The 60,948-nt window shown below is 38.1% G+C and overlaps 1 pseudogene; it reads right to left on the reverse strand.

Annotated features, from left to right (window-relative positions):
• Positions 1–36,978: 36,978 nt before the first annotated feature.
• On the reverse strand, positions 36,979–38,255 carry LOC134382652 (tubulin alpha-1C chain-like; annotated as a pseudogene).
• Positions 38,256–60,948: the final 22,693 nt, after the last annotated feature.

Here is a 60,948-nt window from a genome sequence, read left to right on the forward strand (position 1 = left end):
CTTGACATTTATTGTCTTTGAGTTCTCCACATTCCTTTATCCTTTATTCCTTTATATCTAAGAAGATATATCTGGTAGAGAAATTACCTGAAAGCTCAGCCCTGCTGTTGCACACCTCCATGGATGATGAAAACAAGAGAAGATGGATCCAATGCATCACAAAGGAAGAATGGAGCCCATAGGATGGCAGAGATTCTGAGGCTATTTCAAGTGTGACAATTATGATATTGACAAGAGGCAGTATAGTGCAGTGGTTAGCAGAAGTTGGAAAACTATGACTTGTGAACTAGATCCAGCTTGTGGACTGTTTTTATATGGCCTGAAAGCTGAGACTAGATTTTACATTTTTAAAGGGTTGTAAAGGGGTAAAAAGGAAGAGAAAAAGCAGCAATGACAGAGATCATATGTGATCTGAAAAACCTAAAGTATTAAAAGCATCTTCTAAGATACTTTACTTTCATATGTAGTCTGCAAAGCCTAAAATATTTACTGTTTCCGATTACAGAATATTTGCCAACTCCTGGTTACACTTTGGAGCTATACTGCCTGAGATCAAGTCACAATGGTACATCTTACCAGCTAAAATGCTGTAATTTAATTTCTCCATCTTTAAAGTTTTATGATTTTTTGGTTTGGGTTTTGTTTTGGCAGCTAGCTAGTGTGATGATCCAAACCATTGACTGGTGTTACAACACCAAGCTCTAACTAACCGAGCTAACCAGCCAGCCCTAATTTCCTCATCTTTAAAGTTAGAAAATAGTATTTACCCATGCCTAGCACAAAATAAGCCCTCAAGTAATTGTTTGATTTCATTATTTATGTTGAGGTAAAGAAAGGGAGATAAGTGAAATTGGTTTAAATGTGATTTTCTTATTCATCTTCTGTTCTTATTTACTGTTATATTCCCAGCACTTGACATGGTACTTGACACATAGTAGATGCTCAATAAGTCTTTGGGTATTAGATTCTTTGATTTTGGAATGTATTTTAATTTTTCAGTAAGTTCCTGTTCCAAATTAAAAATATACTTGTTGGACAGACAAATAAATGAAAGTTTTCAAAAATAAAATAAAGGTTTTTTACATGTAACTGATCTTACAAAAAGTAGATTACAAGAAAAAAAAATGAAAGCTCAAGGAAGAAAACTGTAGATTCAAAGAGATTTAAAAAACATATCGACCAACATAATATGTAAACCTTATTTAGTCTTAAATCAAACAAATATTCTTTTAAAAAATTATTTATAAAATAATTAGAAATTTGAACACAATGGATATTTGACGATATATCAAAAAATTACAATTAACTTCTTGGTGTATTATGTATTGTGATTATGTCAAAGCAAAGAATCCTAATCATTTAGAAATACAAACTGAAATATTTACAAAAGCAAAAATATATAATGTCTGGAATTTGCTTCAAAGTGGTATGACTACAAATGAATAATTAAATCAATTATTAAATGAGAGAGAAAAGACAAATCTCCCATGCAGAAGAATTCCAAATAAATCCCTCAAGGAGGAGGGATATAAATTAAGTACGGCTGGGCGTAGTGACCTCTCCAGTAAAGGGTGGGGGGGAGTGTGGGGTCCGGGGGCACAAGTAACTTTACAGTGGAAGAACCTGACACACAATCAAGGGCAACATCAGCAGTCATAAATCATGTCGGTAGTATGCAACCTTGATGAGATGCAGTAAAATATAGCTTCCCCTCTGCAGTCTTCCTCACAATAACCCAAAACCTTAGTCTTATGAGAAAAACATCAGATAAATTCCAATAGTGGGGCATTTAAGAATATCTGACTAGGACTCCTTTAAACCTTTAAAGACATGGAAAGTCTGAGAAACTGTCACAGCCAAAACAAATAAATGTAATATGTTATCCCGAATAGAATCCTGGATCAGAAAAGGGGCTTTATGAGAAAGCTAAGGAAATCCGAATAAACTATGGACTCTAGTCAATAATAATGTATCAGTATTGGTTCATTATTTTTAACAAATATATCATGTCAATGTAAGATGATAATAATAGGGGAAGCTGGATTGAGGTATATAACAACCTCTGTACTATCTTCTCAGTTTCTCTGTAAATCTAAAACTGTCATAAGAAATAAAGTAATTTTTAAAATAAGGAAAGGAGGAATTGATGAGGGTATAAATGAAACAAGATTTGATCCAGAATTAATAATTACAGAAGCTGAATTATGGGCACAGAGAGGTTCATTACACTGTTCTGTCTACTACAGATGTCTGAAATTTTCCATTGGAAAGGTTAAGAAAAATAAATAACCTTCAATAAGAAAATAATTTTAAGAAATACTGTTTTATATTACATTTTCTCCCACAGTTCTATTTCAACATAAGTAAAATTACCTACTATTGAGAAACTTTTAAAACAAGAAGCATAGTTTTCACATAACAATTTAATGTAAAACAACATTTGTTTGCTAAAGAAAGTCTTCTCATGGGATATATGTCGCTACTGCATACAGCAGGCAGCTATGATTTCCAGTGAACTAGATTTATACATATGTATAAATTTACAGATGCTGTGTGTTCATTTTTAAATTTATAGAAGAGTCATGAAAATGAAATTGTTTCATATAATTCTTCCTGAGTAGATCTACTTTCTACCTTTAAGATTACTGCTCACAGTAATAAAGTCTTTGAACAAAGAAAACCCCAGGACCATATGGCTTCACTGCCATCTTCTACCAAACATTTAAAGAAGAACTAATACTAGTTCCTCTCAAACTCTTCCAACAAATTGAAGAGGAGGGAATACTTCACAACTCATTCTACAAGGCCAGCATTACTCTCATACCAAACCTAGAAAAAGACAGAATAAAAACTACAGACCAATATCCTTAACAAACACAGATGCAAAGCTCCTCAACAAAATACTACAAAACATAATCCAACAACACTTTAAAAAGATCATTCACCATGATCAAGTGGGATTCATCCCAGGGATGCAAGGATGGTTCAACATACACAGATCTATAAATGTGATACAGCACATCAACAGAATGAAGGAAAAAAAATATGATCATTTCAATAGATGCAGAAAAAGCATTTAATAAAATCCAACACCCCTTCATGACAAAAACGGTCAGCAAATTAGGTATAGAAGGAATGTACCTCAACACAATAAAGCCCACATATGACATACCCACAGCTAATATCATACCGAGTGGACAAAAATTGGAGGCTTTTCCTTGAAGAGCTGCAACAAGACAAGGATGCCCACTTTCTCCACTCTTATTCAACATAGTACTGGAAGTTCTAGCCAGCACAATAAGGCAAGAGAAAGCAAGAAAGGACATTCAAATTGGAAAGGAGGAAGTTGAACTATCCCTTTTTGCAGATGATATAATCCCATACATAGAAAACCTTAAAGACGCCACCAAAAAAATAAATGAATTCAGTATAGTGGCAGGATACAAAATCAACACACAAAAATCAATAGCCTTTCTATTAGCCAATACAGCAATAGTTGAAGAAGAAATAGAGCAAGTACTCCCATTCACAATGGCTCCCCCAAAAATGAAATACCCAGGAGCAAATTTAACCAAGGAGTTAAAGATCTCTACAATGAAAACTATAAAACTTTGGTGAAAAAAATTGAAGAGGATACAAATAAATGCAAAGATACCCCATGTTCATGAGTCAGAGGAATTATTATCAAAATATCCATATTACCCAAAGCAATCTACACATCCAATACAATCCCTGTCAAAATACCAATGACATTCTTCACAGAAATGGAACCACAAAAGACTCCATATAGCAAAAGCAATCTTGAACAAAAAGTACAAAGTCAGAGATATCACACTCTCAGACTTCAAAATATGCTTTAAAGCTATTATAACCAAAACAGCATGATACTGGCATAAAAACAGACAAATTGACCAATAGAATAGAATAGAGAGCCCTGACATAAACCCACCCACTTACATCCAACTGATTTTTGATGAAGGTGCCAGAAGTATACAGTGGGGAAAAGACAATCTCTTCAACAAACGGTGGTAGGAAAATTGGATATTCACATGCAAAAGATTGAAACTAGACCCCTATCTCTCACCATACCCCCAAATCAACTCAAAATGGGTAAAAGACCTAAATCTAAGACCTGAAACTATGAAACTATTAGAAGAAAACAAAGGGGCAGTGCTACATGAAATGTGAGTGGTTGGCACTTTTTTAAGTGAGACTACAAAGGCACAAGCAACCAAAGTAAAAATAAATAAATACTACTACATTAAACTAAAAAGCTTCTGCACAGCAAGGGACAATGTCAACAAAGTGAAAAGATAACCTACAGAATAGGAGATAGTGTTTGCAAACTACACATCAGACAAGGGGCTAATATCCAGAATATATAAGGAACTTAGACAACTCAACAGCAAAAAATGAATAACCCAATTAAAAAAATGGGCAAAGTACCTGAACACATATTTCTCAAAAGAAGACATACAAATAGATAACAGGCACATGAAAAAAATGCTTAACATTACTAATCACCAGAGAAAGGCTAATTAAAACCAAATGAGGTATCATCTCACCCCAGTTAGAATGGCTGTTATCAAGAAGACAAAAATTAACAAGTGCTGGGAAAGATGCAGAGAAAAGGGAATTCTCCTACACTGCTGGTGGGAGTGTAAATTGGTGCAGCTACTGGAGATATCAGTATGGAGGTTACTCAGAGAACTAAAAATTGTTCTACCTTACAACCCAGCTATCCCACTACTGGGTACATACCCAAAGGAAATGAAATCAATATATCAAAAAGACACCTGCACTCCCATGTTCATTGCAGTAGTATTCATAATAGCCAAGAGATGGAATCAAACTAAATGTTCATCAATGGATGAATGGATTAAAAAACTGTGGTATATATACACAGTAGAATGCTACTCACCTATAAAAAGAAATGATATCCTATCATTTGCAGCAACATGGATGGAACTGGAAACCATCATATTAAGTGAAGTAAGTCAGGCACAAAAAGACAAATACTGCTTGGTCTCACTCACATAAAAAAAAAAAAAAAAAAAAAAAACGTGGTTCTCATAGAAGTAGAAAGCAAAATAATGGTTATCAGAGGCCATGAGGTGGGTGGTGGAGAAGAAAAGTGGTAGACTAATGGGTACAAAACTATGCTGTCAACCCTAAGTGAATCATTGTACAGTATATGCATGTATTGAAACAGTATAATTGACAGAGTTTGGATATGTTGTCCCCCCGAAACTCATGCAGAAATATGATCCCCAATGTGGCAGTGTTGGAAGCTATTTGAGTCATGGGAGCGGATCCTTTATGAATGGATTAATGCTCTCCCAGGGGGAGGGAAACCTGAGTGAGATCTTGCCCTATTAGTTCCTGTGAGAGCCAGTTGTTAAAAAGACCCTTGCACCTTCTTTCTCTCTCTTGCTTCCTCTCGCCATGTGATCTGCTTGTAACCACCAGCTGCCTGCTACTTTCCGCCATGAGTGGAGGCAGCCTGAGGCCCATGCCAGATGCAGCTGTCCCAGAATTGTAAGCCAAATAAACCTCTGTTCTTTATAAATTACCCAGTCTCAGGTATTTCTGTTACAGCAACACAAAATGGAATAATACAATACTGTAGCCCATAAACATGTACAAGTAAATGCTAAAATATTTGGAACAATAATTTTAAAAAAGATTACTGCTTCATATTACTTTGCAAACTATTCACTAGGCTTGAGATCGAGGCTATGCTAATGAGCTGGTGAGTGTCTATAATTGAATAATCACAGAATCCACAACTCATGTATTTCATATGATTTGTTACATAATGGATGTATATGTATCTTTCTTGTTAAAGTTGACTAAACATTATAATAATAGTATTTGATATGCTAAAAGTCTTTAAAAACAATCATTAAACATGGAAAAACATTATTCTCTCTCACATAATTCATCTTCTAAGATACTTTACTCTCAAACAACTAGTCAAACAGCTTAATTAAATGCAATAAAATAATAATCAGTATAGGGAACATTACAATAATGATAGAAACAAGTAACCCACTTTATAAATAGGGGCTCTGAGGCCATAAGAGGTTAACTCCAAACTCACAGAACTGTTGAGTGACAAAATCAGATATATAAACACAAGTCTGAATGGACTTAAAGCCTATGGTTTTGCAGTATATCAGATGCTTCTCTTTTGATATATTCTACACAAAGACCCAAACTGGAAAATCTAAATCACTCCATTTCCCTCTAGTCAGCACTCCCCCACCCCACCCCACCCCACCCCCGCTTCTCCTATAAACCAGCAGGCCTGGCATTCTGACAACTATGCCTTCAAGCTAGAAGGCATGTATGTAGCCTAAGTGTCGGGCTGAGTCACAGACCCTTCAAACCCATACTGTGTAAACTGAGTCATAGACCCCCCCCATGTGAAGACTGGGTCAAAGACCCAGGTTTCAAGCTAGGTAGTTGAAAAAAGATCCTAGGAGCCATTGGCAAGGTTGACATGTTTTATTTGGATGCTAGCTCAGCCCCGAGTGGATCAGAGCCATTGTCTTTAATGCTAGAGTCAGGTAACGAAGGAACACATGGGTGCACATGTGCGGTTATACCACTCTTACATAACATATTTACAACAGACATGCTGAGTCTTGCTCAGCCAGATATGAGGTGAGGAAGCCTGGCCATTCTGTCTCCATTTTCCTCACACTAAGTTCTGTTCTTTTCCCTCAATTCCCTTGTGCAACTCATTTTTTCTTCATATTTATTAAGATATTACAATCATTATTATGCTAGATCATTTGATTCCCCACACAGCTATTTTCATCTGTTCACTTTTCTAACTGTTTCCATTGGCATAGTCATGGGGTTGTGGAGTTCGCTTCTTACAACACAATTTTGTACATTTTACAATTTATTTAATGTGATTGACTGATGATGTGCAAAATAAACATTTAAAAGCAAGGTTGACCCTATTTAAGAAATTGCTCGCAGTAAGAATTATACAGAAGTTGCAAAATCTGTACTTTTTTAATGCTAAGAAGAGTCTTGATAATAGCACAGCATGCTGTAAAATTCACTCAGTCATTCCAAACCTCCCCTCTTTTATTCATGCATTCAGTCTGATGTAGAAGAGACACAGCCTCGGAAAAGTTAAAGAAAACATTCATTGTGAGTAACACCGGCAGCTAACTGCTTTGTCTTCACCACCTTTCTGAAGGGTTGTTAATACTTCACACCTGCTCAGTGAAGAGCTTGATGAAAGAATGAATGAGACGATGCCTGTAAATTCTGGAAGCTTTCTGAACTAATGTTACCACATATAGATTTTACCCAGGTAACACTTTAAAAAGCTGCACTACTTCAGTGGCCCACCAAGAAGACGCTTTATTTTGCCCCGAAATCATTAGTGTAGCTTCTATGTGTAAAAGCCAATATCTTGCCAGGGGTCTCAATAAAGAACCTGTAGAGTTCTCAGGAACACTGACTTCTAATGTCATTGTTAATCCTCAGCAATTTTGAAACTGTGTGCTTTAGCTTCACCTACAAAAGACCTAACAGAGATTTCCTGCAGAACAAACATTAGCACAGAGAATAATCATAATGCCCTTTACAAAAACAACTGTTATGATTATTTAGAGACAGCCAGCAATGTCTAAACTTGTCCCCACTTGCTGAGAAACTCAGGAGTTGCTCTGGTGAGTCACCCTGACTCACACAGCAGACAAACCTCCCCACCTGGCTCGTGATGGGTCTTGTCATAATTCAGCTGGAGCCACTGGTAAATATCCACCTGTCCATTACTCATTAATAGAAAGAGACAGGATGTCAGCTGTTTCCGTGACTTGGAGAAACATAGGCTTTTACCACCTCTTGGCTTACTCTCAAAGTAATATTAGGAACAATAAGGCAGACACAGATTAAAAAAATAAAAAGGACAGGAAGATGCAATGTCAAAAATAAAAATAAATTATCGTTGTCTGATGGATACAAAGCTTACAGCCTTTAATTTGCCTTACAGATTTTCATAATTCAACTTTGGCAGTTTGATCATCTTCTTAAAAGATGGGGAAAATAGTCTCCAAACTGGTTTATATATTTAAAAATGTATTCTGCTAATGCTAATGGTTGTTATGATCTTTGTCATTTATTAACCCTCATAACTGATAGTTAGATTATGTAACTAGTGCTGACCCCTGTTTGGGCAGCAAATAATTCATATGTCAAAATTGCTCCCTGTCTTCAATTTTAATCCCAGAAAATGCTTCCTGTGTCAGTTACACCACCAGTGGCTCTAACAAACAAACGCTAAACTTTATGGGTTCAACCCATTACAAGTTTAGTTCTCACTCATCTAACAGTCCGGGGTCAGTGTTCTGGAAGAAAAGAGAACCTCCCATCATTTGAGCCGTCAAAGACCCAGGCTCCATCCATTCTTTGGCTCTGCCATCCCTTAGAACTGTGTCATCTTCTGTATTCAGCTGTTGGAGCATGAAGAAGGCACAGCACTGATCAGATACACTGGCCTAGAAGTGACACACATCACATGTATGGCCCGATCTAGAGTCAAGGGGATTCAGACATGCAGTCCTTGCTGGGCAGCTACTGCCCTCAGACTCTACACCCTGGAAGAGGGATGTAAATCCTGAGGGACAGTGAGCCACTTCTGCCATAGCTACAAACCTATAGGGATGAGACACACAAAGAAAATGATTCCCAAATCCCTCCCCAATTCATTGGATAATGCCTAAAATTTTACAAGGTTTCATTAATGTAACATAACTCAGTGACTACCTGTTATAAGGCAAACATTCTTCCAACTGTTTAGTTGTGAAAACTAAACCCATTGTGAATGGGTTTCTGCTCTTTCCTCTATAGAAGAAGAGTTTGGGGTGAAGAGACGTTAGAAGAAAGCCTGATATGGAGAGGAGAGAAGGAACAGGAAGAAGGCTGTGGAATCCCTTTCTCAGAGGTCACCTCAAACCTATACCAGAGCTATGTAGCTATATGGCCTGGGGCTTCTCTTCCCCAACTAAACCCAGGACAAATTCTGACAGTAGCAGTAGAAAACTAAAGATACCAAACTCAATAGCTCTGGAAACTCATGGTCAGTCACACCTACAGCTAGGCAAGCTCTGGTCCTATACCCAGGACTTCTACTTAGCAGATGTGACAAAGTCTCTGCCTTGAAATAGTTCCCATAACTGGTTCCTTACCTTCATATCTGAATAATGACTTAACTTTTCATGGCAATTTTACATACATCATTTCATATGAGTACAATCTTTGCAATAATTAATGAGTACAGGAAGCATTATTATTCCCTTTACAAAAATAAAGTAACACAATCATAGGGAGCTTAAGTACACACTCAAGTTAATGCAGCTATTTCGTGGCAAAGCTAAGACCTGAAGTCAGACTTCTCGTCCCCCAGATAATATTCTTTGCACTGTGAAATACTGTCCCGCCAGGTACGCTTCTTCACCTAGTCCTGAGGATTGGGACCCTGTTTGCTGACAGAGTCCTCGAGTCCTCTCAGTGTCTAGAGTTCTGGTCCTTTGATGCTGTTTTCCCACAGATATTTATGGATCACTACTATGTGCCAAGCACTTTGGTGACATGCTGCTTCCCCTTATAGAGGTTAGTCTACTCACCAGCAAATAAATGTATAATGTCACATAATAAGTGCTACAAAGGAAACAAATGGTACAATGTAAGAAATGCAGGTGGCAGAGGTGGGGAAATAGGGAGAGAAAACCTATTTGGATAGGGTTGTCAGGAATGTCTCTCTGAGGAGTTGACATGTAACCCAAGACCTGAAAAGTAATGAGTCAGCAGTGAAAGAAAGTGGTGGTATTGGTGGGCTGGAAGTTTTGGGGGCAGGAAATCTTGACAGTACAATAAAAGGGAAGGAGCCTAGCGTGACTGAAGTGTGACAGGGAAGGAGAGGGATGGGTTGGTAGAAGTAGGCAGGCCCAATCACGGAGGAGTTTGGATTTTATCTGATTTACAGCTGGGATTCACTGAAGGGTTTTTAGCAGAAGAGTGATGTGATCATGTTTATTAAAAGGTTATTCTCCCTGTGCTATGGAGAATAGAGGGAAAGAAGAAACAGATAATGGCAGAGAGGCATTCAAGTGGCCCAGGGACAATATGAAGGAAACTTGGAATACGGTAATGATGGACAGATGGAGTTAAGTGCATAGAGTTGAGATGGATTTTGGAGATATAATGATAGGACTTGCTAATGAACTAGCTTTGAGAAACAAGAAAGAAGAAGGCATTAAGTTTGTCTTTTCAATCTTTTGGCTTTTGCAAAAAGCCTCTCAAGGGGGAGAATTTTTCACATGCTCGGCCACCCTGATGTTAAAACCTGGCCAGTCTTTTGAAATGGGGAGGGATGAGACAATGTCCGTCTTCTAGTGACCATATTTCTCAACTCTAAAATGCATCTTTTTCCATAATTTAGTATTTCCTAAAATCGGCATGTCTTACAATCAGTATCAAGGGACAACTCCAGAGAAGAAAGCTGTGACAACATTGTCATCATTTGTAAATATGTGAACTTAGCCCAAGGTCAAAGGCATCTGTCCATCAGATTGTCAAGTCACTGAGTCTATTTGCACTGATTGCACAACACATGGTGCATCTCAGCATGTTTTACTTAACATGTTCCCATAGAGATTATACTATAAAGCAGCCTTGAAACAATAAGGTATTGTGTATGTAGAAGAACAAGGAATAAATTAAATAAATAAGGAAAGCTGTAAGACACAAGTTTACCATAAATGAAACATATATTTGACTCTGGAAAACTGATTGTTTTGCCATAAAACAATAAGCTGGCATTTTTCCAGTCTCTAAAAATTAAAAATAGCCACAAGAAGATGAACTGGAGCTGGGGAGAGGGAGTGACTGAAAGAGCTGTCGTTTAGATACATATAAATGTATTGCCTGTCATATACCAGGTAGTGTATTAAAGGCAGAACAAATCGTTCAATCCTGAGGATTTCATCACAGAAATTTCAGTGATAGGAAAGGATAACTTTAGCCACTCAGACACTAAACATCTATCTGAGTAAAACATTCAGGTGACTTTCAATGAAACTGTTTGTATTCTAGTAAGACCAAATTCATTTAGTTGTGATAAGATGATATGCCAAACATTTCACTTGTACTTTGATTTTCTCTGCTTTAGCAAGGGGGAGCAAAAGAGCATCTCGACTGCCTTGTTGGTGGTGGGGGGGGGGTGCACCCCTAGCCCTGAGGAAGGTTAAATAGTTATGGATTGTCTTACATCTGAGCCCTGACCAATAGGCAATCGAATGAGACAATGAAAGAAAGAGACCAACCAAGTGAGAACGGGGAAAGGTTATTTACTCAGAGCTTGCTGTAGCGAGGGAGTCAGCCACCATCATTTGTGTTTAAGCAGAGACCCAAAGGCAGCAGAGGAGTAGGAAGTCTTCGTGGTGGAAAAAAGGAAGGCTTCAGGTGTATCCTGACTGGATGTTATTGGCCTGGGGAAGCTGAAGGTGGGCAAACTAAAAGGAAGGCATCCTATGTGATTGGTTAGGGGTGTAAGTTTGGCTTTTTTGGGTTGGTTAGGTTGGGAGGAAAGACAAAAATTAGGAAAGCTGGCAGTTATTAATCAAGTCCTGGGTGTTTGGGGGCTAATTGCTACAGGGGCTATTGTTTGGGATTCCTGGCGTGGTTGCTAGAGACAGTGGTCTGATTTCCTACAAGTCTTACTTATAGGTAGTAGCTGGCTTCCTGGACTGGTTATTGTAAATAATTGTTTGACTTCTGGGCTGGTTGCTGCAGATTGTAGGTCAGAGCTCTATTTCATATATGGTTTGGCCATTCTTCACTTGTATATTTCAGTCTCTCATAGAGCTCCAGAGACCTTGCCCAAGTCTCAGAGACCATCAGGGTCTCAGATGGAGGAATGCCATACTTGGCAGCAGCACCGCCTGGTATTTCTAGCAGCCCAGTTCCTCCAGGAGGACAATGCATGTACTGCTGTCACCGTGGGTGAAGACACTTGCTGTGTAACTTACCCAGATAAGTACTGAGTGAATATTTATTTCAAAAATACTGAGGAAGCCTAGAAATAGAATGCAATTAAATATGGATATAAGCTGCATTGGCGGTAGGTGTGTAGGAAAACACAATTCCGTCAGCAAAGCAGCTAAAATTTTTGATAGAACTCCACTCCTATGAAATACCATCTTTTCCATCAATTTTACTTCAACTGTTACCTGTGATACACTTATGAGCATAATTAAGCAAGAGCCTTTTACATTAAAAAAAAAAAAAGCTATTAAATAGGTTTAATATTGGAAGATCACTGATAGCCCATGCAGTGTTTTTAGACATTCTTAATTTAGGCAACATGGAATTATATACATGCTTCATTATGAGAAAAATAATTACAAAAATCAAAATGTCATCAATGTTATGACATTAATGAAAAGTACCAACAAGCATCAACATACAGATAATGCAGATGGAATTGAGGATTTCCTTGAGGAAGAATCTATTCCTCCTTAACATTGTAGTTCACCTGAAGACAACAACCTATAAAAAAAATAATTTATTTAGCGTATTTTTCTGATAAACAATTGTTTGAAGGTGTCCCAAATTGGTCAGGGTTGTCGTCACAGATACCAATACTGAATTCATTGCTTGTCTGTACTGAGTAAGGCACTGTCAGTATTTTTCATTGTTCCTTAAATATTAGAAATCCATCTATTACACCCACTGTGTTATCTCTTGAAGTGTTTTCTAATAAATTTTAGAACCCCACAGAAGAGATACTATTATCTCCGTTTTACTAACATGGAGACTGAGGCCAAATCAAAGTCACCCAGCTAGTAAGTGTAAGAGCCCATTTCAAACAGTTTTGTCTTCCTCTTGAAAGCGCATGCTCTTTCTGTTCATTGTTCCCATGTGGCAAGCTTCCTAAGGAGGAAATATTTAAATGGAACTCTAATCAGATATACCAGAGCGTATATAAAAATAGGTGTTGTGCTTCCAGCTATTTACTTCATGGAGTTAGCTAACTACCTATTTGAACTTTGAACTCTTTTTGGAGGTAGCTTCAGAACCTGTTTATAAGCTACAGAAGATAGTGAGTCTCAAGCATGTAATCACTTTCTCACAAGCATATAATCACCCTTTGGAACAGGAGTAAGCAGCTGCCTCCTCTACGTGAACTTGGAGAGAGAAAACAATGCTTCAGTGTCCCCCCAATAACTCTCTCACCCAGTGGGTGCAGCCTGAAATCCCCACCAATAACAGTTTAACTGCTTTAACTTAAAAGTTTGATCCTGTGCTAAAATGGAAAACCCTGTAAGAAGACTAACAAAGGATCTGAAAGCAAAGTACCAAGCTGAATTGCTCTCACTGCAATTTATACTAATTCTCTCTTATTCTATTTGTAAAAGTCTCACTTATTCACATTTTTCTCACTTTGGCCTTCATTTGAGAAACAAATCCACGTTGGAGTGTAATATATTTGATGGTATTTAATGTCTTAAATTGCCCAAGGTAATTTGTATTTTAACAGGAGTCATCTGAAAATATATTTTGTTTGATGAAATTTTCAAGCCAATAGTAGAAAATATTTTTGCAGATGTATTTGCCCATCCTAATAATCACTCTTTCTCAACCTCTTGAATTTCACTTCTTTAGATTAGTATATGGTTTTGGTATCAAGTTATGGTATTAGTATCAAGTTCCACATAGAAGTTGGTCAAAAATTCCAACTACATGAAATTTCAATCTATACCAATTTTTTTTTTCCTACAGGAAGAAAAAAGTAAAATTGCTGTGTATTTAGCATGAGTAGAGCTCTTTATAAAAATAATTATTTATATAATTCATTCGCTATTCCTTTTAGCAACCATGCAGAATTATTCATTTCACTACCTATAACTAGATTACCAAAAATCTTTATTTCCAAGTCACAGAATTTGATGTTTTACAATTTTTAATGTGGATGTTTTTATCAACTTACACAACCAAACAGAAAGTGGTAAACCATTCAGTGTAGTGCCTAAACAATCCAAATAGTTGTTAAATACCCCCCTCACTTTATGCTGCACAGAGATGCACAGAGGAATGAATCAAGTGGAGTAACACAGTCACAGCTGTGTTCATAGGACTGGGACCTCGTACATCAAAATGGACCATATTACATTCCCGTTTTGTTGTTTCCTCGAATTCTGTCATTCATTTAACATTTACTCAATACTTACGAAAGATATTTGATAGAAAGGCTTTCTGCCCAAGAGGCACAATTTAGGTCACACATTTGCTTACTCTGTTTCTAGGTCTGATGCAAGTGGCAGCAAAAACAGGTCATCTATTTTACACCCAGCCTGTAGTAATTAGTATTTGAAACAAAAGGAAAAAAAAGAAATCACACTATTTAATCTGCAAACTTGACTTGACCCTACCCAATGTATCTATAACTAGGAATACTAAGCAATATTACAAAAAAATTGGATGGAATAAAGCAAAGAAATGAAAGGGAAAGGGGGAAGAAGAAAATACAACAGGCATTCTAGAGAGGATCGCACCTGCCTACAATAAAGCTGAAAAGTGAAAATCAGACACTCTTTTCTTTTTCTCCCTCAAATACATGGTTAAATAATTTGCAAAATGGTGGGGCGGTGAATTTTCGCTTTCTTCATACCTTCTCCACTCCTCAATTTCTCAGTGCCTTCAGTGAGTTTTTGGGTCATCAAAACCCCTCCTCAGATTAACATTTGCTCACTGGGAATAGGACTGATATTATCAACTTACTTAACAAGGGCTTTGAAATTTGAGACAAGCTGTGGGAAAACATTGGCTCAATGGATAGTACTCCATTTCTGTTTCTCTTTTCTGGGCCAGAAAGTCAGAGATAAGTTTCTGAATTCACACGAGTTGCTTTCCCTGCCCTGGCTGCACACTGCATGGCAGATGGCCGAGTGTGAACTAATGTTCTTTAGTAACTTAAGTGTGGTACAGAACTGAAGCCAAGTTATTATCTTCACTTTTTTTTTCTTGATCAGAAAAACAGCCTTGAAACTCATGACTCCATACTTAAACAGTGAAATGTCTTTTTTTTTTTTTTTTGTCGGTTTTTTTTTTTTTGTCGTTTTTTTTGGAGTTTTTTTTTTTTTTTTTTTCGTGACGGGCACTCAGCCAGTGAGTGCACCGGTCATTCCTATATAGGATCCGAACCCCCGGCGGGAGCGTCGCTGCGCTCCCAGCGCCGCACTCTACTGAGTGCGCCACAGGCTCGGCCCTGTGAAATGTCTTTTAAAGAAAAATCCTGTTCATTTTAAGTAACAAACCAGAATGACTATATTCTATATATTTATCTCTAAGCTTCAAAGAACATCCTTTAAGAGCATAAGCTGTTAATAAATTATTAGATATTTTCAAGGAAATATTTTTCTTTCTTCTAAAACTGTTTTTATTATGTAATATAATATATTATATTATAGTTTTAAAACATAAAAGTTTTTTTTGTACTATTTGGTATAATATAATATAATATTTATATTATGGTATAATATAATATATCAAGTAGTATATAAAATGTATACTTTTATTTATGTTTTATAAAGAACATATATAGAGAAATAAATGTTACCAATACTTTAGAGACCCCATGGGTGCCCCTCCCTGATAAACTCTCCCATCCCTTTAGGGGCAATGACCATCCTGAATTTACTTATTTATTTTTTTATGTACATAATAATTTCATATTTATTTACATAAATTCAGTGTTTCAGAATAATACAGAAATAGCCTTCTTTTTCTTTTTTTTTTTATTATAAACAGGGCTTTATTATCTTAAATGTCCAGGAAGCTCCTAAAAGCTTATAGAAAACGTTAAAATTGGTAAAGGACATGAGCAAACAATTCTGAAATAGAAACACAAATGGCCTATAAATAATAGCTAGAGACAGAAAGCAACTAAATGTTCTATCAATAGCAGGGACATTCAATAAATTACACCATCCTGAATTTATTAATCATTCCTTTCTTTTCATAGTTTTACTTCGTGTGCATGTATCATTAAACAATTTACTCTCTGGTTTTGCCAATGTTTTGAACTTTACATAAATAAAATCATACAGTCTGTGTGCTTACATGGTTTGCTCTTTTCACTCAATAGTTTTTGTTTTGTTTTGTTTTTGCAGTTGGTGCAAATGGGGATCTGAACTCATGCCCTTGGTGTTACAAGGCTGAGCTCTAACCAACTGAGCCAACCAGCCAGCCCTCCAGTTTTTAATATTCATCCATGTTGACAATTGTAGCTTTCATTCATGTATACTATATATACATTGTATAGTATGTAGTGTATATAGTATATATAGTATATAGTGTACACTAGTGTATATAGTATATGCTATATACTGTGCTATGTATATAGTATAATATAAATACATCAAAATTTATTCATACATTCTATAGTTGGTGAACATTTGGATTTTTCTGGTTTGTGACTACTCAGAACCATGTTACTAGGAACATTCTTGTACATGTCTCATGATGTTCCTGTGCAGAAAATTTTCCAGGCATTATAGTAAGGAGTGGAATAACTGTTCATATTCGAAGCACAAATCCTATCTTTACTGGATAATGCTAAACTGTTCTTGCAGAAACTCTACCATTTAACACTCCCACCAGCAGTGAATGAGGTTCTTACCAATCCATATTCTTTCCAACACTTGGTAGTTTCTAACTTTTTATATTTGCCAGTCTAATGAGTGTGAAATGGTATTTCATTGGAATTTTGTATTTTATTTTAGTGACTATGAGTGAAATTAAACATTTTTAATATCTGTAAGCCAGTTATGTATCCTTTTTTATGAAAATCTACTCTTTTACCTATTACACTATTGAGTAAATTTGTGTTTCACTGCTTGACTAGTAGGAGCTCTTTATATATTTATAATAACAATTCTCTGTTGGTTGTATGTTTGCAATATTTTCTTCTAGGTTGGCTCATTCTTCATTTTCTTTGTGATATGAAAAGTTTTTAATTTTAATGTAGTAATTAATTAATTATTCTATTTATGGTTTGAATTTTTGGTGTTGTCTTTAAGAAACTTTCTTACACAAAGGCTATAAAGTTATGCTTTAGTATTATTTTCTAAAAATTACATAGTTTTGCCTTTCACATCAAAAGCTTTCATCCACTGGAATTAATTCACCCAGATTCCCCTAATATTAACAATTTATATAATCAAAGTACAGTTATCAAAACCAGAAAATTAACATTGATACAATACTATTAACTAAACTAAAAACATTAAAATTTTACCAGTTTTTCCAGTAAGGTTCTTTTTGTGTTTGAGGATCCAATCCAAAATCCTACATTTCATTTAGTTGTTATTCATTCTTAGTTTCCCCTAACCTGTGACAGTTCCTCCGTCTTTCCTGACCTTGATATTTTTCATGAGTACTGGTCAGTTATTTTGTAGAGTGTATCTCATTTTTGGTCTTTCTGATGTATTCTCATGATTCGAATGAGGTTGTGCATTTTTGTCAGGAATACCACAGATGTGATGCTTTGTTCTTCTCATCTCTTCATCCCAAGGGGTTCATGAGGCAGGTATTTTAACCAGTATTACTTGGTTAAGCTGGTACCTTCCAAGTGCCTCCACTATAATGTTACTGTTTTTCCCTTTGTAATTGATGAATATCTTGGGAGAGATACTTTGAGAATATGCTAATATCTTACTCTTCTTCAAACTTTTACCCACTGATTTTAGCATCCATTGATAGATCTTGTTTGTGATAATTATTACTGAACTGTTTGCCTAATGTGGTATTTGTATTACTGTCGTTCTTTCTATATTTATCAATTTGAGTTCTTCCATAAAAAAGGTTACCCCATACTTCCATTTATATATTTATTTATATCAGTATGGACTCATGGATACCTACTTTAATCTATGGATTAAAATTCAACACTATTATTAGCATTTTGTTCCTTAGATTGGTCCAGTTTTGACTATAACTTCTTCAGTATGGTTCCTCTGTCCTTTTGGCATGTTTCAATCCTTTCTCTTTTTTTAAACACTTCATTTTTTACTGGTACCATGAGATGGTCCAGGTTCATCTTGTATATTTCCTGCCCCAATCCTGTTATCAATGATAGCACCCCTATTTTTTCTTATTGGAGAATAGTATCTAGAAACCAAGATTTGGGTGCTAGGTGCACTATTGCTGGTGGGGTGCCATGGCTCCTAGGTCTTCCAACAGAGAGACACGAAATGTATGTATGTGTACTAACTCGCATGCACACATCTATATTGACTTCTAAACATATATATTTGCATATGTATGAAATACTTTGAGTTTATACTGATTCCTCCAATTCCAACCAACATAATGTTTATTCTAGCCTTATTTTTAATTTCTTTCTCTGACAGTGGGAAACTTGCCTGTCATTATCTATAATGTATTCACTTATTCCTTCAGTACACATTTCAGAATTGCTAACTCATATTCCTATAAGAAATAGTCTACAGTAGAGTTTGTTTATAGAATTGTTTTTGCTTTCGATGTTTTGGTCTTTAGCCTTACAATATCCAGTCAAAATACACTTTTCCGAAGTTCCATTAGTTCTTAGCTTCCTCATCTCCTTCAGTGAGGTTGTCTTATTTGCAATACAGTTAGACTCATTTGCTACTGTTTATATTTCATTTCAGGATCTTTACATCTTGCTTGGCTTTAATTTTTTTTTTTGAGTATTTGAAATATTACTGTGATTCTTAGAATCAAATCTATAGAAAAGTCGTACTCATTGAAGAGTATATCTCTTCCCCATCCACACTATTCTATTCTTATTTTCCCTTCTCTCCACCCATTTTCCACTTACCTCCTGTAGGTAACCAGTTTCCTTACTTTCAGATTTATCCTTCCTATTTTGTTTTTTGCACAAACAAGCAAGATACATGTCCATTTTCTTATATCTTTGTGGTGGATTGATGTCACCCCAAAACTCACTGAAGCTTGAATTGTGTCCCCCAAGTTTTATGTATTAGAAACTTGGCCCCCACTGTGACTGTTAAGAGGGTGGGAAATACTATTATGGTAATTGAAAGGTGGGGCCTTGAAGAGGTTATTGGATTATAGGATCATTCAGTAGTGAATGGGTTAAAAATGGTGGTCAGAGGTATGGTTCTGAGGGCTTCAAAAGAAGAGGAGAATCTGTCTTTCTCTCTGCTCTGTCTGTTTCCACCACCTTGCAATGTGAGACCCCTGGATCACTGTTGTCACCACTAGATGGACTTTAGACTTCCCAGTCTCGTAAGCAATAAATTTTGTTTTCTTTATGAATCACACAGTTTCATGTATTTTGTTACAAGTAACAAAATACAATCTCCTTCTTTACCATACGATTGTTATCACACTTTAAGTATGTGTTAGTGCTTTGCTCTTTTTACTTAACAATATATCCTGGAAATCACTACAAAGCATTTCATAAAAATAATCCTCATTCTGTTTTACAGCTGCATAGTATTCTACTGTGTAGATGTACCATAATTTATTTAACCACTTCACTATGTATTGGCATTTATATTCCCAATATTTTGCAATTACAATGTCTCAATGAATAACCTTGTGCATATGTATTTTTATATTGTTGGAGGTTTATCTTCAGGATAGATTCTTAGAAATAGGATTGTAGGGCCAAAAGGTAAGTGAATATGTAGTTTTGTTAGGTCTTGCCATAGATCCCTTCAGCAGGATTATACTGATTTGCATTCCCACCAGCAACATATGAAAGTATTTGTTTCCACACAGCCTCAAAAACAAAATGTTACACTTTTTTACTTTTGCCAGTCTAGAAATGAGAAATGGTATCTTTGTGCTATTTTAATTTGTATTTCTCTAATTATGAGTTAGTTTGAAGGGTTTTATATGTTTGAGGGCCACTTATATGTCATTTTTAATGTGTATTGTTATTCATAGTTTTTCTAATTTTTCTATTAGGTTTTTGGTCCTTTGCCCCACAATTTTTAATAGTTTTTGTCTATGGTATCTGTTGTGAATTTTCTCCCAGGTTATCAGTTGTCTCTTGATGTTGTTTATGATATAGTTGTTATAAAACATAGTAAATTTTTTATTTTTCTCCCCCTGTGGATTTCAAGTCATAGTTATAGACTTTCCCTATACCAAGGTTAAATAAGAAATTCACCCATGTTTTATTCCAGTACATGTGTGACTGTATTTGTTATGTTTAGATCCTAATCTATTTGGAGATTATTCTAACATGTGGTGTAAGGTATAAACTTAAGTTTATCTTTTTCCAGATGGTTACCCAGTTGTCCCTGCACCATTTATTAAAGAGTCCACCTTTTCTCCAGTGCTTTGAGATGACACCTTTATCATATACTAAATTTCCATATATACTGAGGATTATTTCTAAATGTTCTATCCTAATCCATTGATCTAATTTTCTATTCATGTGCCAGTATAACACCGTTTTAATTTTAGAGGCATTCTAGTATGTTTTAATGTCTGGAAAAGCTAGTCTTCCCCTCATCATGGTTTTCTTTTTTAAGGTTTTTGGTTGTTTTTGTTTTGTGGTGTTTTGGGGTCTGGGGGGGCTATTCTTCCATGTTTAGTTTAGTCTTATTAGCTTTAGTATCACATTGTCTTATTTCATAAAATAGCCTATTGTTATTTTTATACCAATTGCATTGAACTTAGAAATTAACTTAGAAAGAACTGTTATCTTTATAATTTCTAATCATCTAATCTGAGAACAGACAGTGTGCTATGGTTTGAATGTTTGTCCCCTCCAAAACTCATGCTGAAATTTGATCCCCAATATGGCAGTGTTGGGAGGTATGGCTTCCTCCACTGAGAGCTCAGAGGATGTATGGAAACGCCTGGTGGCCCAGGCAGAAACCTGCCACAGGGGCATAGCTACTGCAGAAGGCCTCTATTAGAACAATTCTGAGTGGAAGTGTGAGTTGGGAGCTGCTGCAGAGAGTCTCCACCAGGGCAAAGTCTAGCAGAGCCATGGGAGCAGGGCTACCACTGCCAGGACCCCAGAACTGTCGAGACCTTGGCAGCATGCAATGTGTGCAGGGAGAAGCCATAGGCACCCAACTCCAACTCGTGATAGCAGCTATGTAGGCTGCGCAAAGCCATGGGTGCAGGGCTGCCCAAGGCTTTGGGGTCTAAACACATTTAGAGTGCCCAGGAGGCAGCACATGGAGTGAAAGATTATTCTGGAGCTTTAATACTTAATGTCTGCCCTGCTGGGTTTTGAACTGACCTGGAGCCTGTCACACCTTTCTTTTGGTCAACTTTTCCCTCTTGGAATGGGAATGTTTATTCAGTGCCTGTACACTGTATCTTGGAAGCAAATAACTCGTTTTTGATGTTACAGGCTCATCAGCTGGGAGAAGTTTGCCTTGAGTCTCAGAAGATATCTTTTCCTTTTCCGTAAGAAATGGACTGAGATTGTAGCAGAGTAGTTTTCTAAGCTTGTTCATGTTGGCAGTAAATTAGAAATCCAAGTCCTCTTTTCATTTTATGTGACTCTTCCCCTTTTAGTCCAAGCTAATATAAACAGATATGTAACTTGCCAATATAAAATGCTAAGACAGATGGCAATAAATTAAAAATATACTGGGCACTTACATAAAGGGGTAATTAAGAAAATAAGCAATTTTAGGCTCTGATGCCAGGCAGACTTGGGTCAAACTCACAATCTGCCACTTACTAGCTCTGCAAACATAGGCTCATGTAAGTTCTCTTTATTTCAGTTTGATCATCCTGAAATGTGGACACAGAAGATAAATGAGTAAACATTTAAAATACTTTCAGGCCTGCTACGCAGTGAAAACTAAATACACTTTGGTGATCACCACATGGTTGTTATTCCTCCCCACGTAGTATTTGTGTTCAGCATGGACAAATTAACAAGAAATGATCCACAGTAAGAACTGAGCAAAGAAAGAACCACAAGCTGTTTAGCCATTTTGACCAACACCAACATAAATAAATAAATAACAGTAGTGGTAGACTCTTTCTTCTGAATTTTATCTTGTTTCATCTTACTTTTTTAGGTAAAAGCAGCACCATTTAATAAAGAAAAGCACTGAACAGAAGTCAGAAGGCTTAGCTTTTCATACTGGTTCCTCTGACCAGTAGCCAATTGACATGAGTAACTTACAACCATCTGAGCCTTATTTTCTGTAACTGCAGAATACAGAATCCTATTCCCATCTTGTTCTATTTCCATAGAATTATCATCATCAAATGAAATGATGAAGCTGTCAGAAGAAGAAAAGAACCCTAACTAAGTACCCACTGTGTGCCAGGTACTTGACATATGAGTACATGATCTCATTTATTCTTCTCAAAAACCTTGGGAGAGAAGTATAATCAACTTACATATGAAGAAATTGAGACTCAGAAAGTTTAAGTAGCTTGTTTTGGATTACTTACTAAATGGCAGAGCTGGCTGATGGAGTTTGGATGTGTTGTCCGTGCAGGGATTAATGAGTGAGATCTTGCTCTATTAGTTCCCATGAGAGCTGGTTGATAAAAAGACCCTGGCACCTTCTCTCTCTCTCTTGCTTCCTCTTGCCATGTGATCTGCTTGTACCCGCCGGCTGCCTGCCACTTTCCGCCATGAGTAGAAGCAGCCTGAGGCCCTTGCCAGATGCAGCTGTCCCAGAATCATAAGCCAAATAAACCTCTGTTCTTTATAAATTACCCAGTCTCAGGTATTTCTGTTATAGCAACACAAAACAGACTAATACAATGGGTATGAATCTAGATATTACTCAGATGAACCTAGATTGAGTAGGGAAGCTTAGTTAGCAGAAGTAAGAGATCACTTCCACCTAGTCAGCAGGAATGACTTACTGCCAAGCCAAGAAACTCTGTCCTAGAAGAACCTCCTATTGAAAGTCAGAAATGGACCTTGGAATTCAGGAAAGGTTAATCCTGCATCGGGTGGGGGGTGGGGGGGCAAATGATCTGGCTTCAGGAGAAAAAGGACTGGAAACAATATCAAGTCCATAGCTTCCATCAAGTTCAGCCCATATCACTTCATGAAAGTCCCCGCCTGTCCTAACCCTATTCCAGCTGCTGTAATGCTCTTTTCTATCTGCAAGCTCTCTCCTGAGTCATTGGCAGTTGGGCATCCAGGTACATTCATAAAAGGATTTTTTATTCAGGTCCTCAGCTGTTAGTTTTCACTCAGAGTTCACTTTGGAGATAGCACTCCAGCTCTTAATTCCAGCAGGTTCCCGAAGAATTTGATCTGTATTCCTATGGACTCAAATGTCTGTTGGCCCTTTCTTTGATACCAAATCCAAATTCATAACCTGACTCCCTTCTGATACAGAGAACAGCCATCACTGAAAAAGAAATGTGGAGGGTACACCATTACCTCTTCCTGAGAGACAAGAACTTCCATATTGACTCCTCCCCGGGATGGAACCTAAACCCACTCCTCAATCTGTGAACTTATGGGCAAGGTCTTTGTCTCACACAATTCCATCCACAGTTTTCACTTTCTCCCCTCTATCTCTTCCATGCTAGTGATATATCTCTCCCCGCTCCATCCCTAGAGTTTGGCAGGAGTTGCCATCTTGCTTCCTGGCCAGAACTGACTACGATATGCAGGTGATATGTCTTTATCCTTATAACTGTTCTAAAAAATGAACTCTGGAAAGTTGCTTCAGGATCTCTTAACTCGAGATAAGGTTTGGTTCTGCAAACCATTAGAAAGTTTTGAACTCTGGTTTCTGGAAATTATCCATAATCTGCTCTAGTTATTAAAAATTGTAAAATAAAGGTCACTATAATCTTTTAGTATACCTACCTCAAAATACTGAGAAAATACTGTATCAGCTGAGGTAAGCAAATGAGATGGTTAACTGTTCTGAAAGTAAATAAGACTGAACCAGCAGCTGATCACACTTGCCCTCTGTGCAATAAGAAAAGAAGAGCCATGGTTAATACAAAGGATTTACATATATGTCTCTGTTATAATCTGAGTTTAATAAAAATATCCACTGATCACATTTATATCTGTCTAATACAGAATAATTAAGAATAAAATAAAGCATCATCTACCCTAATTTTAATACCTAATGCAGAATGTGAATACTCCTAAAATATTTACTGAAGCTTAAAGATCAAATTAATCACAGCAATTTTCATATTAGTTCAGAATATGAGAAAGTAAAGAGCAACAGAATAAACACTTAATTGTGTTCTAAAAAGTGGACAAAGAGAAACACGAAATAGGTTGACTTTGAAGATAGCACAAAAGTTAAGCATCATCAGTAAAGATTATACTTCAATTTTATTTAACGTAGAGCAAAAAGGAAAAAATGCTTTTATTCTAATTATATTTTGTCATAGAAGAAAGACACTGACACATCGTTGCCCCTCAGAAAGTTAGTGAATGTGGGAATACAAACTGTAATAAAAACTTTTTGGCTTCTTTTCAGTTCCTAACACATACTGTAGAGTTCATGCTATGGTTATCAGGAGAAATCTATAGAAAATAAAGCTGAACAGAACTGTAGATCATCAACTGGCTTAACCTTGTCAAGCAGGGATAAAGCCGGAAGTGCCATGTGACACTGACTGACAGAAATGAAAACCGATGAAGAAAACACACTAAAGAAAAGATAGTAAAAAAGATAATGAGGTCTGTACTCTACCATGGCCAAGATCAGACAAAATTAATATGTGCATTATATGTTTCAGCAAACTAATAAGTTCTAGCTGCCTTTTTTAACCTGTCTATAAACTAGTGTACATAATCATGATGGGGAGATAACATTTCTAATTGTATAAATTACATTGCTGATGTCCTAATATCAAGGCTATCACAATTTAAAAGTTATAAGGTAGAGGAAAAAGGTTTGTAGTAAACCTTAAAGTAAACCTTACTGTTTGTAGTAAACAGTAAAATTCTTTTACTGAGTCTTTCTGTTTTTTTATTACTATAGTCTTTTTTTAATTGTAAAAAAACCCAAAACTTACCATCTTAACCATTTGTAAGAGTATAGTTCATTAGTGTTAAGTACATTCCATTATTGTGCAACCTATATCTAAAACTCTTCTCATTTTCCAAAACTGACATTTTGTACCCATTAATTAACAACTTACTATTTCCTCCTCACCCAGCTCCTGGCAACCACTATTCTACTTTCTATCTGTATGAATTTGACTACTCTGGGTACCTCATATGAGTGAAATCATACAATACTTGGCTTTTCATAATTGGCTTATTTAACTTAGCATAATGTCCTCAAGTTTCATCCATGTTGTAGTATGTGTCAGAATTTCCTTCCCTTTTAAGGCTGAATACTATTCTGTTATATGTATATATCACATTTTATTTATCCAATAGTCTATCACTGTATGTTTGGGTTGCTTCCACCTTTTGGTTACTGTAAATAATGCTGCTACGGACTAGTCTTTGGGTTTTAATCCTATGTTTAACCATGTCTCTGACTCGCATTCATGAAAAAAACTGCAACATCAAGTCGCTCGCCTTCCAGGTGAATGGAAAGATTGAACGCCACTGAATGGGAAGACTGAGAAGCGTGGGAAGATGAACTACAAAAAATGTGATATGTCTTTCTGCTCAAATAATAAATTAATTTTTAAAAGAGTCCCCAAATTATATTCCATGCTCAGAAACTTTTCTTGTTTTGTGGTTTTTGTTGTTGATATTATTTAAAGGAAAGCTTCAGGTGTATCATTCAAAAACACCAATAAGTACTCAATACCCGCTGGTTGGTCTTGTCAGTAAGTGGGTCCGTGATACTGAGACAGAGAGAGGCTAATTAACAGTTTCTCTGAAAGAAGAGAAACAGATTGCCACAGTTGTCATTATATTCTAAAGTTCATTAAGAATAAGTAGGTAAATTAAAAATTATCTTTTTGAATAATAGGACACACAGAAAAGAAGAGAAATATATGATTGGAAAACTCTACACAAAGACTAAATGTAACAATATCAGAACATGGATAAGCATTTTTTAAAAGGTGAATTGCTATAAAAACCAGCACACATATTACATTAAATCATGGAGACAATTGTTGGAATGGGCACTATTACTGTTTCCTGTGTAAGATCCATGAAAAGACCTGTCAGAAATGGCCAAAGAGTGAATTGCTACAGGGTTCAGGACGGTAACCCCTGACTAAAATATTGAAGTTAGCTTTAAAATTACTCCAATTTTAATTGATATCATTGTATTTTTCTCAGGCCTGATATTAAGATAAAATAAATAAAAGGAATGTTAAAAATGATTACTATTAAGATATAAATTAAATGATTAAATATGGAGTCAGGAAACCACTTTCTTCCTGAAATGAAAAAAAGGCCTTGGTATATTCAAAACCAGAAATCTGACTGTTACCTTCATTTGTTCAAGCGTGTGTGTACTTCACAATTTTCATTTTGGTTTAAGTGTCTCATTAACTCTGACAAATGTGTGTACAAACCTGAAATTCCAAAAGCCCACTAAAGACTTATATAAGACCTGCAACCATAAAACTCCTAAAAGAAAATATAGGGGAAATACTCAGGAAGTAGGACTGGGCAAAGACTTTATGAATAACACCCCCAAAGTGCAGGCAACAAAAGGAAAACTAAACAAATGGGATTATATCAAACTGAAAAGCTCCTGCACAGCAGAAGAAACAATTAACAGAGAGAAAAAAACAACCTACAGAGTGGGAGAAAATATTTGCAAATTATGCATCCAACAAAGGATTAATATCCAGAATATACAAGGAATCAAATAACTTAACAGTAAAAAATAAATAAATAAATAAAATAACCCAATTGAAAAATGAGCAAAGGGGCTGAATCCTTTTTCAGGATTATCAAAGGAATATACACAAATGGCCAAGAGTCTCATGAAAAAATGATCAACATCACTCAGCATCAGAGAAATGCGAATCAAATACACACTGAGATATCATCTCACCCCAGGTAGACTGTTTATTATCAAAAAGACAGAGAATAACAAATGCTGACAAGGTTGCAGATAAAGGGGAACCCTCCTACACTGTTGGTGGGACTATAAAAATGGTGCAGCCATTATGAAAAATGGTATGCGGGTTCCTCAAACAACTACAGGTAGGACTGCTATATGATCCAGCAATCCTACTGCTGGGCATACTCCCACAGTAATAGAAATCATCATGTCAAAGGGATGCCTGCACTTGCATGTCTAGCACAGTTTTATTTACATTAGCCAAGAGAGGAAACTAACCTAAATGTCCATCGATGGACAACTGGATAAGGAAAATGTGGTGTATTTACACAATGGAATATTACTCTGCCATAAAAAAGAATGAAATACTACCATTCACAGCAACATGGATGAACTTAGAGAAAATTATGCTAAGTGAAATAAACCAGGCACAGAAAGAGAAATACTGCATGTCATCACTCATAAGTGAGAGCTAAAACAACAACAACAACAAAAATCCACAAATAAATAAAAAGAAAGACAAAAAATACAACAGTCATAATAATATGTTGAACTTTAAAAGGAGAGAACAGAACTGAGGTTACAGGAGGGGGGTGGATAAGGGAGAAATTGGTAAAAGGCCACGAAAAACTATTATATTGAATATTGCCAAATATACTAATTATCCTGATTTGAGAAATAAAATAAAAAGGAAGAGAAACTCTTTTAAAAAAATATTTAATAATATTTTTTTCTTTACTGAGCACTATATTAGTTGCCTTTAAATGCTTTCTCATTAAACCTTGTAACAACTCTGTGAGGAAGGGAAGATTAGCTCCATTTTATAGATGAAGAAATCAGGGCTCAGAGAAATTATGTAAAGTGCCCAAGGACACAGAGCCAATAAGCGGTAAAGCAGAGATAAGTACTAAGTTCTGTTTGAATCTCGAACCCACCTTTAACATGAACTTAAATTTTAGAAACTGCTCCTCCGATATCACTGCATCAGATGATACCATTTCAAACATCTGTATTATTTTTAGCTATACCTTTTTCCCCAAATACTTCACAAAGTTTTGAACTGATAGACCCATGAGAATTTAATAAATAATTGACAGTGTGTGAAAGAAGAGATGTGAGATGAAGCTACATGTCTAATATTTTCTGGGAAGCTTTATGATTCTAAGTTATTACCTATTCTAGAATGTTGTTTGATTTTCTTTTGCATGTGTGTACCACTTGTCGTATAGCAGAATGACAAAATAAGTAATATTGGATGAAGGCTTATGTCAACCATCTCACTTTGTTAATATTATCTTCTACATTATTGACTACTAAGAATTTGTTGAATAAATAAGTGATTGATTGAATGCACAAATATAAATAACTGAAAAAGCAAAATGGCACACAATCGACTATGGGGCTTTGAGAACAGTCTGGAGTACCATTTCAGAACAGTCAGTATTCTCATTTCAGAACACATGCCCAGGATCCAGAAAACAGAAGACACTTCTGTGGTTCACTGGATCTTTGAAGCACACAAAAACTGAGAAACAGCCACGCAAAATCATATCCACCATATCCTTTCTTGAAAGTCCAGTAGCTTAGCAGTTTCCTGCCCATTGAAAGCTAAACATGCCTTCCTCATACATTAGTCTTCATGATGGTGAATCTCTGTTACTTTAAGCCACAGTGATATTTCAGGCAAAGAAGTTGGCCTCCATATTATTTGAGTTGTCCCCAATTTATTATTTCCACAATTAATCAGCAGTTACTTCTCATGCTACTAGCACCTGTACTTCCTAAGTTCTCAACTGCTCAATTCCTGAAATCTACTTGTGAGTCCTACTAACTACCACTACATAAAAAGTAATTGTTTTCAAACAAAGGTCAAGTGCGGGGTATCAGAACATCTTGTGAGATTTTTTGAAGCTATACAACCTTACCCTGCCCCATCCTGCCTCTGATGTTTCTTTATGTACCAATAGCCCATTTGTCAAAATCTTGGGGAAGAGGCATAATGTATAAACTTTGAAAAGTTATGTCCCAGCCTGGGAGAAGGGGAATATGCCAGAATCTGGGGCAAGAGGCCAATGCCAACTGCTTGAAGAAGCTCCAAAGTTACCTTGATACACATATTTCCTTAAGACCTACACCAATGCTCCCTGTCTTTTAGATTTCACCGTCAGGTAAAACGTGAACAGTATTTCTAAAAGAAAAAACATTCAAAATTCAGTAGATCAAAATTTAAGGCAGTTCCTTAAATGTAAGGAATACAACTGGAGGAAAACCTTGCTGGTTTGATAGGAAAAAATGAGAACCTCCTCAAGACTATCACATGCATAGGGTCCATTTCACACACATGCTCTGTCATGTGTAATTAGCACCTCACCAGTTACAAACCAAGCTCCCTTCTTTCCTGCCCCATGATCTTCACAAGACCCAGAGAGAAAGGACAGAAGTTGTTAAGCCCATTCCAGAGATAAGGAAACTTATGCTCTGGGTGGGTCAATGTGTTCCTAAAGCAACATGACCAGGCAGAGGTAGAATCAGAAGTAGAATCGTGCACTTTTGTGTGGGACACAGAATTGAAAGTGCTTAGAAATTTTATAAGAATTTACAATGTAATTTTTTTTCTGTTAAATCTAAAAATAAATTAGGGTTTGTACTTTGTATGCCTTAGGGGTAATTATTTCATTTTTCTCATAATTAATTTTACTGTATTCTTAAAAAGTATCAGTCTACAAGAGTTTGAAAATTAAAAAGAAAGAAATTAATCCCTTGCCACAGAAAGTTTGAGAAGCACTGTTGTACTCTAAAATTCTTCCCGAAAGTAAATCAACACCTCAACTACAAGGATATGGTTGAATGTAAGTATCTATTAGGAATTCTATGTACTATCTCAAAATATTTTATCAGTAATAGTTAAGGAAAACAAATATTTACAAAATGTGAGAATTTTCTGACTAACTTGCAAAAGTAGAATATAATGCACAAAGAGGTAAAGACTGAACTGTAAAATAGCAGAAGAGCCAAAGACAGAATGCAAAAATCAAGCTTAATCAAATCAAGTACACAGAATGAGTTGGCATTCATAGTTCCTTCTTCATGGCACATAGAATAAATCACACCCCACCCAACCACAGCCCCAGTGCTAACCTTTCTACATGTTCTCTGGTCATCAACTTGGATCTGTCCTGGAGATAATATCCAGTGCCTTCACGATCACCTTGAGTCATTCATAGGTCAGGAATAAATGTCAAATGTGGTGTCCCTGGTGCCCAGCTGAAAAATGGTGTAATCTGTTTCGTGCAATCCCATAGCATTTTGCTTTGATAACACGGGAATTCAAGTTTAATATAACTTACAGCATTAAAACAAGATTATTTTTTAGGCAATAAACTATGTTCTGTAGTTATGGCCTATTTTAAAAGGGTCCTTTAAAGACACAAAGTTTGGAAACATGAATTGTTTCATATTCAGGTTTATTTTCATTGCTTTAATGTTCATGTAACTATACTCCTTTGTTTCACCCCAAGTAGCACTTTATCTTCCTTTGTATTTAGACATCCAAATAATTGCAGATGGTTATCAAGATCTATCTTTGCTGTCTCTAAGCCAAGGTGAACCTATTTAATTCCTTTAACCTGTCCTCCTAAGTCATGCCCTTCATCCCCCTCAATCATCTTCCTGACTCCTGTCTGAACTTTTACCAAAAAAATGTCTGCATCTTTTCTGGTTCAGGATTCCAGAACAAATGTGGTTCAGGTGCCATTTCATCAGAATCACTTCCCTACCCTGGGGTAAATCTCTTGAATTCTTCACATCCCTCTGGTCTTTTTCTCTGTTCCTATATCCAGGGTGGGTCCAAGGTATTTTACTGCCTACGGCAAAATGAAACTTCTCCTTTTCTCTTATGCCTTGCAATTGGATTCATTTCAGAAGGGCTCACACTCTCTGTCCTCCCCATTCTCTTGCTTCTTAATATAGATAAATCGCTAAAATTATCGGGCTGCAAGAGACCATAAATAAATACAAGGTCTCGTACGTAGTATTTGAAAAGGTCACAGGCACTGAGAAGCAGAATTGTGGAATCTGGCAATTCATTTAATTCCTAAAAGCCCCAATGTCCTCCTCTTTAAAAGTAGGAAATCATAATTGTCAAAATAATTAATTGGGAGGCCATTAGATTGAGGTAGCCCCAGCCCCCTGGGTTCCTATGTAAGCAAACTAAAACTCAACTCAGTGTAAACAGTAAAACGAAATTTAAGCTTAACCAATCAAAAACTGCTAACTAACCTCTAACTAGAGACTTTCCACTGGAAGGATCCAAATAAGGCTACTGCTCTACTTTAACCAATCAAATATTTTCTTTGCTTTGCTTCCACGTTCACCTTATAAAAGCCTTCCCTTTCTGCCCCCTCAGCAGAGCCACCAACTGCATGAGGTCTGGAGCTGCCCAATTCATGATTCACTATCTGCCCAAACAAACTCTTTAAAATTTTAATGTGCCTAAGTTTATCCTTTACCATAACAATAATGACAAAAGAAAACATACATAAAAATAAGAAAAAGCATACAAAATTCCGTGTAACTCCTAAGGAATTATACAAAGTAAGTTTGGTTTTTTCTTGTTGTTGTTTGTTTGTTTTGGTTGTTGTTTTGTTCTAATAATTCATTTTGTTAGAAAAAAAATAACAAGGTAACAAAATGACCTAGCAAAACATTAACACTATATATGAAAGAAATGCTACTAGTAACCCAGACTTCTTGCTTTTTTTCTTCAAAAGTCTTCCAAATTATGAATGATCTGTTGTTTAAACGTGTACTGAGTCAGTTCTAGTTCTATCAGGGAAGAGAAATTAGCACACTCCTTACAGTCTGTGCATAGTCTCTTCCATTACGCTTAAGAGGCAGCCTTAGTATACCTATGAAAACTCATGTTTTCAAAAATCACATTATAAGAGCTACTCTTTCAGTTAGAGTTCAAAGGGAAAGGAACTTAGAGTGTACAGGTTATCAGACTCATCAAAAAAAAAGTTATTTTTTCTGCAGAAAACTTTTAAATAATGGTGTTTGCTATAGCTAGCTTTAAAAAAAATTAGACCAATTTACCGAACCTATTCAATGTTGAACACCCCTAACTCTTGTTCAAGAGAAAAAGCAATCTCCTTCTCAGATCTTTTCTGACACATTCTCTACCACTTTTAACACTCTTACTGTTATGATGATCAGCCTACTTGTAATTCCTGTACTGCCTTCCACAAGATGAAACTAAACTCACTAGTAAGGGAGGACCCAACCATCCCTTCATGACCAATCAATGCTTGAATAGACTGGATGCTGGCCCAGATCCTGCTCCAGGACTGAGCACTCATTCCCTAGCTCCTGTGTGTGTTGGTGGACAACAGTTCTCAGCTGCATCCATCTCCAAGAATTGTCCTCCTTTGAAGAGAGCCCCCTCACCCACCATTCAGGGCTCCACCTCCTGCATCCAATGAGTGGTCAATTAAAGGCATTAAAGGCCATAGGACTGGCTAAGGGCTTTGTTGCAGTGCATTGTAGGTTAATACCCCTGGGTCCAATTCTGCTTTCTTCACTCCCCTAGATGTTGAACTCGCACTCTCTCCAATAAACTTCTTGCGCCTGAATCTGTCTCAGATTCTGCTTTCCAGGGAACCCCATGTGGTCCAAGGAAGCAGACTCTGAAGTGGAATTTCATATCAGCTGTGTGAACAGCTAACCTACTACTGGCCACGAGGATCCCCTCACTGGTAGCAGGGGGATTGCAGAGAGCCACTGACACAAGAAGCACTGCATTGTTTCGACTTTCACCAGTGGAAATCTGGGCCTGCGTACCAGTGGAAGGGAGTACACAGGCTGATACAATGTATCAGGCATTTAGATACGTGTTACCAGGATCAATCAATGCTTTGTGGAAAGACAGTGAATAGCTGAGAGTCATTAATTACCGATTAAACTATAAGTGTTCAAGCCAAGGGGTCTCCTTAGGCAGCATATAAAGAGACTCTCATCTTTTATAACCAGAAGGCAAGAAAAACTTGGGAGGGATTAAACCCAGGACTTAATTTAAGAGAAACAGAGCTCCAAAGAACGTTATATTCTCAACCTTGAACCATTTGCTATTCCAAGGTCAAGACTCTGATTGGAAAGCAGTGGGAGCTTAAATATAGGGTGGGGATATCTGCATTGATACATTAAAAAATCTTGAATATCCAGGTATTCTTGAGCCCTTCAGGCCTGCAGAAGTAGCCCACTCCTCTCAAAAGCTAGAGACTGCCCCCACATCTTTCCAAAAATTATGAAGAGACTTCTGCCTTACATGATTTCTCTCTCTCTCTCCCTTACACACACACACACACAGCACTTTTGATCTACCCCACCTCCTGGCCACCAGATCACTAACTAGATTTAAATCAGAATATAATCCCACTGAAGAAGTGTTGAGTCAGCCAAGAAAGCAAAGGGATTATACCTTAATATCACTGAAGGACCCCAAGAGCTACCAGCTGAAACTGGAAGAGTACATACAGAATTGGATTCTGAGAATAATAGATAATAGAAACAGAACAAACAACTGAGCCAGAAAGAGTTTATATTACGGCAGCACTCTTCCATGATACAGAACTTAACACATTGGCAAGGATCCAGGGAAACGTTACTAACACATTGCTGGAATGGCTCTGAGAAGCTTAGAAAAAAACGATAGCCCTCACTAAATGAAATAGAAATGTCAGAACGATCATGACAGATGGTGAAAAACATACTATGATTTGAATGTGTCTCTCAAAACTCATGTGTTGGAAACTTAATCCTCAATGAAACAGTGTTGAGAGGTGGGACCTTTAAGAAGTAACTGGGACATGAGGGCTCTGCCATCATGAATGGATTAATGCTATAATCACAGGAGTGGGTTTTTTACTAAAAGATAAGTTTGGCACCCTTCCCCCTCTCACAGGTGTGCCTTCTTGCCCTTCCGCCTTCTGCCATCGGATGATGCAACTTGTTTCAACTCAGAAGTCCAAAGTCTCATCTGTGAAATCAAACAAGTTATCTACTGACAAGATACAATGGTGGAACAAGCAAAGGTACATATTGCCTTTCAAAAGAGGAGAAATAGGCCAAAAGGAACAGGTAACAGGTCCCAAACAAGTCTGAAACACGCAGGGCAGGCATCCAATCTCAAAGCTGGTGAGTAATCTCCCTTGACTCCATGTTAGGCATCCTCTGCACACTGGTGTGAAGGCTGGGCCTCCAAGTCCTCAGGCATTCCCACTCCTATGGCTTTCTTGGGCTCAGCCCACATTTCTGTTCTTCCAGGCTGGCATTGCATGCTGGTAGTCCTAAAATTTGGGGGTCACCATGGCAGTCCTGCTCCCATGGCTCCACTAGGCATGGCCATCGTGGGATTTCTCTGCAACTCTGACCTCACGTTTTTGCTCAGCATTGCTCTGGCAAATGCTCTCTGTAGTGACTCCAACCCTGTGACAAATCTCCTCCTGGGTCCCCAGGCTTTTTCATACATCCTTTGAAATCAGGGTTCCACAGCTTTTACATTGTGCTAGCCTGCAGACTTACCACATGGATACCACCAAGGCAGGTCCAGCAGCACCTTGGAGCAATTTAGCCATGGCTGGAGCAGCCAAGGAGTGCTATGCTGGAATATAGAAAGTAGTTTCCCAAGGCGACCCTGGGCAGGAAACCCATGGAGGGCATCCCAAGCCCATTTCCTGAAACCATTCTGTCTCCCTAGACCTCTGGACCTCTGACCATCCCCTGAGGGGATGCATCAAAGATTACTGAAATGCCCTCAGGGTCTTTCTTCCATTCTCTTTCTTCCCACTTACATCTAAGACCTTCTCAGAATGTCCTTTACTGTCCATATTTCTATCATCATTCTAGTCACTACCACTTACCCAGTCTCTAAGAAGTTCCAGACCTTCCCTGGTCTTCTTGACTTTTAAGCCCTCACCAGAATATGGGCTTTCTCCAGCTTGTGTCTCCAAATTCTTCCAGCCTCTGCCCATCACCTAGTTCCAAATCTTCTTCCATATTTTCATGTATTTGCTATAAGCAACAACACCCCATCCCTGGTAGCAATTTTCTATATTAGTCCATTTCTGTTGTTTATAACAGAATACCTGATGCTGGGTAATTTTAAGGAATTGAAACTTATTTCTTACAGTTTCAGAAGCTGGGAAGTCCAAAGTCCAGGGACCACATCTGGTGGGGCTTATTCTTGGTGGTGACTCCACAGCAATTCAGGGTATCACATGGCAAGAATGAGCTGAGCAAGAAAGCTAATCCTCACTCACTCTGGTTATAAAACCATCAGAGCCACACCCATGACCATCCATTAAACCATCAACCCATTACTACAATGGATATTCACTAGGGCACAGACCTCACAATCTAATCACCTCTTAAAGACCCCACCTTTCAAATACCATAATTGGATTTCCCAACCTTTTAACATTGTTTCAATGGAGATTAAGTTTCTAGTACATGAACTTTTGGAGGACACATTTAACCCTTAGCATGTGCCTAGCACAAGTTGGTGCTGGATAAATATTTGTTGAATAAATTAATGGACTTAGTAAGTTCTCAAGACTGAGCTCTTCCCGCTACTTTCTCTTTCAAACACCTCTCATTTAAACGGACAGATATAATGACTTTCTCACCAGTCCCCAAATATTACAGCCATTCAGTTCACATCCTGTGCTTTTGTATAAGCTGATCCTCTGCCTCAAATGCTATTTCATCATTCTTTTATTCATTCATCCAACAAATATTTACAGAATGCTACACATACTTCTCTGTCAACTCCAATTCACTCTTTATTCCATGCTCTTTGAGAAGGGATTCCAGACTTCCCTAAGCAAAGTTCTATCCTCTAAGCTGTGGTACTTTTGGTCTTCTCTAGAATTTTCCCTTTTGAACTGCAATTTTTCAACTTACATGCCTTTCTCCCCTCTTCACTGAATGCACTCAGAGCAGGAAGACCACCATCTAGCTCAGACCCCAGCATACAAGAAGGCATGTCACAGATACCTATTTCTTTTGCCTGCCTACTTTTACTTTCAACATTTTTCTTGTAAAAATACCTCTACCTTTTTGGGGGAATAGTCATCTTCCCCACCACAAATTCTATATGGCTCCAACGACTAATCATAGTAACTCATTCCCTTAGTCACAGAGGTGGGCATGTGATCCACCCCTAGCCAGCCATAGGACACTGTGCGTGGGCCAAGAATGGGCACATGACTCCAAGCCAGAACAAGAGTCCTCCTCTGGGATACTACATATGGACCCTGTAAAGGGAAGAGCTCCTTTTTTCTTCTGGGTCACTAACTTAAAGCAGCCTATGGCTATGAACTGCTCTCACTGCATCTGAAGGAATGTACAGATGAATAAAGTTCATCTGAGACAGGGAGAATGTGGCCAACCAGCAGAGAAAAGCAGAGCAGGGAAAGTGGAGAGACTGATCCAACAACATTGTTTCAATCTCTGAAATCCCTGAATCCAGATACACTCCTAGTCATTCAGGTAAATCCACCAAAAAATGTGTTGAATGAACACAAATGAAATATTTTTTTAAAAAACAAAACTTTCCAAACAGTGTTTAAAATCAAATCTCAATTCAAATATATTAAATTATTCCATAAATCTTTATTGAGCCTCCACTAAGTGCTAGGCATTCTTTTAGATGCTAGGTTAATAAAAGCAAACACCTTACTCTTTTCATAATATAATGCCATTTTATAATGCTATTTGAAATTAGCACTTACCTCAAAAAAAGTAAATAAGTCTTTTTATTAAACATTTGTATTTTAAAGTGATAAACCAAACTTTTTTTTTTTAATGGAAACCACTTTGACTGACAAGTTAGGGCCACAATGGCCAATTTCACAGAATGACAGAAATAAGACAGTCCCAAGATATTGAGTGTAAAATTGTAGCAGACAGACTAGTGCTCTTCACCCTCGTCCTCTCCCTCAGCACTATCTGCCCCAACCTCCTCATAATGCTTCTCAAGGGCAGCAATGTCCTCATGGACTTCAGAAAATTCTCCTTCCTCCACCCTCTCATCCATGTACTGGTGAACAAAAGCATAGTTGGCATACTTCAGGTCAAACATGTGGTCCAGGCAAGCCCAGGCCTCAGCAATGGCTGTGGTATTGCTCAGTGTGCACAGAGCACACTGTAACTAGGCCAGGTCCCTACCAGGCACCACAGAGGGAGGCTGGTAATTGATGCCAACCTTGAAGCCAGTAGGGCACCAATGTACAAACTGGCTGCTGCGTTTGGTCTTGGTAGTGATAATGGCAGCATTAACATCTTTGGGAACCATGCCATGTATTTACCATGGTAAGGGTCACATTTTACCATCTGGTTGGCTGGCTCAAAGCAAGCATTGGTGATCTTTGCCACAGCAAGCTGTTCATGGTAGGTTTTCCCAGCAGAAATAACAGGGACGTATGTGTCCAAAGGGAAGTGGATATGGGGCTAGGACATCAGATTGGTTTGGAATTCTGTCATATCAACATTCAGGGAAGCAGTGATAGAGGATACAATCTGGTTACAAAGGCAGTTAAGGTTAGTGTAGGTTGGGTGCTCCATACCAAGGTTTTTACAACAGATATCATATGTCCTCACTGTCCACCACGAAGGCATAGTCAGAGTGCTCCAGGGTCTTGTGGGTGGTGAGGATGGAGTCATAGGGATCAACTACAGCTGTGGAAACCTGGAGTTGGCGGGACCTGGGTAAATGAAGAACTCCAGGTGGGACTTCTTGCCATAATCAACAGAGAGACATTCCATCAGCAGAACCAGTTCCTCAACAATGCTCTAAAAAAACCTAGAAGCCCTGAAGACCTGTGTACTGGTCAGCCAGCTTGCAAATTCTGTCCAGCTCCCAAATTCTGTGGAGTAGTGCCCACAGGCATAGTTATTGGCAACATCTGGCAACATCTTCATTGTCTGTGATGAGCTGCTCAGGATGAAAGAGCTGGCAGTAGGTGCCAGTGTGTACTTCATCAATGACTGTGGGTATCTGGTCTGCAAATACTGCCTGGACATATGCTTGCCAGTGCCCATCTCACTGAAGGAGGTGTTGAAGGAGTCATCTCCTCCCCCAGTGGTCTTGTCACTTGACATCTGGCCATCAGGCCAGTAGAGCTCCCAGCTGGCATTGCCAATCTAGACACCAGCCTGGGCAAGGAGGATGGAAATGCACTCACGCATGACAGGGACTTGTAGGGCTCCATGGTGTTGGAGGGGGCAAGAGGACAGCAACAAGAATCTAACAATGACAGACTACCAAGGAGTCCATAGGAGAAGTAGTCCCAACCTTTTCTTTATTACATTCTTTCTGTTCATATTATTTAACATGAAGCAGAGAATACTAAAAAAATTTTAAAATCACACAGATATTGGATCAGAAATGTAAATGTCAGCTAACTAATAAGCATAACAAATGAGGTCAGGAATAACAGTGTATACTCTCTATATATTTACACACTAAAAATTGAGGTTGATTTTATCCTCAGTAAAGAAAAATGATAATATAAGAATTTTATTGTTTTTTAAGGTTCTCTCTAATTCTGCCACCTATACTGACTGATTTTCCCTACGGTAGATAGCATGGAGAAGACGTGACTGACTGCAAATTCTAGTGGTTTCTCTTCAAAAACATGCAGCTCAAAATTCAACACCTCTGAAAATGTAAATATATGAGCAACTTTTGATTTTCAGGGAGCACATAAATCATTTGAGCATTTTTAGTCAGTAACTAATTCATCTATTTAATCCTTAGGGTAAGATCTGGGAGTATCAAACAGAAAGAGATCCCTAAGCATCTTCTAATTTTAACACAAGAAGCTCTTTCACAGGTTTTCAATACCAATCCATTTTTCTAAATGTTGAATTACATATAATATTAATTAACTTCAACACAAAAATAGTAGATAAGGGTTCAGAATATTTTTTTAAGTAGTGACATATTATTATTCCTATAACTTATTTAATAATTTTATTTTGGCTTCCTGTCAAGATGACAGAATAGACAGTCCCCAGAGACACTCTCTCCTACAAATCAACAAATTTACAACTATAAAAAAAGCAACAACAGCCAAGCTGGGGCCACTAGAGTTCAGGGGAAGAGGAGGAGAGACCTACAGAGTGCATGAAGGTGGGAGAAGCCACGATGAGAGAAAGAAAAACTGCTCAGACCATTTCGTGCCACAGCCGCCTTAAAGCTGACGCTGCTTAGCACATGTAGCAGGAGCCGGCAGAAGCTGCAGCTGTGCCCTTCGGATGAAGTTGCTTGGAGGCGGGAAGGGAGAAGAGGGCCTTGGTGACCCCCAGGCCAGCAAGACCATTAATAGGGTTCCTGTGGACCCACATAGGAGTGAGGAGCCAGAACTACTGAATAAAAGGAGCTACTCAGAGGCCAGTGAGTCATCACAAGGTACCGAAGCACAGCCTGTCCCATGGTAAGTGTTTGCAGCACAGGTGGTGGGCGAGATGGGAACACCAGGAGAACACTCGGACACAGCAAGGACAGCTGATCTGCCCCACAATCAGTGCAGAACCACTCAGAGGAGACTGGTCAGGAATATAGAATTGCATGGGTGCAGTTTGATGAAAAGACTCAGGCCCAGATCAGAGTTTCTACACAATCCAGGTTCACTGGGTCTCTGGAGAGATGGAAGTACCTATCAGGTCAACCATTAAACCCTAAGCTGCATGAAAAGGCTTCTTTAGGGAATCAGCAGCAAAGCAGCAATTTAGCTCAACCACAGGGCTCAAGTACTGGTCCCCACAGGAAGTTCCCCTTTTTAGAAGGAAGCAAAGGACAAAAAAATAGTTCCAGGTCAGGCATACCACCAGCACATCGGGGCCCACCCAGAGACCCCTGAGGTATGGAGCCAGGGACTGGACCTCCCTCCCACAACCAGGCACACCACCAGCTCCTAGGGACCCACCTGGGGTCCTGAGGTTTGGAGCCAGGGACCGAACCCACCCCCACAACCAGGTGCATTGCCAGTGCCAAGGAGCATGCCAAAAACATCACCTCCATGTGGGTGGCCCACCACAGCCACTACAATAACCACAGCTGCCACAAGTAGCTAGATGCCGCAAACACCACGCAGATGGTCTGCCAGCCACTGGAGTGCATTGACACAAGGACAGTCACCAGCAGACACCAAAAAAAAAGAAGAGGATGTCTCTCTCCACAAAGCCCTTCCAGAGTGACAGAAGAAGCATCTGCGCTATGATAATACTGGGGGACCTGAACACACCTGTCAGCATTGGACAGATCATCTAGGCAACAAATCAATAGAGTAACCATTACTCTTTCAGGAGAGAAGAAATCTAGGGTTATCAGTGGTGGGAGGAGGGAGGGAGAAGGGTATAGGGAGAGATTGGGCAAGGAGCAAAAAGAATAAGTACAATTTGTAACAATATATATGCTAGTAATATTGATTTGATCAACATATGTCAAATGTTGAACCTCAAAAATATGTATAATCAATCATGACTCAATAAAAATTTTTTAAAATAAACAAACAGAATAAAAGCACAATGTAAAAACATAATTTTATCTTATCATATATGAAATTTCAATAAATAATTTTTTTCGATGCCATGAAGCTTACTCGTTATTAATTCATGAATCATATCATAATTAATAAATACTGTATTCAGGAAAAACAGTGGCACATGCTATGCCAGGAAATTTTAAAAACAAGGGAATTGTTTGGAAAAAATAGATATCAACACCACATAGAGAAAATTTTTATTCTAAGCATACTGGAGCAAATATTTAGAGTACATGTGCCAATATTTCTAGTTCAGAACTTCTTTTCAATTTTTTCTCCTCAGTTAACAACTTTTTCATTCAAAAAAAAAATCTAACCTCTCCTAAACTGTATGTGTATGTGTATATATACATATATATATGTATGTGTATGTATGTATATATATATATATTTTGTGTCTGGCTGGTATAGGACCCTGGACCTCGGAGTTATCAGCACCATGCCCTAATCAACTGAGCTAACCAGGCAGCCTGGCTGTGTAACTTTTCTGAAAGCCCTCACCTCTCAAAAAGCTTAATGTCCCAAATCTTCATATTTGAAAAAAAAAAAAAAAATGTCTGTCTGACACAAGAAAGAACTCATGTAATAGCTTGAATCTTTCTTTCTTGCTATGTAGAAGTGAGAAGTATTTAAAAATAAAGAGCTAGTGACATATGGGGAAAACCCTGTGCAATATTGCAGAGTATAAAAAATATTAAAGACATTCATGATTCAATATTGAGTAACATTAAATTAATGTAATTACATCAAATGAAATGAATTGAATTAAATGTACATTAAAATGTTTTATTTAAACCCTTCATTTTTCTTGCAACAAAAAAGTCTTGAAAGAATATACAATAAAAGACATCTTAATAAGATTAAGAAATAAAGTTATAAAATAGAAATTAATAATTGAAGAGAAAGCAAATATACTACAAGCATAAACATAATTGAGAGTAGAGTTTATCTGTGCTCTTCCTGAGAGGTAAGGCTAAAACAGGAAACAGGAAACACAATTACCTATGTAATTGTCATTTAAACATAAAGGTCATTTGGACACAAAGTCCAAAGAATAAAGCCCATCAACATTTTGGATAAAATATTATTAATATCATGTAGGATTTTACATATGTACATGGTATGGCTCAATAGCTAATGTTCTTGACAACAGTTTTCCAACAAATACAGAAGTCCTTTGTAAATGACTCTTTTTTTTTTATGAACCCTGATTTTCTGGGGGACACAACTGATGAGGGTCCTGGTGGTGGTGACAGTGACCCAGGGGTCTCCCATGACAGAAAATGGTGGATCAGAGAGAGGGAGAGAGAGACTAACCTCCTCATTCAATCTCTTTTTAAAGCCCTCAGAACCATGCCCCTGACCACTGTAATTAATCCACTCACTACTGCACAGTCCTACAGTCTAATCACATCCCCAAAGCCCCACCTTTCAATTACCATAATAGGATTTCCCACCTTCAACAGTTACAGTGGGAATTAAGCTTCTAAAATATGAACTTTGGGAACATAATTCAGTCAATCCACAGCACTCATGTTCCAAGCTCAGTCACGTGGTAGTTGGTAGGATTCAGTTCATCATGTGTTGTTGGTCCGAGGGCCTCAGTTATTTACTGGCTGTTGGATAAGGCCACCCCCAATTTCTTGCCACGTGGGTCTCTCTTTAGGGAAGCTGAAAACATTGCAGCTTGCTTTACCAGGAAGTGAGCCAGAAAGAGCCAGGAGAGAGACAGAGAGAGCACAAGACAGTCTTTTACAACCTAATCTCAAAAGTGACATTTTATCACTTTTGCCGTACACTTAGAAGGGAGTCACTAGGGCCAGCCCGTGGCTCATTTGGGAGAGCGTGGTGCTGACAACACCAAGTCAAGGGTTAAGATCCCCTTACCGGTCATCTTTTAAAAAAAAAGAAAAGAGTCACTAAGGCGGGCCCACACACAAAGGGAGAGGATTCCACAAGGGCATGAATACCAAGGGGTGGGCATGTCAGAAAATACCCACCACATCTGCTATTGAATCTCATCTCCAACCCTCTTACATTTTGTTCTCCAGGCTCCAGACACCATGGCTTTTGTCTTGTCCTTTGAGTACACTAAGCTGATTTTACCTTAGCACCTTTGTCTAGCGATTCCTCTGTCTGGAAAGCTTTACCCCCAGATCTTCATGTGGCTCAGATATCACTGCCTTTTGCTGAACACATAGCTAAAGTTATAACCATCCCCAGTCTTTCTCTATCCCATAGCCCTTTTATTTTGAATTTGAAACTGAGTCACCAAAACAATCACTCTTTCTTTCTGATTCTTCACTGAGGACCAAAAAACAAATCAAATAAAATCAAACAAACAACTATAAAAACACTTAGACCCAAGTTAATGGGCAGACAGTGGAAGTTTTCCCAATTTTTTAAGGCATCAAATAAATTAATGCCCCCTCTTCTATCTGGTCATGAAACCCGTCTTGACTTCTAATGGTGCCATGGGCCCTGATTGGACCCTGTGTAGCTAGACAGCAAGAAATAAGAAAGTTGCAAATACTTTTCAGGATGTTTTCCCCAAATTAAATATCTATACAAAATGGGGTTAACTTATCATTAACCTTTAATGTTCCATCTGACTCCAAAGTACAATCAATTTTTATATATGTTTATATTTTAAAAATAGAAAAATGCTGATCCCTAGAATAGAGATGTTGGTCTATGTACTGCAAATAAGAATAAACTCAATTAAATCTCTGATGTGTAATGTATAATAATTTCAAATTACATCTCTGAGAAACAAGCACTCTTAAAATTTACAGCAATGAGGAATCAAAGTTTGTTTAGCTGTGAGAGGAAGTTCTTTATCTCATGGCAAGTCAGAGCCTGCAGAGAAGTCAGAACTATTTCATAAGGTTTGTACTATGGCTCCTTACAAACTGAAAGGAATATTTGGCCATAATCTGTGTACTTCTCTAAACAATGACCGTGTGATTTCAGCACATGACCAACAATGATAAGGATGTTTTTATTTCCTGGGGAACTGATTTCAAAAAGGTTCAGGTTTCATTTGTAGAGTTTACAACAAGATTTAAGCAAGTAAATAAGTATGTGTTTAGGTTGTCCTTTTTGAATGTTGTCATGAGAGTGAGGCTGGTTATGAAATGTGAATATGCTGCTTGCCTTGATGATGCTTGAACTGGGTGACCTCATGGCTATTGAGTCCTAAGGCCACAACAAGATATATTAATCCTTGGAAAACAGACAGCCACAGGGTGCACTAGCAGAACTTGCAAAACACCGCCGTGGAATAGCAAAGACTGCTTTAGTTAGTATTTACAGTTTTCATTTCCCAGCCAAGTTTCTTAGGACAAAGCAGAGTTGGCATTTCTATGATTCATCTGCCCACCCAAACTTTTAGGACCAACTACTCACGAGACTTCATGAAAGGAAACTTGCTTTGTTTCCCTTATGTCAGTCACAAAATTGGTAAGTGAGTTCAGGGAAACATTTTGACCAAATCTAAAGACAAAAACAACAAATTAAATTACACTCTTTTCCTATTTGCTAAAAAGAAATTTTTGTTGAGAGGGAATCAAACTTTCTTTAGTTTAAAAACAAAAACGGGGGGAAAGTGGAAAGACTACTGTGCCTTTTAGTAGAAAGGCAAATATCAACTTGGATTTCCTTAAATTAGTTTATAAATTTAACTTGATTTTAATAATAATAGACATGGATTTCTTTTTAATTTGATAAACTAAATGAAAAAAATTGAAAAATAAAACAGCTAAAATAACTGTAAAATTTCTGAAATCATAATGGTGGTCAGGGGAGACTAGCCCTCCTAGATGCTAAATCAAATAAAGTTACTGTTATTACAAACAGTACAGTACTGTCATATGAAGATGCAGATAAGATAAACAGAATAGAAATTGCAAAAACAAATGTAAAGGTGGTTAATGTTTGAGTAAAGTGACACTCCAAATCAGTGGAGAAAAGATTCAATGGAGGTATTCAATAAAAGGTATGGGTGCAACGGGGTAGCCATCTAGGAAAAAATAACTTGGATTTCTTACTTCATAATTTATATTCAGAGAAATCCCAGATCAGCCAAATATTTAAACACAAAAATAAAACATTAAGAACATTAGAAAAAAATATTTAAAATAGTCTTTGAGCAGAATAGTTTTTTCCAATATTAATACAAAATTCAGAAGTCATAAAGACATTAAATTTGATAACACAAAAACAATACATTTCTACACGGCAAAAAAAAAAAAAAAACCCATAAATAAAGTCAAAATGCCAAAAACAAACGGGGAATAACATTTGCAATTCATGTCAAAAAAGCCTTATTTTTCTAATACCATGAGCTTCTAGATATCAATAAGAAAAGACCAATAAAAAATAAACAAAGGATATAAACACACACATCACAGAAAAGTAAATGCAAAAAGGAGGAATTGGTAAAGAGACATGAAAATCTACTACATCGCATATTGATAAATGAAAATTTAAAAAATAAAGATAAATAAATAAGTAAAAATTTTAAAAAATATGAAAAGATCTTCAATTGAAGAATAATTTTTAACTGCTAATTAAAAGTATACTGAAGAAGTTCCAGTCAAGATGGTGGAATAGGTGGTCCGCAGCGTCACTCTCTCCCACAAGTCAATGAATTTACAACTATAAAAATGTAACATCAGCCAAGCTGGGGCTGCTGGAGCTCAGGTGAAGAGAAGGAGAGACCTTTGGAATTCATGAAGGTGGGAGAAACTACAATGAGAGAAAGAAAAAACTGCTCTCAGCATTTCAGCCTGCAGCAGCTTCAACGCTGGAGCACATAGAGCAGGAGCCAGCAGAAGCCGCAGCTGTGCCCTTCAGATGGAATTACTTGGAGGCGGCAGAGGAGAAGAGGACTTTGGTGGCCCCCAGGACAGCAAGACCACTAATAGGGTTCCCATGGACCCACACAGGAGCGAGAAGCCAGAACAGCTGAAAAAGGGAAGCCATTCAGAGGCCGGTGAGTCATCGCAAGGGACTGGCACAGGGCCCATCCCATGGGAAGTGCCTGGAGCATGGGCAGTGGGGGAGACGGGCCCACCTGGAGAACACTGGGACACAGCAAGGACAGCCAATCTGCCCCCCAATCAGCATAGGACCACTCAGAGGAGACTGGTCAGGAATGCAGAATTGCATGGGGTGCAGTTTGATGAAAAAACTCAGGCCCAGATCAGAGTTTCTACACAACCCAGGTGCATCGGCCCTCTGGAGAGCCAGAAGTACCTATAAGGTCAACCATTAAACCCTGAGCTGCACAAAAAGCCTTCCCTAGGGAAACAGCAGCAAAGCAGCAACTTAGATCAACCACACAGCTCAAGTACTGGTTCCCACAGGAAGATCCCCGGTGTTAGAGGTAAGCAAAGGACAAAAAATTAGTTCTGGCCCAGGCACACCACCAGTGCCTTGGGGCCCACCAGGGGACATGAGGTATGGAGCCAGGGGCAGGACCCCCACTGACAACCACTCACCAGTGCCTATGGGCCCCACCCAGGAACCCAAGGATTGGAGCCAGGGACCAGACCCCACTCCCACATCCAGGCACACCACTAACGTCTTAGGGCCTACCCAGAGACCCAGGGCTAGCATCCAGGGACTAGACCCCTTTCCCACAACTGTGACAGCACCTCAGGGCCCTGCCCAGCGACCTAGGGCATGGAGAAGGGGACCAGACCCCCCTCCCACAACCAGGCACACCATGCCAGCACCTTGGGGCCAGCACAGGGACCTGAGGCATGGAGAAGGGGACAGGATCCCCCTCCTCCAACCAGGCATCCCACACCAGCACCTAAGGGCCTGCCCAGTTACCCAGGGTATGGAGCCAGGGACCAGACCCCCCTCCCACAACCAGGCACACCTCGCCAGTGCATCAGGGCCTGCCCAGGGACCCGGGGCATGGAGAAGGTGACAAGACCCCCCTTCCACAACCAGACACACAGTACCAGTGCCTTGGGGCCTGCCCGGTGACCCAGGGCATGGAGAAGAGGACTGGACCCCCCTCCCACAACCAGGCACACTGTGCCAGCGCCTTGGAACCCACTCAGGGACCTGGGGTATGGAGCCAGGGATTGGACACTCTCCCCAGCTAGGCACACCACCAGCACCAGGCAGCAGGCCAAAAACATCTCTTCCATGTGTGTGGCCCACCACAGCCACTACGATAACCATGGCTGGCTGCCACGAAAGCAGCTAGATGCCACAACCACCATGCAGATGGTCCACCAGCCACTGGAGCACATTGACACAAGGAGAGTCAACAGCAGAGAAAAAGAAAGGAGGAAGATATCTCACTCCACAGAGCTCATTTCAGAGTGAAGGAAGAGGCATCTGCTCTATAATAGTACTGGGGGACCTGATCACACCTCTCAGCACTGGACAGATCATTCGGGCAGCAAATCAACAGAGTAACCATTATTCTTTCAGAGGGAGAGAAGAAATCTAGGGTGATTGGGTGGGGGAGGGAAAGGGGATGGGGAAGGATTGGATAAGGGGCATAAAGAATGATTATGATTTGTAACAATATGTATGCTAGTAATCATTGATTTGATCAACATATCTTAATGTTGAACCCCAAAAATATGTATAATCAATTTTGATTCAATAAAAATTAAAAATAAATAAATAAATAGATAGATAGATAGATAGATAAATAAATAAATAATTTGAATTATATATTAATAAAAATGTATACTGAAATTCCATTTTTCACCTACCAATTTGGCAAAGACTAAAAATTTGATAATGTACTGACAAGAGTATAGAGAACCAGGCACTGTATTGCTGCTGGTGGGAGTGTAAATGAATTCAACCTCTATGGAGAGCAATTGGCAACATCTGTCAAAATTTAAATGCACGTACTTTTGACCCAGATATTCAACCTCTAGGAACTTATTCTATGGAAATACTTGTGCACGTGCAAAATGATATTTATATAAAGATCTTCACTGCAGCAGTATGTATCAGTAACAGTTTGGAAATTGCAATCAATAGAGCATTTTGTCAAATAAGTGACAAGTCATTTAAACCATAGCAGATACTTCCTTGTTTTTTGTCCCCTCACATGGCAGAACACTAAAAAAAGAGAGTGGATGCATTCCTATGAGCCATCCCTATAAGTTCCCAATCCATTCATGCGGGAAAAGCCTTCATGACCTATCGCCACCCCCAGAAGTTCCCCCTTTCAATACCATCACTTTGTTGATTAGGTTTCAACATAAATTTTGGAGAGGAAACCACATTCAAACCACAGCAGTCTCTGCCACCCTTTACCAGTTACATGACTTTAGGCAGGTAATAGAATTATCTGAACCTCTGTTTATTCATCATCAAACAGGATAATAGTGAAACCTCATGGTTATGAGAATTCAGTAGTTTAAATGAAATAATTTAAATACTTTAATGAGTGCTCTAGTGGACGATGGTTGTTGTGCTCATTTAATTAAAGCATATTTAAATAAATTTTTGGTACAATATTTGGAGAATTTTTTAGCACTTATTGAAATAATCAGAAACACTACATCAGGGATCATAAAACTAACATTGAGATAACTCCTGTTGAATTAGCAAAAGAGTATTCTGGGCAGTGTTTGTCACACTTTGACTTTGCCTGAACATTGGAATTACCTGGAGAGTTTTTAAAACTACTCCCACCTGGGCTCCAATTTCAGTGATACTGATTTAATAGGTTTGGGCTGTAGTTTGGCATGAGAATTTTTTAAGTTCCTCAGGTGATTCTAATGTGCAGCCAATGTTGAGAATTACCAGCATAGACACTTCGTTAAATCATCTGCTCTTAAGTCTCAGCTGTTCTCATCATGTTGGTAGAGATTTTAAGTACTTATCCATTTCCCCCATAGATTAGAACCTTTACCAGGGTTTTATTTCTTTATGTTTTTGTTTTTTAACACCTGTGCCTTTTATCTTCTTTCTGGTCTCCCTAAGTACGCTATAGAATCCCGTCATCACCGTTGATTGACTGACTCAGGTGTGGCACACTGTCACACTGCTGTTGTTCCTTCTGTAGACAAATATTTCAGGAACTGGTTCAATTCCCAGTCACAGCAGTCACCTTCCCCACTGTTTTTCTTTTCCTCCCATTTGTTTTTAGCTGTTAATGGATTAAAAAGTAATGCACATGAAACCGTGAAAAGAATTAACCAATATTTTGTTTTTGTTTTCAGACATTTAGGGGAGGAATGAGATATAGCAGAAGAGGGTGGAATTTGAGGTCAGGACATGGGTTCAAGTCCAAGTCTTACCAATGGGGAATCACTTCACATCATTGGTAGGCCTCAATTTCCTAATTCACAAGTGGATAATAATAATATAGTGTTGTTAGGATAATGAGATCATGTATATGAAAAGCATTTTGTAGAATATAAAGCGTTTTTCAAATATTAATCATTATAGTTATGAAAGGAGTAAGTGAAAACCTTTTATAACTAATTAAATCAATTCTGTATAATAATTACTTAGCATCACTTATTTAGAATAGACATAATTTCCCTTTTGTCTGTCCTTTCTCATTTGCCTAATCTATCAGATCCAGCATGCCTCTCTAAAATTTAACTCAGTTACCTTCATTCTCAAAATTACTGATAGGACTAAAATTTGTCATGTAAACTCAAAGCAGGTATGTCATTATTGACATATTCCTTTTTCCTAATGACCTGTTCAGAAGGAAGCTAATAGATACTGCTCATTCATTTATTCTGCAGTTGTGTATTGAGAACCTGCCGGGTGGCAGGCACTGCGCAAGGATCTGTGGATGAAGAACTGACCATGACAGACCCTGGTGGGGCTTAAGTCTAGTGGAGAAACGTGATAACTGTCACAACTGGGAAAGATGTCAATCATTAGCAGTTATTATCCCTCCCATAGTCAAGGGATAGAAAAAGCCATTGCAAGCAAAATGAAACTAAAGAATTTACCAGAGCAAACAGAGTGAGGTAGGGTTGGTGCACAGGCATGGAGAACAGGAAGGTCTGGGTGAGAGAGACCACAGTTCAATAGAATAACTGAAGGAGTTTCAGTGCACCTGAGTTTGAGAGAGGAAAAGTGGTGAGAGAAGAGGCTGGAAAGGTAAACATTAGCTGTAATCCCTGGAATCTCTATTAAGGGATTTGAATTTTATCCTAAGGGCATTGGGCAATCACTAAAGATTTGAAACAGGAGCATATACAATAGGGTTTCTATTGTTTTCGTTTGTTCTGTTCTGTTTGTTTGGTTGCAGTGTGGAACATACATTTTGGGAGAGGAGGAATGAGGCCAGGATACTGGATCTAATACTCCTGAGGACGGGTAGTTGTGACCAGGTCTTGTGATAAATGGGGTTGGAGAAACATGGAAGGGAGTCATCTTTGTTAAAGACAAATCTGATCACATCACGATCATGATTGAAATTCTTCAAACTTTAGCCATTACTCTTAGGATAAAATGTTAGAATTTTTAACATGGCTCCTAGGGGTCCTTTTTGTTCTGGCCCCCCTTTCTCCCTGTACACTCACCCTCTCTGTTTCTTTTACATATCAAGCTCTTTGGATCTGAGGATAATCACACATAACCTGCTTAGAAACTTTGTACAAGACATAACTGTTTTGAGTTCACTCCTGGATGCCAAGAGCAATGAATGAATAAAGTGGTTGATTTAAGAGATATTTAGGAAATCAAATCAATCGGGTTTGGAGGGGAGGAGGCCAGAAAGACATCAAGAAGGAAAGAAAGGTTTTTAGCTTGAGCAACTAGGTGATTTAGGGAACAGTTTAGTGAAGAGGCAGAAAAGATGGCTCAATATGGCTGATGTTGATTTTGAGGTGGTTGTAAGTTACCCAAGAGGAGATGCTAAATAGGCAATGGGACACAAGTACTTAACACATGTCAGATTCTGTGCTAGGTACTTTCACACATGTCATCTCATGTAATTAACTAAAGCCAAATGTAGATAGAAACAACTAACTATATGACCTAACTTTAAAGTTGGCTCTACACCAATTATGTTAATGCAGGCTATGAATAGCCCAGCACCTACTCATCTGGGGAAATGAGCAATTTATCCTGGAGGAGTTAAAAGCTGTCTAAGGATTTGAATCACTTCATTTCCAAAGTATCCCTATGGCACCATTACGGGAAGACTTAAAAAACAAAAACAAGTATACATAGGTTGGTGAAAAACTTCAGCACCATGGAGCAGTTTTAGCCTCTCCTAGTCTTCTGCATGAATAATCATGGGGCCCAGATCATTTTGAATAAGCCTAATAGGGGTAAAGAGGAAAATAACCTACCACTCCTACCTCTAACAATACTCATCACTCCATATTACTTTCTAAAGTAATTTTGTTAAGGGTTCCCCTTTCCTGATTTCAGCAAGGTATTAAAAGCCAAATCTGTGAAGTGTTTCTTCTTCCTTGTTTATATATTTTATGCATCATTGTTGCATGTCTAGGTGCAACATTATGCATTCAAAGACACATTTCCACTGCATCCTTCAAACCCTTGAGCGCTAAGCTTCTCAGCAATAGAACTAAAGCTCTTTGCTCCATAATATTATAGATCAGTGTTTTTCAAAGTAGGGTCTGGAGCCAAGCACATTGTAATCCATAGGACTGACTTCTTCAAACACACACTTGAGTCCTTACCCCCAGATCTACTAAGTTCTCATTTCTCAAGAAGGGGCTAAGGAATTGGCATTTTTAAACAGCTGCCCAGGTGGTATTTATGCACACTAAAGTTTGAAAATGTGGATAAGTTAAAAAAAAAAAAAAGTAAGGTAGACAAAATAATTCTTACTACACATCTTGCCATCAGAAAAAGTACAGAATACTTTCTCATAGAGAAGTAATATACCAGAATAATAAATACATAAAGATTTGATTCTTCAAGTAAAAACAGGAGATTGCTTGAACACTCTGAATAGGACTCCATGAAAAAAAGTTTGACAAGTATTTTACCCACCTACTGCTGCCACTAGAGTAATTGCAGGAGAATTGAGTTACAAATATTCTACACAGAACTACTAAATACAAGTATTCACTGATTACAAAAAATAAGCTAATTGAAGGTAAACATAACTAAAAAAGGGTGCTTTACAATTAAGATGTTTTACTGTGAGTGAGGAAGACACACATTACAAAATAACTCCTGTCATGAGGTTTTTGTTTTTAGGTTTTGTTGCTGATTTTGTTTGATTATATGCCTTTTGGTGAGTGCCTTTCGATGAAATTTCCTAAAAGGTAGGGCAGAACTGATGCACTGAAGTAAACTCAATTACTGCCCACAAACCTTTATTCAATGTCTATACCATTACTCATAGAAAATTGTATGAGGTATATTATATATTTTATTTAATATATATATTTATATAGATTAAATATGTGTGTATATACATAATTTTTATACTCAACCCAAATAGTGATATTGCAGTGTGGTTAAAACTCTTGTTTCCAAGACAAATAAATACTGTTATATGAAAGATGCTGGACAAACAGAAGCATATGACAAATGGAAGTATGTAGATTGCTGCTTATGTGTTTAATTTGTATTTCTAATTTGAAAAAGAGGAGAAAAAATCATTTTTTGAACATCTTTCATTCACAAAGCCACAGTCTTTTAAATTCAGATACTAAAAGTTAATTTTTACGTACTTTTCTTTTGCAAAATAAGTAGAAAATTCTATTATCTATCAATTAAACATAGGTAGGAAGTAACAGACAGTGAACACAAGAGAGATACATATTATGCATGCAAGGAAAATTAAAACTTGGGATGTTTGGGGGGGGTGTGCTTTGATGTACAAAAGAACCATTGTTAATGTGTGACAAAACCTCCCCAGTATGGAACAGAGATAAAAAGGAGGGAGCTCTGGCAGATCAAGATCAACTAAGATATGTGAATAACATAAATGCTATTAATCTGGTACCAAATGAATCACAGGAGTTCAGCAGGGTATGGTTATGTGGCAGAATTTGGGCAGGAGTGTTTTATGTCACTTTGTATTAGATAATGAGCATATTCATCGAGATTCCTAAATACCATCCAGACTGGCATAGAAGAAGCTTTAAAGAGCTTGAGATAACAAATCAAAAATCTAGATCTGAGGCTCAGAAAGGTAATAGGGATGTTCAAACAGTGCAGCATGTTTAGATACTTGCAGGCACCCACACAATCTAACTCTGCAGGAAATAGTGTGAGAAAGGATTTCTTAGTAGCTTTTTATGTATAATGTTGCCCCACTCATTATGTCCTAGTTAAATGGTTAGAAAAGATTCAGACAGTATTACCTAAAAAGTCTGTATGCTGAAAAAACATGTAATTATTTTCCTTTTATGACTTACTCAAAATACAAAATGAGCTGCTTCTCTTTTCTTCAGGGAAACTATAAAGTCACAAAACAGGGCGAGTGCAGTGCTGGTAGTGCCGAGGCCGCGGGTTCAGATCCTGTATAGGGATGGCTGGTGCGCTCACTGGCTGAGCATGGTGCAGACCACACCATGCCAATGGTTGCAATCCCCTTACTGGTCAAAAAAATAAATAAAAAATAAAATCACAAAATAAGTATCATTCTCTTTTCTCAGATTCAAACCTGCCTAAATGTTGAGAGCTCTTTGATCTAAGTCTTATTTAAATATAAACATATATTACTAATATGTATCAGTAATATGTGCTAATATTACCAATAAATTATATACAGTCAGGCCCTCCATATCCATGTGTCCATATCTATGGATTCGACCAACCATGGATCAAAAGTATTTGGGAAAAAAATAATTCATCTTTACTGAACATATACAGACTTTATTTTCCTTGTCATTATTCTTTAGTGAATACAGTGTATATCAAATATCTACATAGAATATACATTGTAATAGGTACTATAAGAAATGCAGAGATTATTTAAAGTATACAGGAGGATGTGTGTAGGTTCTATGTAAATACTATGCCATTTTATATCAGATTCTTGAGCATCCTTGGATTTTGGTATCTGTGGGAGGTCCTGGAACTAATCTCCCATGGATACCAAGGGACGGCTGTAGATATATAATGCTCCAGACCCATACGTTTTAAAAGCACAATTATGAGGAATTGAAAGAAAGAACAAAAAGAAAAGAAAGAAAGAAAGAAAGAAAGAAAAGGTCATGAAAAGAAGAAAAAAGAACAGAAGAAAACAGAACTGTTAATTGGTAATAGTAGACTAATCCAACAGGAAAAAAAAAAAAAAAAGAAAACAAAGGAAAGAGAAAGAAGAGAAAGTGAAAGTAAGGAAATCATACAAAGACCAGTTTTCAAAGTAGACCTCATAGGAACACATTTTTTTCCTAGAGGATTGCATTTCCGTCAGTCCAGTGAGGCATAGAACCTTATATAAATACATTGAAAACTCATTAAGAGCAAGCACCCTAAAAGACTGGCCCATGAGTGGCAGCTTAACTTGAATGCAACTGGCAACATGTACTGAGTTTCTACCACTTAGGTCCTATTTTAACTTTGTTTATTCAACAAATACTAAGTGCCTTGAATGTACCAGGCATTGAGGACCCTGTGGTGAATAAGACAGACATGATTCCTGCCCTCATAAAGTTTATGGTTTTAAAGTTAGTTTTGGTGCTTATGGTAGGTTGAATAGGTTATGGTAGGTCTCTCAAAAATTCACATCTACCCAGAAACTCAGAATGTGACCTTATTTGGAAATATTGGTCTTTGTAGATGGAACTAGTTAAGGGTCTTGAGATTTAGTCATCCTGGATGTAGGGGGAACCTACATCCAATGACTACTGTCCTTATAAGCAGAGCAGACACAGAGAGACACACAGAGAATAAGGCAACGGGAAGACAGAGGCAGAGATTGGAGTGATGCATCTGCAAGCAAAGGAGTGCCAAGGATGGTCAGCAGCCACCAGAGGCTAGGAGAGAGACATGGGATGGTTTTTCCTCAAAGCCTCCAGAAGGAATCAACCTTGCCAACACCTTATTTCAAACCTTCTGGCCTCTAGAACTGGGAGAGAATAAATTTCTTCGTTTCAAGCCACCAAGTCTGTGGTATTTTGTGATGGCAGCCTTAGGAAACTAACGTGGTGGTGAACAGAGTTAATGCAGAAATGAGCACCTGGACTGAAGTGTCCCTTATTACAGAGGGCCACTGAGCATGTGAGTGGCCTGAAGAAACAAAGATGCAAATGTAGCACCATCTTTAACAAACTTCAGTAAAGGGGCCAAAGAATGAGAATGGGATCACTAACAGAGCCACAGACTCTTAGCTTGGAAGGGACCAAGATCCTCTAGAGTCATCCTATTCATTTTACAGCTAAAGAAACTGAAATGATCTTTTTTTTTTTTTTTTTTTTTTTTTTTCCTTTCTCCTTTGCCTCAAGAGAGATGCAGATGGTCTGTCCTATCTCAGGCAGGAAATCTTCATCTGGCTGATCCTCTGAATAATTCAGTTGGATTTAGGGAAGGGAATATTTTTTACCAGTAAGATGGTAACTACAAAATCAATTTATTCAACAGTTATTCTAGAGAACCTGTGTAAGTTACAATGGGAAAAGCAAGAAGTTAGAGCTCCTGTTTTTTAAAAATGCATACACAATCTCAAATATGAGATTAAAACTGTTACATTTAAACTAGAGGCTAATTCAAACAAGTATATTTTTGTTTCCTTTGGTTAAAACTAAAGGCTCAAAACAAGGCAGAAGAGAAAGGACACGTGTATTAGTCTTTTCTGGCTGCTATAACAGAATATCTTAGACTGGGTAGCTTACAAAACCCAGAAATTTATTCTCACTGTTCTGGAGTCTGGGAAGTCAAAGACCAAGGCACTGGCAGATCTGGGGTCTGGAGAGGGCTCTCCTCCTGGTTTATAGATGACAATCTCTTCCCTGCCTCTTCACATGGTGGAAGGGACCAGGGACCTCTTTGGATCTCCTTTATAAGACACTAATATCATTAAGGAACTAGTTATGATCTCATATTAGTTATGAGTGTTCCACCGTCATGACCTAATCACCTCCCAAAGGCCCTACCTCCTAATACGATCACCTTAAGGGTTAGGATTTCAATATATGAGGTGGGGGGACATAAACATTCAGTCCATTGCAAAGCTATAGAACAATTCATTCTGTGGCACTTAAAACAAGGGGAAGACTTTGCTTTCTGGCTTATAGCAGACCAATTCTCCTAACTAGTCCTAGAAAAACTAGAAAAGCAGGACAGAACACACACACATACACACACACACACTTACACATGGACAAAGACACACACAAGCACACATGCACACATACACACTCCTGTTTAATGGTACTGAAGAACTATGAAAGTAGTAAAAAACTTAAGGGGGGCCAAGATCCTCGAAAGAAGAAAGATTAGTTGAGCCCAGGCAGAGAGGCTGAGAAGCTGGACTGAAAGTGGTCACTGCAGTGCAGAGAAGCTGAGCAAAGCTTTCTGCAATCTCGTGGGGCTAGCTAGAGAGAAAAAATGGAGTTCAAGACTGTCACAAGACCTACAGTGAGAGAATCTAAAATCCTAGAGAGAAGAGAAACATAGGAAAATAAGACTGGTAGTTCAGGCCACTTTTCCTCGAGACAGTCACCCATTTGTTTGTGGCTCAGCCCATGAGATAGAGCAGCTGAGCCAAAAAGTGCTTGCTAAGAGGCTGAAACATTAAGCAGAGCTGCTGGCAGTCTCACTGTGCTGGGGAGATTTAAAAAAAAAAAAAAGGAGCTCAGAGATTGCCAAAGTGGAGGTGCCCAAGTAAATATTACAGGGTTTCATCTAAAACTTCCAACACCCTAGAAGTAAGGGCATACCCAAAATAGTCATAGCCCTAACGACCTGAGACACAGCCACAAATCACCATGATCCCTGATTGGATTAAGGTGATCTGCTCCTATACTAATGGCCTTCCAGGAGCTAAATAACATTCTCTCTGAAGAAAGAGAATACCATGTAGACCTTCCACAATTTTTTAAACACAATGTCCAGCCTTCCATAAAAGAGTATAAAACTCACCCAGAGAGAGAAGTAAGAGAAAAAAAAACTAGCCTAGAACCAGATCCAGGAGTGATTCAGATACTGACATGATCTGGCCCAAACTTTAAAAACAGGGCAGATTTGTCTCCTTCTACCACAAGTAGTTCATAAAGGATCACACAAAAACGTGTAACACCTGAAACTAGAAGGGGACCTGGCTGGAATCTTGGTAACTCAGGAATGGGCTCCTCCTCTGAAAGCTGTTCTTCTGTGTGAATTGTTCTCGTTAAGTAGAAGGGAATTTTGACCTCTGCCCAGAGGTTAATTTCTTTACTCCTTCGTGTTTGTTCACATGAAGCCAGGACCTCCCCAAACTCCTGGTGTCTTGAATTGCTGCATAGTATTTGAATTTTTAAATAGTGAAGCTGAATTGTGTGTGAGGATGGGAAATGCAGGGTGGACTCAGGAGTAAGGTGAAGAATAGGGGGCCAGAATATCAGCAGCAAGTTTCCTATCAGTTGCAATGGGGGTCAGACACTGACAGACTGTGGGAAGAAAGTAAATGGAGTTGCCCCATAGATTTAATTAATATTCCTTTATTTTTATTAATCAGATGTTAGGGGGAAACATGGTACAGAGGCTTTGAGAACTTTAGTTTCCCCTCCTATCTTTCTCTTCTCCCACACCCATTAAGCCACAAATTAAAGAACTAATAAGATTAAGACAAGCCTCCCCATTACCTAATTCAGTTTGCTTTCTTCAGTCTTTTTCTCTTGCTTTTCTTCCACTGGTTCTTTCCAGGGACACTGCATTTCATCCTCTTGCCTTAAGGTGTCCTAAAAGCTATGCACGTTCTCCTATCTTCCCCTAAGTCCTGGCACAGCACAGTCCCTGAGGTAACAGCTTCTGAGAACAAGACCAGCATAAAGGAAACAGCAAGGGTGCCCAACTTTCTCTTGTGGCAGCATTAAGAACTCTCGACATGAAGGAAGAGCTCACAATTGCCTACATGGGGAGTGAACCATTTGGACAGACGACAGGCTTTGCTCTGGGTACCGCATTTGTTCACTGTGTGTATTTCCAGGCTAAGAACAAAGGAGAGGGTTTTTACCCTCCCTGTCCTTTCCCATAATTACTTTTAGTGGTGAAGCAGTTAATGCAGTATTGCTCCTCTTGGCTAAAAGTTTTCATTTTTTTATTGGTACCGTTTATCCCTGGAGACAATAGCAGATTGTTTCCGGTGTGCACAGAAGGATCTTGTTCTGGCAGGCAGCTTCCAGTCAACAAGCTTAACATCCTCTGCAAAGAACGTGCATGTGCCTTGTTCGAACCTGACTTTCAAGTATCTTCTGTAAAGACAGTATCTTAATCACACCTACAATGGTGTTAGAAACTTGCACAAAACTGAAACCAAAAATACTCTTAAGAGAGTCTGAGGTAGAAGCAGACCTAAAAAGGTAGGGGAAAGAGGCTACTGCTGAAATCCTGGGGCCAAAGTACTCCTGACCTCAGACTCTCTTCATATTACCTGATTAGAAAAAGCCCTTCTTTTCCTCAGACCTCTGACCTAATTAACAGTCGTCAAACAACTATATTGGGTAAACTTACCTGCCACAATCACCCCAGATTAGAAGCTTTCCTGGTAGGAAGAGAAGAAATTTAAAGCAACGTAGAACTTGCTACTTGGACTTGAGGGTCTGTCCCCAAGGCAGAAACTACCCCATTCCCCCAACCCCCACCTCAGGCCATAATTCCTCCTCCACTGGTGGCTGCTCCATTGTCCGTGATAGCCAGGGGGAAGGTATCACTTAGATGGCTTCCGTGAGAGGTTCTCTCTGGGGGACAAGAAATCTGAACTAAGAGAAATAATTACTAAGACCATAATATGGTCACATTTCATAAAGCACAAAGCATTTTGGCCTACCATATCTCAAAAAAATTATGGGAAAAAGAGTGTCAGGGAAAAAAACCAAACTCATCAAGGTAAAGGGACTTGCTAGAGATCACACAGCTGGCAAATGACAAAGCTGATTATTAAAATCGGGTTTCTGGAAGAGAAAAGGCAAATCTCTCACTCAGAAAAATTCTAAATAAGTTATGGAGCTACTGTGTCCCTGAAGTGTGGGCTATGCATAATGACTTCCTTTCAAAGTTACAGCAGGGAGGAGGGAGTAATTTCCCAGTGGAGATACCTGACAAACACTACCTTAGGCAGGCAATCAAGGTCAACATTAGCTATGATAATTCATGTTGATAGTATGTACCTTTGATTTGATGTGATGAGAATGGCACTTTGCCTCAGTGGTCTTCCTCCCCAAAACCCATAACATCAAATCTAATCATAGAAAAATATCAGAGAAATTCTATTTGAGGGACATCTACAAAACCCCTGCCTAGTAGGCATCAAAACTGTCAAGATCATCAAAGACAGGGAAAGTCTCAGAAACTATAACAGCCATGACGCTAAACATAATGTGGTATCCTAGATAGAATCTTGCAACAGAAAAAGAACATTAATGTACACGGTGATAAAATAAGGAAATATGAACAAAGTATGAACTATAGTTAATAAGAATGTGTCAACCCTGGTGCATTAATTGTAACAAATGTATCACACTGATGTAAATAAAATATTAATAACAGGGGAAATGTGCTGGTTATACGGGAACGCTCCATACTACCTATTAATTTTTCTGTAAATCCAAACCTGTCCTAAAATTAAGTTTATTTAACTAAAAAACCAGGTTATTTGCCCATAACCTTCAAATCTTTTCATAACAGCACATAGCTCTGCTTCTTGTGAAACAAGCATGGAAAATCCATAATTCAATTAATGTCTACCTCCCTACCAGATTCTAGACTCCAAGAAGGCAGGGACTATGCCTGTTTTGCTGAGCATTAAATCCCTAGCACCGTGCCTGGCATGTAGCAAGTGCTCCATAAATATTTGGTGAGTGAATAAAACTAGGTCTAAGGGTTTTTAGAATTGGCTTGTCTAAATCCATTAAATTGAAACATTTAATACTAGGTCAGAAAGGATGCTAAAATATTTGAAATATCAAAATAAGAAAATAGGATCCTAGAGCCTATTTCAGTAAATTGTTAATTCGGATGACAGGGTTGAATATAGACATTTAAGAACAAAGCACAAACTAGAGCAAGGTTAGAAACACCTGTTAGAACCCACATAACAAAGAGGGGGAATAGAAGAGTCAATGAACTGTCCTGACTTTAAGATACATGTAAACAATGTGTGTCCCATTAAAACCCAGTGACAGCAATGTATACTCACAGCAATACAGCATCTGTAGGCCAAAAAGTTAGCCTTTCACCCCCCGTGGCTTCTTGAATTTATTCAATATACTGTGGACAGTTTGAGATTTCCTACTGAAAGAATACTAAGTATTAAAATGATTACAGAATAGACAATACCCCATAAGGAAAAGTTAAAAAGTTGAGAAAGTTTTGCTAGAAAAAGGAAAAGCTAATAAGTGACTCAATAACAATTACTTAATATATCACATGTTTTTGTAAGTAGGGAACTGATCACTTCGAAGTCTTCACTGAAGACCAGATAAAAGAAAAATGAGCTTAAATTGCAATGAGCCTGTAACATTAGAAACTTCTCTTTCTATATCCTCAATAGCTTTAAAAATAGAAGGGTCAACTGTCTGATCTATATGGCCCACATGAAGGTCCCTTATAGCCTGATCAATCTGTCATGACTTGGCACATAAATAAAATGACAGCCACAATGCCTGCTTCGGTCGCCAGCCAGCCCACAACCTTCATGTGGGCAGAAACTATGTCTGCTTTATTACTTCGCTCCTCAGCACCCAGCCTTCAATGCCTGGCAGTTGGTGCTCGATAAATATTTGTTGAACAAACAAGTTAATAAGAAATTCCATCTTGAATCACAAAAAAAGATGACCAATTACATCTACATTTTCAGACTTATGAGAGCATTACATAAGGGCTGGCCGGTTAGCTCACTTGGTTAGAATATGGTGCTGATAACACCAAGGTTAAGGGTTTGGATTCCCAAGGGAAAAAAAAAGCAGGGGGTGTGTAGATTGAGACAAAGAACATGATGTAAAAGAACAGGAACAAACAAATGTTGCTGTCATTGATTTCTATTTAATCATCTAAAAGAACTTAAATAGAAAAGCATAAGGAAAAGCATTAATGGTGCCTGACATATAATTAACAAGTTGAATTTTCTAACAATAATATCTATCCCATCCCACAGGCTCTTACAAAGTGACATTAGCATGCCTCCATCAGGGCCTGTATTCCCTTCCCTTGAACCGAGGCAGAACTTGTAACTGTCCCAACCAGAA

The sequence above is a fragment of the Cynocephalus volans genome, chromosome 7, assembly GCF_027409185.1.
Source record: "Cynocephalus volans isolate mCynVol1 chromosome 7, mCynVol1.pri, whole genome shotgun sequence".
NCBI lineage: Eukaryota > Metazoa > Chordata > Mammalia > Dermoptera > Cynocephalidae > Cynocephalus > Cynocephalus volans.